Source organism: Beta vulgaris, chromosome 2, assembly GCF_026745355.1.
Source record: "Beta vulgaris subsp. vulgaris cultivar EL10 chromosome 2, EL10.2, whole genome shotgun sequence".
NCBI lineage: Eukaryota > Viridiplantae > Streptophyta > Magnoliopsida > Caryophyllales > Amaranthaceae > Beta > Beta vulgaris.
The window spans coordinates 41803832-41875920 of NC_079203.1; the positions used below are offsets into that span (position 1 = coordinate 41803832).

The 72089-nt window shown below is 35.0% G+C and overlaps 6 protein-coding genes across 8 annotated transcripts; 3 read left to right on the top strand and 3 right to left on the bottom strand.

The window, feature by feature from the left end:
• Positions 1-6777: 6777 nt before the first annotated feature.
• On the bottom strand, positions 6778-8415 carry LOC125494874 (uncharacterized). Its single transcript, XM_048638736.1, has one exon. The coding sequence runs from the start codon at positions 8413-8415 to the stop codon at positions 6778-6780; it is 1638 nt and encodes a 545-aa protein (XP_048494693.1).
• Positions 8416-15808: 7393 nt separating this feature from the next.
• Positions 15809-19705, top strand: LOC104886611 (uncharacterized). Its single transcript, XM_010671074.4, has 2 exons — positions 15809-16221; positions 19346-19705. Exons 1-2 carry the CDS (start codon positions 15923-15925, stop codon positions 19548-19550), a joined length of 504 nt encoding a protein of 167 aa, XP_010669376.1. The 5' UTR covers positions 15809-15922; the 3' UTR covers positions 19551-19705.
• Positions 19706-22148: 2443 nt separating this feature from the next.
• LOC125494875 (secreted RxLR effector protein 161-like) lies at positions 22149-22496 on the bottom strand. Its single transcript, XM_048638737.1, has one exon. The coding sequence runs from the start codon at positions 22494-22496 to the stop codon at positions 22149-22151; it is 348 nt and encodes a 115-aa protein (XP_048494694.1).
• A 10296-nt stretch (positions 22497-32792) lies between these two features.
• Positions 32793-35554, top strand: LOC104886612 (protein IQ-DOMAIN 6). The gene is made up of 5 exons (XM_010671075.4): positions 32793-33231; positions 33320-33571; positions 34055-34282; positions 34396-34509; positions 34604-35554. The coding sequence occupies exons 1-5, from the start codon at positions 33163-33165 to the stop codon at positions 35291-35293; spliced, it is 1353 nt and encodes a 450-aa protein (XP_010669377.1). The 5' UTR covers positions 32793-33162; the 3' UTR covers positions 35294-35554.
• A 76-nt stretch (positions 35555-35630) lies between these two features.
• Positions 35631-59053, bottom strand: LOC104886613 (cytochrome P450 711A1). 3 transcript variants are annotated; one of them, XM_010671076.4, is made up of 5 exons: positions 58694-59051; positions 49215-49367; positions 36483-37266; positions 36262-36357; positions 35631-36174 (listed from the first exon to the last, which is right to left on the bottom strand). In XM_010671076.4, exons 1-5 carry the CDS (start codon positions 58927-58929, stop codon positions 35842-35844), a joined length of 1602 nt encoding a protein of 533 aa, XP_010669378.1. In that variant the 5' UTR covers positions 58930-59051; the 3' UTR covers positions 35631-35841. The 3 variants fall into 3 exon arrangements, with proteins under 3 accessions (XP_010669378.1, XP_048495068.1, XP_057248631.1); XM_048639111.2 differs by lacking the exon at positions 49215-49367 and having other exon boundaries at positions 58694-59053; XM_057392648.1 differs by lacking the exons at positions 49215-49367; positions 58694-59051 and adding an exon at positions 38937-39684.
• A 7666-nt stretch (positions 59054-66719) lies between these two features.
• LOC130590518 (secreted RxLR effector protein 161-like) lies at positions 66720-67460 on the top strand. The gene has a single exon (XM_057392994.1). The coding sequence runs from the start codon at positions 66720-66722 to the stop codon at positions 67458-67460; it is 741 nt and encodes a 246-aa protein (XP_057248977.1).
• The last annotated feature ends 4629 nt before the right edge of the window (positions 67461-72089 follow it).

Sequence of the window (72089 nt, forward strand, 5' to 3'; positions counted from 1 at the left end):
AAAAGTGTATAATATCTATCGTTTTTTTTTTCTCAGCCAAACTTCTTCCCACATTTTATTTGCATTTTAGTCCTCCTAGAGACACTTTATGTCTCTCTCTGCTATCGTTTTATCATGGCTGAAATATTATACTCCATCTGTCCCAAATTATTTGCTACATTTGCTTTATCACAAAGACCAAGGAGGGAGTGGGGACCACTGCCATAACAAGAATTACCAAAAAAACAAATAGGTAAATTGTGGGACCTATGTACTATATATGGAAATATTTACAAAAATCAAGGAGGGAGTGATGACAAATTTGTAAATAAAGTATGGGACCTATATATGAAAATATTTGCAAATATAGCAAATAAATTGGGACATACCTAAATGGTAAAATGTAGCAAATAAATTGGGACGAAAGGAGTATATACAACAAAGAATATCAGACATAACTCATAAGGCCTGAATCCTGAATAACCCAACTAAATTCGGACCAAATTCATTCCTGAAATGGTAGGCTTTTGAGGTAGCAAAAGGGCATTATAAATAAGGAGACATTTGTCACGTCACAAAAGAAGGAAAAAAAGAGATATCTGATATATCATAATATCATATGTGAGTCAATATAGTAGACCAAGATTTTTATCATTTTATGATGGTTCCACATCTTTTACAAGTAATTATTCTTCCTACTAATTTATTTCATAAAATGCTTTTTCTACCCTTCGTTTTGCTGAGTGCTGACCCATTTCATTATCATATTCATGCGTGCACAGTTGAGGTGATATTCCAAAGTTCTGCTAATACTACTCTTTTTAAGTCTTGATCAAGACCCTACTATATATAAGTGGTCATCTAAGTAAGTACTAGTAATAATATTGTTTTCTCTTATTAGTGTAATCTTTCATAATCATATTTTCAACAAGTACTTAATTTTATTTTCATGATTGTGATCATTTAAGTAGGAAAGATTTTTTTAGTTAATTACTCCTGTAGATCCACCTTCTATCAAGTTCTTTGGCCAAGATAAGTTAGTACTACTTAATTATTTTGGTAAAAGTAGGTCCATGCACATTGTCATGTTTCTTTCACAACAGCTTGAAGAATGATTGGTAGGTGAGATGTTTTTTAGTTCATCATTCTAATCTTAAGCCTTAATAGTCAATATGAGATCAATTTAAAAGATGAGAGTTCTTAGGTATTCTAATCAGGGTAGATGGCTATTATGTTACCTCGCTCCTTATTAAAATAATATTTATCTGTTTACATATTTTATCGTTGGATAATATGCTTTTTTTTCCTAAAAGGAGTTATTACTTCTAAAAATTGAACGAACCTGATTTATATAGACATAATGGTATAAGAGTAATGTGGTCTTTTTATCGTTTGGTTTTTTTTGTGTATTATCTATATATATTGTACCTTTTTAAGGTAAGTCATGTCTATTCTTAACATTGGCATATGATATTAGAGCATTTGTAAGACGAAGAACCAAAATTGAAATAACAGTAACTTTATTTTATTATTAGATGTAATGTAACATTTGAATATTTTGATCCACTCACAAAAAAAAGTAAATGTTGCATCTAAAAAAAAGAAAGGTAATATATGATAGCTAGGCATGAGAGATCGCTTACACACATTCAGTGTATTGGGCCAATTCTTTACTGCATTAGAATGTGGAGCACATACTTGATACTAAGGAACAAGGAATAAGAAATAAGGAATAAGGAATAAATATGGAGTCAATCTTTAAAGACAAACTCATAAACTTTATGATTGAATTTAAAATCAAAGGGATTAATCCATTGATAGGTTTTATCCCTTAAAATCTTGAAGAGACTCATGTTTTGGTTATAAACCAAGTATGAATTTGTGGATAGGGATACTCGATAGGTCAAGAAACCATGATTTACCCATGTTGCGGCCTCTACTAAATCCAATATTGACATGCATCAAAAAAAATTCTACCAAGCAAACTGGAGAACTTCCAATATAGTATAATTAAGTTGAATAGAAATTCTTTTGTGTAATAGTTACATCATAAGTTATGGTGTAACAACCTATTGACATATGGGAAATCATCAAATCAACCCCTCTATGATCACCTTAACAAGAAAAAAAAAGGGAATACAAACCCTAGAAAACGAAATTTTAGTGATTTCGGGATGTGGTAATTGTTGAAGTTGCCGTGCGATCCGATTAATCAGGTGTTGCGCTCGCTGAGGTGATGCACCAATAATGACAGTTACATAAAATAAATGAAATGAGACAAAAGTTAAAAAAAAAGAAATAAACATGAAAGAATCTAAAAATGACATGAAATAGTTCAAAAACAACATGAAAGAATCTAAAAATGACATGAAATAGTACAATATTAATGACATGAAACAATTATATTAGTACACATATGTGAGATTTTGTTACACAATAAGTTATGGTGTAAAATGTGACACTCAAGACACCCTTTGAGTTGAGAGTTTATTCAATTAATAACGTAAGAGCTCATTCACTATATATCGGGTGTACCATGTACATGGTATATCTAATTTGGAGCTTTTTCCATGTTGCTAATTTTGTTCATTTGAAATCCTTCAAATGAGCAATAACTAAGAAAATAACATTGGATATGATGTATCATACCTATAACACATCCAGATGTATGATTGAAGTTGCAAGAATATACTAACCTTGGCTTCCCATCATGACTTATTTCTTCCATGAACTAAGGTTTTTTAGCGTGGTATAGGTTATATGAGCATACGTGATGTGATTGTTTACTTAGGGTACATACGATTTTCGACTGGACCAAGTAAAAAGTGAAAAAGGTAGAGAAATCTAGGTTTTTTTGAAAGAGAAATTTCATTAATTGAAAGTCAAACAACATCTACAATAAGTATTAAGGAACAACAAAATTCATTCAAACAAGATCAAATCAACTTCGTCTTCGTTGAAACTACAATGAACCAGAACGAATATTGTGCCGCAGGTCCCTTGTATGTGTTGTCTCTATTATTGGAACCGCCCATTATTTTGACACATTATCGAGGTATGAAGTACGGGTAATTCCCCGGAGTGTCGTTTCCTATACCAGGTAAAAGTGTGGGACGAATAAGTTGGAAAGACGTCTCCTCCACGACTCTTGAAAGGTGGGGATGTCGGGTTCAGTAGGACACGCTAGGGAGGCTGATGAGGACCTTTTGGGGATGGATCTTAAAGTTTTTTAGATGTACCCTTTCCTTTGCTTCTTCCCTTCTTTTTCACAAATCTAAGGTCTGTAATTATCCTAAATTTAAAATTCGAACGCGAAGAGGGGAAAAAGAGAAACAAAGGAGAAAAATAATAAATTATCGGCAACCGGAGCTTCGAACTCGCCGATCGGGACAACCATCACCGGTCACCGTCAGTTTCTTCTTCTTCTTCTTCTTCTTCTTTTTTACTTTGCTTCTCCTGTTTTCTCTATCGTCGATCTTCTATCTTATTTTCTTCTCAATTTCTTTTTCCTTTTTTTTCTTTTTGTCCTTTAGGCTTTGTTTGGTAGGAAGGATTTGGATGGAAAAGAAAGAAAAGGTAAGGTAAAAATAAACTTTCTCATGTTTGGTAAAAGAAAATAAGAGGGATTTAATTGGAAAGGAGAGGAAGTGGAAGAAAAAGAATACTCTTAGGGGGCGTTTGGTTGGAGGGTTTCAAGAAAAGGAAAGGGAATTGAGTTCCTTGTTTCATTTTGTGAGTGTTTGGTTAGTGTGCTTTTTTCAAACCCTTTACCCCTTTTTCTTATTAGGATTACCCTCCTTTTCCTTAGATTGATTCCCCACCACCTCCCAAGGTTTGGGATTACCACATACTTCCTCCGTTTTTTTTAGATGCTACATTTCCCATAAATGGAAATATCACAATAGATGCTACATACTTTTTTTGGCAAATTTTTTGTCCTAAATTTTACTGTTATACCCTTACTTAATATCTTAACTATTTTAATAACTACATCTACTTACCAACTAAAAATTCACCTACCCTCATTTAGTGACTTGTATGATTATAATTACTCCCTCCAATTCCCATACCTACCTCTACTTCATTAAACTCTAGTCAACAGATTTTCAAACTACACGTCCCTATTTCTAGAGAATTCTGGGAAGTTCTTCCTTGTGTTCTTCAGTCTCTCACCTAGGGTTTTAAGAAATTTCTAACTCTCTCTCTCATCAGATCTCTCTTTCTCTCTCTCATCGATTCCATCTTTCTCTCTTTGCATCATCAGATCTCTCTGAATCTCTCACTATCTTCATTATTTCTGCAAAGTCCCTTCCTGTTTACGTGTTTCTACTTGACGTTATCAGTTACCGGCACGATTTAGGACTCGTTTGGGGGTTACATTTTCATGATTTCGCATCTGATTGTTGTGGGTACTTCAAATTCGTGTGTCTGAACATAATTTCACAACAAGTTACCTACAGATCTGACCTTGGAAACTTTGGAACAGGTTATTTCTCACTTCCATTTTTTTGTTTGCGATTTGATTTCTTTAATTTTGTTGTTCAGTTATGTTGATAAATTAAGGTTGTTTTTTTTAAAAAAATTATTTATTTATTTCCTGCGTTATTAGTGTGATTTAGTTCTTTCTGTCTTTGCATTTCTTGTGTTGTTTGGGTATGGTGTGACTTAGATCTGTTATTTACAAACCTAAAAATTGTGATGGCGAGATTTTCGTGGTTACTCCGTATAAAAATTTTGTGGTTGTTTATAAAATTTTCGTGGTTATTTATAAAATTTTGTTGTTCTATGGTGTTTTTTTGTTTTGTTAAAATCAGATGGTGGTTCTTATAATTGAAAGTAGGATTTTTATGTGAGATAAAAAAAACTAATTTCATATTCTACTCTTTTTTTGAGAAATAATTATTCGTTATAGATGTTGTTGGCTTAAATTATTGGTTTGATGTTTATTGCCTTGTTGTTGGTGTGATGCTTGTGCTGATGTTATTGGTTGTTGTTGGTTGTTGTTGGTGTAACTTTTGTTGTTCAACTCAGCTTCTTATTGGTGTATTTTTTGCTTGGTTGCCTATGAGTTTCCACACTCCTCCCTCGTTGCTAGAGTCCATCCCACCCTTCACTGGGTTTGTTCCTCTGCTGGACAGTGATGCTCTAAAGTGGCCTGAAACACCGCCTTCCCAGAAGCAAAAAGAGAAGTCCCTTATTGAGCTTGGTTATTGTTTGGATGATGATGCTGAAATCTTGGATGATTTTGATACCAATCCAGATGCTTGGCTTGAATCAGGGAATTTCCCAACTCTAATCCAACCGAACAATATTGATTATCTATATGTTCCAGAAACTCCTCCCTATGTATTGGAAGAATGGGATGATCTGTACTTAGAGAGACATCCAGAGTCTGCTAAAAGGGTTGCCAAAATAAAGAAAGAGAGGAGATTGGATGCAATTTCATGCAAATCTCTGTTATTGGAAAATCCCAAATAAAAAACATCATGGATGTAACTAAACAGGAGCTAAGTCCCTAACTACTCTCTCTTATTTAAGTTTGTACCTGATGCTTATTGTCGGTTACATGTGGGAATTGGAGGTTGCTTACCTATATGCATGATTCATGAATTTGCGCATTGCTATGAAATGATGATTCATGTGTTGGTTTTGTGTTAGTTTTAGGTTGGTCCTACATGATGAGCATGCCATACTTATCCTGATAGTTCTCCTACTACCCAATTTTCCATATGCAATATCATTAAATGATGATACAATTTTTATGCTACAAGTCAATGAGGGTAATTTGTGACATACTTTATTTCCAATATGAAAATGTGAATGAGAGTTGTAATATGAAAAGTTACCTGCATCTTCAGGGACTTCTTCCTGACATTGGTTTTTTAGTTGACATTTTTCATCAAATAACCAATGTCTGGAAGAAGAATCCTGAAATGGTTACTTGTTTCATGTTATGCATTTATCATGACTCTTTACCTTATGATTAAAAAGGTCCCACAAAAATCTGATTTTGATGCATATGTTGTTTATTGGGCTAGTGTTGGATTGAGCTATATGATGACTTTTATGGCAAATTTCTGATTTTTCATGAATCTCCCTATGATATTTTGAGGGAGATTTGTGTGAGCATGCATGCCTCAATGATGACAAAATATTACTTAAATGATTGCATATGTTAGTACCACTCATAGACTTTACTCTTATGTGCTTAATGATGAGGCATTCATTGCCACCATTCACATAATTGAAGTAATATCTTGACTGTGATGAACTATCTTTATGCTTATTTATGGAAAAGGGACTTCCTGAGAGGCTTGTATGCATTGGTTTTGTTAGAGTCCTAAGTTACATGCACACCAAACAAGTCAAATGATGAATTTTTAATATATCTTCTATTAGTCCAGAGTTGCATAGTTCAAATTGGTTATATGCATTTTGTGTGTTATGAGCTCTAAACAAGTCAGAAGTATTATGTGAGTGGAACAACTTATAACTAATAACTAATATAAGTCCTTCAATAACTTGTAATACTATCTTCTTTTACAACACTTTCACCTACCCCTCTAACTTTTACAAAAAGTTGTAATACTATCTTCTTTTACAAAAAGTTGTAATACTATCTTCTTTTACAAAAAGTTGTAATACTATCATTTTTTACAAAAACTTGTTGCTTTAGAATAACTTTCAATCTTTACAAAAACTTTTACCTATTTCCTCCAATATCCTCTATCACCATTTGTTGTTTCATTTACTCTTCTCTTCTTCTGTTTTGTCTCCTTGCATTGTCGCCCTTCTTAGTTACTCTGCCATGAGCTCTTCATCTGGATTTGGTGGCCCACATACAATTCCTTCATCTAGTAACTTGACTGTGTCAGTTACCAACTGTTGTGGAACATGAACAACAGTTGGTAATTGCCCCAACCTGTCCAATTTTTTCTTGCCAATGTGAGGATTCTTATAGTTGTTTCCACCCTTAACCTTTAAGATTTCCAACATAACAAGCTTGAGATGCAACCATGTGTAATTTATGATTCTAGGATCATAAACATTATAAGCTTCCTCTACACTTTCAATGAGCTCATCTATTGTGTTTGGGAATTGTTGGTGTTGAATTGACTGTATTGCTTTGAAAAATCCCAAATCCAAAAGATTTAGGTCAGGGGATTGTGCTGGTTGACATACAAGATGCATATCAAAACCATCTTTTCTTGCTGCTTCCAAAAACTCTGCATCATCTGGAAATATATGTGGTCTGGCATTATCTTGTTGTATCCATATTGTTTTGCACCTATTTGCTGGCCACTTTTCTTTTATTGATGGTAACAACTTGTTGATAATCATTTCTCTGATGACTTGTTTGTTGATGTGTTGCTTGGCTTTGGTCTCTATAGTGCCCCTGTCTCTGTTTGCACTCCATCTTTGTGCTGGAACTTTGTCTACAAAAGGATAAATGCCAATTTTTCCATAAAAAATGAGTTCCCTATTTTCTTCAAACCATGGTTTACCAATGGCACCCATGAACATGACCTTAGTCATGTGACTTTTTGACTGACATGCCCTATAAGGATCTTCTTCATCTGAGAGAAGATAGAACCTTTGAGTGATCCTACTCATAAAAAACCACTTCTCGTCAATGTGAATCATGTTTTGTAGAAGGTCAAATTTGGGTCCCTCATTCACCGTCCTGGGTATGATATTGCCCATCACAAACTTAAGCCTTTTAATTTTGTGCTCAGCTGTGAGCTTTGGTTTTATAGAATTTGTGTGGGATCTTATGATACCCTTTTTTACCAGCCTATAAACTGTTGAAGGACTCACCTCCAAAGCAGCAGCAAAAGACCTTAATGTTGTCCTCTGTTTTAAAGGCACAGCTAGAAGCATGTCATCAGTAATTAAAGACTTCCTTCCACACTTGTATTTTTTATGTGACACATTCACCTCTTCACCAGTGAGTTTCTGATTTTTGGCTTGTCTCCATATTCTTGTTATTGTTGACCTGTGCACTACATATTTTTCGGCTAAAAACATGTTGAAACCCCTTGGAAGTTTGAAATTTATGGCAGCCTCAAACATTTCAATTGCAATTTGTGCCCTTATATTGTTAGGAATCATTGGTTTTTTATTTGATGTTGTTGTGTCAACACTAGGTTGCTCTAAAGTTTCTTCATCAATTTCATATTGAAATTCATTTTCAGAGTCAGTATCAGAGACATACCATGGTTCATCATCATCATCATCATCATCATCATCACTGAATCTGTTAATGGCCTCCTCCAAAGATAGAAGTTCATCCACTGATATGTTAGCTTCATCACATGAATTTGAATTGTTACTTGAATGCAGTTCTTCAAGGGCCAGCAGCTCTTCCATAGCCATGTCATACTCATCTCCAACACCATTTGCCATTAGATATGCCATGAAATCATCATCTTCCATCTGTTTTTTTTTTTTAAATATGCCTAAGTGCAGTGTGTGCAGTGAATGTGAAGTGTGTGCTTGAGTGATTTAGAGAGTGTAATTGTCTTGTTGTGAGTGATTTTTTTTGAAGTTGTAATTTTTCATACATACAGTGAGCTTTTATAAGGACCCAAAATGTAGTGCTGCTGTGTTTTTTTAAATTTGGTGGGAAAATTCAAAAATTTGGGGAATTTCAATTAAATGTGCGTACAGTTGGTCCCCTCCCAATTTTCCCCCTCCCTTTTTAGTGTACTAATACAACAGGTGGTCCCTCCTCCCTTTGCAATTAAAAGATGAATTAATGGGGAGAAAAGTGGTCCCAATGTTTCTCTCTCTACCTTTATTAAAACCTGTGCCATTTCTCTATGTAGCATCAATAAAAGCACGGAGGAAGTATCCCTCTACCATATTATTATTATTATTATTATTATTATTATTATTATTATTATTATTATTATTATTATTATTATTATTATTATTATTATTATTATTATTATTATTATTATTATTATTATTATTATTATTACTATTACTATTACTATTATTATTTATTATTATTATTATTATCATTATTTATTATTATTATTATTATTATTATTATTATTATTATTAAGAATAATAATTATTATTATCATTATTATTATTTAATATTATTAATATTACTATTTATTATTTATTATTTATTATTTATTATTATTATTATTATTTATTATTTTAATTATTATTATAATTATTTTATTGTTTTATTTATATTTATTATAATTATTTATTTTTATTTAAATTTTTATTATTTATTATTTTTATTATTTGTTATTATTATTATTATTAAATAATAATAATAATAATTTTCTATTTTCTTTGATGTTCCTAACCAAACAACATTTTTAATCAAAGGGAAACCCTTTCCATTCCTCTTGTAACCCTTTCTCATACCCTTTCCCAATCCTCTCAACGAACCAAACGCCCCTTTAAATCCTTGCTTGCTTCCCTTTCCTCCCAAAATCGGAGGAATTTGACAGGATAAAAAGCTAACACGCTTTTTACTATATTTTTTTTATTTCCTTCTTTTCTTTTCCTTTACTAATGACAACCAAACATGTGATTCTGTTTAAATTCACTAATTATACCAAACATTGAAAACTACAACTACTTTCTTTTTTCTTCTTTTCCTTTCTCGCTCTTCCTTTACTAAAAAAAATACCAAACAAAATATTATGGACCATGTGATCATCTTCATGACTTTTCTTTTCTTTTTTCGTTCCTTCCTCTCCTTTCCACGTGAGTCTATTTCCTTATCCTCTCCTTTCTTTTCTTTTTTCACATTGTTCTTCTCTAACTTATGAAGCTATGACCAAGACCTTAATAATTTAGTACCTCAATTTATTAGTATAACATAAATGGACAATTATAAATTTTAAGATTAGTATTACATTTTACATTATAAAATATTAATTTCACATAGTTTTTTAAGTTAATATTATTCATTAATTTTTTTTCCGAATCCAACTCATAATCGTTTCTGAAAAGTTGATTTTGTCGTTTTCTATCCTCGTACCCGTATCTGTCCCCGTACTGTATCAGTGCTACCTAGGTTTGGAGAAAAATATTCTTGATCTAACCATGTTGATCGCATCCGAGCTTCCAAACCTATAACACTAAACACTAAACCTACATACAAACAAACTAGACTCAAAACTCCCATAAGGGAGAAGGAGACCTCCACAACCTATAACACTAAACTTCCCATAGCATGGTACGAGAAACTCTCATAAAGAGAGACTAACTTTATCAACTAAATAAAAGGACAAACTAAGAACTGAAAACAAGAGAGGAAAAGGAGTTTACAATGGATGAATCATTCATGTGGCAGTCCTTAACTGATGAAGGAAAAGGGGAAAAGAGGGGGGCTGCTAGAGAGAAAATTAGATTTATGTTCTTTTAGAGAGAGAGAACTATAGAGAAATGTAGGTTAACCAACTTCAATTTGTTGCTTTCCTCATGCATCAATTCTGCAGGCCAGCCTAATATTTAAGAATAATGGATCAAATGTCTCAAATAAATAAATAAAAACTCCCCTAAATAACTTGTGCGGACTAAAAAAAAGAGGGAATATGATTAAGCATTAAGATCAGTGGCAGAGTCAAGATTTTAAATTTGGGGGTGCACAATGAGGAATCCAAGATTTGACCCATGTGTATTAGAAGTAGTTCGAAAAAAACAATCCGAGATAGTTTGATTAAAACTTCAATACGTAACAATTGTGTAGTATTTGTTTAAGCATTGAAGAATATCGATGTACAAAAGGACAAGTAAATTTTAATTTTTTTGATAAGGAAAGATAGCCTGAACCACCCTAATCAGGAGGCCAACCTAAAACATCCTTGCGGATGATAAGGGAAAAATCAACACTATAGGGAGGGAACCAATACAGGAGAGAAGAGAAATTGATCATGCCCTTAGTGCACCATGAAATCTGCAGCTCTATTCTTCCTACTAATTATTTATTTTATATTGTATGGTTTATTAATAACTTTCTTTCTCTAGAGCTTTGTGCGTGAGACGCAATAAAAGTGCGTGCATCGCTGGATCTATAGGTTGGGCGTCCAAGCTTTGTGTTAAGTGTATAGTTGTGCATTTTGTGCAGATATTTGTTTACACTAATTTTTTTTAAATTTGGGAGCACATGCACCCCATGTCCTTAACTGGCTCTGTCACTAATTAAGATGAAGAAATTAACTACAAGGAAATATACAAGGAGAACATTGAAATCAATATAAACCTTTTTTCAAGTATTTAAGAAAAAAAAGTAGAGATAATAATACAAGATAATGATCATGCATTTGTATGTCAACTATCATCTTCATCATCAAACTCTACATTCTCCTTTCCTTTTCCTTGAATATCTTTTGTCAACTTCTCCTCTTGGCTTACACTTGACATTGAATCTTGATTGCTTACAGAATTACTACCATGTTCATCATCATATGAAATTACCTCATCATCATCATCATCATTATCTTCATTAGGAAGTCTACATTTTCCACCTAATATAATCCTCTTAGTCCATAATGACTCAGTTTGATCATGTTTTGTCTTCCTATGACCAAAATCTGATGCTTTGTCTTTAATATCAGAAGCTTTATCCTTAATATGATCTGATGCTTTATCCTTAAAATCAGATGCTTTATCCTTAAAATCAGACGCTTTATCCTTAATCTTCATTGACATCTTCATGCTAATACTTGAGGATAGCTTTCTTCTTGATCCTTTCGAAATGTAATTTTGTAAGGAAGATGACTTATCGATTGTAGATGGTTTCTTAGACTTTTTTATCCCTGTAGGCTCACCAAATTCTAACTTAGCCGCCGCCGGAGGTGGTGGTAACGGCTTAGTTAAGGGTTCATCATCATTTGTTGCGGTTGTATCATCATTGGTGTTAATTGTTGTAGTACTACTTTGTAGTGGTTTTGGAGGAATATCTACAATTTCTACTGCCATATTTCTTGGAATTTCTGCTGTTTTTTTGTTTTCCTTGGAAGTTGATTTAGAGGATTTCTTTGACCATATACCACATAAACTTGAAATGACGGCCACCACAGCTGCAATCCAAGTAATAAAAATTGCTAATGATAATAATGTTGGGTGCTTTGATATCGTTATATGGTATGAAGGGATGTTTCTTCCCATGCCTAAGATTTCACCCCTAACAAACAAGTTAAGGGTGGTTTTGTTTAAACAAAGCTGCAAATATCTGATACCTGTACACGGGATTCAATCACAGATCTTGTCGTATAAATTTTGATTCAACCAAGTTAATAGGTATTGGTTATCGCAAAAGATAAATTTAAGAGTATTTCCTAATAGTTTCGGCAACTAGAAAATTGCCCCCTTATAAAAAATAAAGGGGCAATTGTAATGAAGGAAATTATGTGAAAGGGGAATAATTTTTGTCTTTTATGTATTCTATCTCTCTTTGAGATTAGAAAAAGAAAGATATGGTAAAGTGAAAGCTCCTTAAATTTCATAAACGTTATTAATGGAGAAAATGACAAAAGTTTGAAGGATCTTTCTTTTTTCCCCTTTCACTAATTTCCTTGAAGGTTGCAATAAACAGAATCCTTCAGATAAGGAAGGAAAAGAAGATGATGAAAGAAGTTGCATTTTGTTTTGACAGATGTGGATGATACCATAAATGGTAAATTCTACCGTTAAGAAAGGACATATTGTTGACCAAAGAAAATGTTAAGACTATTGTACAATTAGAGATGGCTTTCTAATTGTTCCTTATTGTTTGACAATCAACTTGAAGCAATCAAAAGCATAGATAATTACTTACCTAATATTGTATCGATTGTTTTTAGAATCTAATATTTGAGTTCAATCTTTATGTAAACACAGAATACAATTTTTAAAATGAGCAATTTGTAAGCTATTTTGAAACAATAACTTTGCACAAGGACCTACGTTTTCTCTTAATATAATATAGTAAGGGGGCGTTTGGTTAGAGGGTTACAAGAAAGGGAAAGGGAATTAGTTGATTCCATTCCCTTATATCTTGTTTGGATTGGGGGTTTTGTTTCTCCTCTTTTCCCCTCCATTACCTCAAATCCCTCTATTTTGATTCCCCACTACCCCCCAAGGTTTCACATTCCCTTTCTTTGACTCATCATTGACCACCCAACCACCAATTAACCAAACTACCCAATTACTAGCACCACCACTCAACCATCAACGACCACCCTACCAGCACCACCTGAGGACCACCACACCACCACCGAAAATCACCAAAATTCATCCACCACCACCGGCCGGCGATTCCCCATCCCCCACTGCCACCCCACCACGACGAAACCACCCCGGCCAGTCCACAAAACCCCACGGCTTGGGTACCACCACGACAAAACAACCACATGAACAACCAAAATCCCATCTTAGCCACCGAAACACCACCCTACCGGAAAAACCCCACCTCAAAAATGAAAGAAAAGCAATAACAACAACGGAATTACCTTTACTTATCCTTGATTATGGCTTTAAATAGTCAAATTCGGCCATGAAAACTTCTGAAGTTTTTATGGTCGAATTTGACATTTAAAACCTCAAATATGAGCTTCTGTGGTGGTGGAGAAGAAAAAGAGAGGAGAGAGGAGGCGTCGGAGAGATGCGGCAGTGAGGGCGCCGGTGACGTGGCGTCGGTGAGGTGCGGCAGTGAGGCCGGGGAGCCGGTGAAGGGCGCTGTGAAGGCCGGTTTTGCTGGGTGGCAGTGAGAGGGTGGTGGGAATGGTGGTACTTAAGACTTGAGAGAGAGGGGAAAATAATAAGAGGAGAGTTGAGTTCTCAACCAAACAACATTCTTAATCAAAGGGTTTTCTTTTCCTTTCTCCTTGTTTCTCTTTCTTAAACCCTTTCCCTTTCCCCTTCATGAACCAAACGCCCCCTAAATCTTTACAAATATATTAAAAGGCGTTCCTACCAAAGAAACAGTGTCACATGACACTTTTCTCAAACTTCTAATACACATGCTTATAATCTCAATCAAAAATATTACTAACAATGTGTAGTTACTATAATTCGAATACATAAGCTTTGAAATGAAACGTGAGAGTTTAACCACCAGCCCAATACAATTTCAACACTTAATAATGCTTCAAAGTAAAACATAATAAAGTCTTATGATTGTATGTAATATTGTAATTATAAAAACATGTAGATAAGCTTTTTAATCTTTAACCCTTATATTAAGTAATAACATTCTCTTACCCAAATTCCATTGGAATTGTTACTTTTATTCCCAATTCCTTGGAAGTTTTCTTTAAATATTTATCATGTCATAACGTCAATTTTCCACTTTCGCTCTAGACAAAATACTACGAAAAGCTAATGTAATCAATTATGAAATTTATGAATAACAATATATTGATGATTGTAGTTGACCCGGATCATCGTTCAGGCCAAAATACTAATTATAATACAAAAATGAGAGTAAAAATCTTTTAATAACCGAATATGCAAGGATATCGTGTGAAATGACTAGATGAATATAGTGATATTCCCATTGAGAGATTGGAAGTGATCGTAGCAGTAATTGTGCGTACATATAAAGAACTTAAACACAAAATAATGGATCAAATTAAATGAGTAACAAATGCATGTATCCCACATGTATATATTCTAATTCTTTCATATCTTTAGTTTCTTAATAAGCAAACTAGTTAGCAATATATTTCCTCCGTAACAAAATAGATGTTACACATTTCTTCTAGGCGATAATCTCTCTATCTCTTTCCTATCACATGGGTTCCCTTTTTTCTTTCTCTCTATCTCTCCCCTCTTCAAAAAATAGCCTGGAAAAACGTATTTTTAAAAGTGTAACATCTATGTTGTTACGGAGGAAGTATAAATGGTGAAATAAATTAATTATTTAGTTAAAATAATTTAAAGTTCATGTTTCAAATTTAGTTAATCACATGTAGATTAGCCGTTATATATAGTGGTTCTACTCGAGCTTGTGTCGGGTAACCGTTTAGGTCATATTGATTGTGCCATGTAGGAACAAGGTTCAAGTCTACTAGTCTATTAGAATGCCTCAGTTGCGTACATGATTGCACTTTGGTATCGAGTTCACCACCCTTCAGCATGATCCATGATGTTCCATATTAATCCGACCAATTGTTTAAGGACGCTTTCACTTTTTATATTTTTGGCCAGAAGTTATATGTAACTCACGTTTGAAATATATTCCCGACATTTTAAGACGTATATCTCAGGAAATTTGAGAGTGATGAATGATTATATGTGACCTAATGTGAGTTTAAGTAGTGATGGAGCATAAATAGCAGAAAGGTGAAGGCAATACGGAGGAACATTGATGCATTCAAGATTTTGTTGATAAGTTTTGTTTGGAGGCATTTCTAATTTTCTTTTTTTTCAAATTAAGTTCTAATTCGGGTAAAGTCGAGTTTGACTTTCATATTTTTTAAAAAATTCCGATCATTTACTGATCTTGTATCATAATTTCATGTTCAAAACTCAATACTATCCATTTAGCTTTAGAAGATCACGAAAGTATTTTCACCCAAACAACTATGTATCAGCAGAAGTTAAGCCGAATCAGAGCAAATTCACATATTGTATTGTTTCGGAGGAAATTTTTTATTACGGCTATATTTAATCAAATCTGCGATGTATTTAGTTCTAATATGTTATATATTTTCATTGGAATTTTATTTTTTTTCAGAAATTTATTATAAGTGTCGTTTGGCTATCCCTTACGAATAAATTCGTTATTTTCTTGTCAAAAAAATTTTATGTTATGATCTTAATGGTGCACTCCAAACATCAAGATTTAGAACAAGATAAGAGATGAGAGGACACAATTTATTCATCTCTGATTGACAAACTCTACTGAAAATTATCATATACCAATAAATAAAAATATGAATTTGGTGGGAAATAAAACGTGAAAAAGAAAAAAGTTCTTTAAAAAATGGGAATCTTGGGTCTTACAGTCGTAGGGCAGTCAATTATAGGGCTACCAACATCCACCAACAAAATTTGCCACTACCCAAATCATTGCCATCTTCATCTCCAACTTCCGCAATTAAAATCAACAAGTGGGTCGAATTCATTTCGAGTTAAAAACCAGAAAAATCGAAGTTTTTGCATAGTTAGGGCATCAACAGAAGGCACCAGCATGTCATCCACTATTGAGAAATTGGGTGTCAAAATTGAAAAAAACCCTCCTGAATCTAGGCTCTCTGAGCTTGGTGTTCGCCAATGGCCCAAGTATGAGAAATTTTCTCTTGTGTTTTCATCTATTATTAGTTATTTTTTTCATGTGTTCTATTGTTATGGTAACCCATTATTAGTTAGTTGCTGTTGAAGTTTTATTTGATCAATGGTGAAACAAAATTTGGAGGATTTTATGGTGAGTTTGTGATAATTTGGTAAATGGGGTTGAAATTTTATCTGTGAAAGAATATATATGTTTTGTTTTCTATTTAGTCAAACTATTGCAATTTGCAAGCACGGCCAAGACATTGATGTTCATTAGGATAAAGGTTTTGAGAATCATGTGGGAGTCCCATGTAGGGATGGGCAAGGGTAGGGTCTGGGTCGGGTCCAGCTGGACCCTAGACCCGGACCCTAAATATTTTTGCAGACCCAGATCCGGACCCGGACCCTAAGGGTCTGAAAAAATTGGACCCTGACCCGGACTCTTAGGGTCTGGAGGGTCTAGAGGGTCTGGAGGGTCCATGCCTAAATTTTTTATTTTGCCAAATTTTCATCAGCATTATTAATATCAATAATCATCTGAAATCCGCATGAAACAAACACAAACATATAAATTGAAAAAAAACGAAACAAACACAAACATAAACTTATGAACTGGAAAAAAACCGAAACAAACACAATTCACAAACATATAAACTGAAAAAAAAAACGAAACAAAAACACAAACATACAAACTGAAAAAATGAAACAAACACAACTTACATAAGAGTTCAAAATGGGTGTTTTGGTGTTTTAGTTTAGGTTTTAGTCTTTTAGAAAATCAGTTTGTTTTTTTTAAAAAAAGTTAAAATGTATATATTAAATAAGTTTAGGGTCTAAGGGTCGGGTCTGGGTCCAAAATTTTAAGACCCGGACCCTAAAAAATTTACTTGGACCCAGACCCGGACCCTTAGGGTCTGAAAAAGTTGGACCCAGACCCTTAAATTAGGGTCGGGTCTAACAGGGTCTGGGTAGGGTCCTGGACCCATGTCCATCCCTAGTGCCAAATAAGCATCCCATTGTTGACTAGCAGCATTAGAAAGAGCATCACAAACTCCCATGATTGGAGCTACTCCCACCTTTCAACCTCATGGTCGGGAGTTCGAGTCTCATCAACCTCATATTTGGAGCATTCAACCCTGCTTGGGCCAGTAAATTACTGAATAAAAAATAATAGGATAAAGTTGTTTTTTTTTTCTCTTTACCTTATATAAATGAGCTATGTAGCACGGCTGCAAGGGTATTTCTCCCATACCCGTAAGTACGGCTATGCGTACCTATTCCTAAAATTTCGAAATCTTGCCGTTTTCCATCCTCGTACCCTAATTCAAGCCAGTACCTGTACCAGTGTCCTAATTTTTCTTTGTATTTCTACTATGTTTGAGCATTATATTTGTGGAAGGATTAGGTAATCATGAAGTTATTGATGTAATCGGCATAGTTCGGGAACCCTGCACTTATATTGTACATTACTTGCTAACTCAACTTTTGGTTTAGGATGAGTTAGTTCCATGTGCTTCTGTAATTACCAGTGATTCATTATAGAGAAGGGAATTGAACATTTAAATTCATAAATTTGTGCTTTTAGTGATTTTAGCAGCTGAAATTAAAAGATGTATTGCTGCTGTTGGTGATAGTCACTTAAGACAAATTATACTAGTACATAAGTAGTTCTTGGCATTGTGGTTGCATTACTTATTAAGGAATTAGCAAATCAAGGTAAGTTTAGTATAACTTAGGCTCCGTTTGGTTGGGTTTAAAAAATTTTAACCTGAAAATGAATTTTATGGAAAATAATTTACAATGGAAAACATAATGCCAAAATTAGTTTACAATGGAAAACATAATGCGAAAATTAGTGTACAAGAGAGATAAGGAAAAGGAAGGAACACCGCTTGTCCACTTTCCCTTCATTTTGAAGGGAAAATGGTTTTCCATCATTGCGAGAGCAATTTTACTTCTAGGAAAAATGGTTTTACACTCCTTTGCAAACCAAACAGTGTAAAATCAGACCGTACCAAACGGAGCCTTAATGAAGTAGTACTAAAAGTTTTCTTGGGAAAGGAACCTGATCCCTGAAGAAGATTCATTTTTGTGGTTCTCCATCACGAATATTCACAAAACGTGTGTGTTCCGGAAATAATATCTTCTATGGAGGCTTGGATTCTGTGTGAACATTATGAACTCAACATCACTCGACTGCATTCTTTCGTGTTGTTATATGCTTATGACTTCTCAAGATTGATACTCTCATGTTAAGCTTTTGTGACTTTACATTGCCAATTGGACATTGGATTTACTGAGGCTTAGGAACAAAAAAGGAGGTCTGGTTGAACACAGTAAACTGACACTGAAGGCTCTTTTCATTTGAGTCATATTGCTAAAAAATGAGTTCATTACATGTTGAATTTTCCTAATCTAGTGCTCGTCTTTATTTTCAGCTTCTCAATGAAAGGATGTCTCTTCTTCACGTGCTTTTTCCTTTACAAAATTTAAAATTTTGGGTTCATTAAGATCTCCTTCTGGAACTTACTCCTATTTAAACAACTTGATTTGCATGGTTGGAGTAATAAATGATAGTAATGGTAATGAATTGCAGCTTATATTCACAAGATAATTTTCATGATAATGAAACTTCATCCCGATCCATGGGTTCATCTTGTACTGGATGACATCACCGTGGATATTGACACAAGACTTTCCTTGCAATTTTGCTCTAAGATGCATTACTATTACCACCATTTATGAAAGTTTACAAAACAACTTGTAAGTATTTTCCTCATTGGACATCATTGTCATGAAAGCATATTTCTTTCTCTTTGTAACTTACTCAATTATGTAGTCAGTTTATATCTTTGATGGTATATGAAGTGGAATAATTATAAGTTTATGGAGTAAGACTTGTAAGGTATGGGGATTTAGTGTAGTAGATAGCTGATAGACTCTTTGGCAATAATGTTTTCTAATTTCATAGTTAATTATCATGTGTGTATTTTCATGTTGAATTCAACATGCAATACAGCCTTTCCAGCAAAATAAATGAACATATGAATGTCTGGAACCTCTTCGTCTATGGATTTCTGTGCTTGATGTTTTCTGGACACATATGTAATACGTATTGTTTTGTATCATATAGGTGGGGTTGTGCTCCTAGCAAATTTCCTTGGACATATGATGCAAAGGAGACTTGCTATTTGCTGAAAGGAAAGGTGAAGGTTTATCCTGATGGTTCCGACGAAGCTGTTGAGTTTGGTGCTGGTGATTTAGTGGTATTCCCAAAAGGTATGAAGTGCACTTGGGATGTCTCAGAAGCTGTTGATAAGCATTACAACTTCGAGTGAACTTACATATGTATACCTCTGGGACCTTATGCTAATATTTCTTAGTCCCTACATACATGTTCTGCGTGGACTCGGATAAATTGATAAAACCATATCATGTTTCTCAATAATCGTGTTAGAGAGGTTTAATCATTAAGGAGGTATTGTGATCAGCATTCATGATTGTCTTCTATGTTTTTTATTACAATCTTTTGTCCCAATCCCTTCCCTTAAAGATAGAAAATTATGAAGAAACTCCCTCTGTGCTATATAGTGTCACTTTGCTAGAAGGTATAGGATATAGAAATAGCTTGGGTGAGAGGATGCATGGAATTGATAGTTGCTACTTCAATCCTCTATGCATTACACCTCAGTATCCTGATGTTGGAGAGAGTGGTGAGATGGGCAAATTGGTATTATTACAGCTGTGATGATTAGGTTATCAGCAATGTAAAAAGGATTGACTAGCTTGCTGATTCGACGGTCATCTTGTAAATTTTCCCAAGGATCAGTGATCACACAAGGTTCAGCTCCAATGTCCCCTTCCTTCTGTTATCTAGGACGTGCAAATTATCCGTCTGGTCGCTGTGCTGTTACGAATGATACTCTGTAAGTCTGTATACCATTACTGAATTAGCTTCTCTATTTAAATGCTGATGATCACTGAGATAGATTACAGCAGAAACCGGTTCCATCATGCCCTTCTCATCTCTTCGTCAGGCACCTCCCTACGCGGTGGGTTTTGGTGGACTTCTATACATCTTTGGGCTTATGCTTTTGCAAGACGAAGCTAATATATTAGGAGTTATTTGCGACGCCAAAAACAATGATAGGTCCAAGATCTTAAAGGATACTTGTAATTGTTTTAGCAAGAACATCAAACCCACTTCAGTTTGGTCATTTGCTGCTTCTTTGGGCGAGTCTCAAGGTAAAATTTTAGTTGCTGATCCTTTTGCGGGACAACTTGGACTACCTCCATACCAATTTGTGTATGATGTGACCAAAGGAGAGTGCTACCCGTCAAAACATTCTGGACCCCTTAACTTTTATGAGTATTCTGTAGGAATGGAAACTGGTAACCAATTAAATTAACTTATCTGACAATCGTGGTGTGAATTAAACACTGCTCTAAAGTTGAAATTGCCCTGCTATAATAAACAGACTCACAACAATCAATTTTCAGGAATACACAATTTCTACCTTTCCAGTATTGACAAAAAAAGAAGATTGAGAACGCTTAATAATATTGCCTATAATAGAAGAAATTGTAAGAGAAGAGTAAGATGTGTTTATGTGTTTTTGTGTGGTCAACAAATACTAGAACACTGGCATTTATAGGAAATCAAAAACCAAACGTAATAAGATTATGGTTGATAAAGTGGAGATAAAGTGTTAGTGGCAAAAGACGTGGAGAGTAATTAGGAAAACGATCACTTAGGGAAAACGGTAACTTAATTAGTTACAATAAATGGTTATCAAATGCTGATAAAAAATTGGCCTAAAAAGATAGTTCAGTTACCAAGGCCCATGCCCCCGTACCGAGTGGGAGGCGCGGTGCGTGTATGGTAACCATACATCACCACATACCCACTAAAAACCTCATTGCTACTCAACTCAAAGCTTGGAGAAGAGTAATAGTTATAAACCTTATTATTCCCTTCTATTCTTTTAATGTGGGACAAAAGATCAAAAAGACTATCCATATTCTTTTGAAGCAAACTTAGAGTTTCTACTTATGAACTCCAACAATCCCCCATATGATTTAAAAGAAGAAAAAAGAAAGAAACACGGTTGAAAAAAGATGATCTGGACAATAGATACTAGGTTGTGAAGTATTAATGTTTTATGGACTTGAATTGACACTTAGCGCATACAAATATGTTTTACTGTCGTAATAGGTAGATTTTTGTTTGAACCTTTCACGAAGTTAGCAAAGCATAATTGCGCACTCAACCTTTTTAAAATCAAAAAACGTTCTCACAATTGTAATATCAATGCCCCACAATTAGTCTGGATCCTCATGAATGCTCTATAGAGCCTAAGCCTTATGACTCTCATAGGGAATTGGGCGTTACCCAAACATTCACATAGGTAAGTTCATCAAGTTTGTACTGTCACAAACTACCTTAAGTAAGGTTATGAACTTATTAAGAGCTATGAGCTCAATCTTATACATGTAACAATATAATAAAACAAAATACAATATCACTTTTATTAATGAGAATGGTATTAGTATACAATAACTTGAGTTCTTGTGATTTCATTTGACCCTTTGAAATTAGGAATTCGTATGAAGGCTATCCATCACAATTTACTCCACAATAGGCTTTGAACCCATTCCTTGTGCTGACTCTAGCACCATTTTTCTACAAAGGCCTTTGGTGAGAGGATCAGCAATATTCCTCTCTAACTTTACATACTCGAGTGATAACACATTACTTTTAATTAAATTTTTGTAACTACGACATGGCTTAAGCAAATATGCCTTCTTTTTTCATTATAGGCCTGATTATTCGCTACCTCAATTGCTGCTTGCGAGTCACACAGCATAGAAACTGATGGAGCTAGCTTCTCCCACAATGGAATATCAACAAGCATACTCCTTATCCATTCAGCTTCTTAATCTGCTAATTCCAAAGCAATAAACTCAGTTTCCATTGTAGATTTGGCAATACTTTGCTTTGATGATTTCCATGATATAGCTCCTCTAGCAAGAGTTAAAACATAATCGCTAGTAGATTGAATCTCATCATTATCGGACACCCAATTATCATCACAAAATCCTTCAATGACACAAGGTGTCCTTTGATAATGCAGACCCCAATTGATACTGCCTTTTAGATGCTTCAACAATCTAATCAAGGCAACCCAATGCTCCCGATTAGGATTTTGAGTATACCTGCTCAATCTACTAACAACATAAGCTATATCAGGTCTAGTATAATTCATCAAGAATACTACACTCATTGTTGTTAAAATCCCGAGTCAGATCTTACCATCCTATGATTCTACGATCTGAAAGGACCTCACCGATCCCGATCCTATGTGTAGGATCCTAATCTTGTAGGATCTTTTGATCCTATCCAACCTCAAAAAATCAAATGGTAGGATCTTAATATGTTTCTACGATCTGATTCTATCGTAAAAAAATCATAAAGTAACTTCACATATTATATTTCTCCTACTAGATTTTGGTTGTATGTTACTTCAATCTTATAGTATTGAAAAACTATCACCATTTGTTAATGAAATATATAGGTCGTTATTAATTTGTGTAAATTTTTAACAAGAGTTTTGACCATATTCTAGCATAATTATCTATATTTTACAAAATTGTAGGATCTTACGATCCTACGATCCGATCCCACTGATTCGATCCTACCAACCTCTACGATCCACGGTAGGATCCCGATACTGATAACATTGATTACACTATGAATCATCTTTGCATATTGTTCTTGTGATATACTATCACCCTTATTCTTTTTCAAATAAATGCTAGAATCATATGGGGTTTTCACAGGAATGCAATCAAACTGATCAAACTTCCTTAATATTCTCTCAATATAATGAAATGGATTTAAAGACATCGCATATGACTTTCTAGGAATCTTTATTCCAAGAATAACATCAGTATCTCCCAAATCCTTCATCTCAAAACATGATTTTAGAAACTATTAGTTACCTTTACTAAGTCTATATTGGTACCAAAAATTAACATATCATCCACATATAGACATATGAAAACACAACCAAGCTCATCAATTTTGGAATAAACACAAACGTCAGAATCATTTACCAAAAAATCATTTGAAATAATAGTTTGATGAAATTGATCATACCATTGTTTTGATGCTTATTTTAAACCATACAAATATCTAATAAGCTAGCATACCTCGTCTTATAAATCTACTAGCATAAAGAATAGCCTCACCCATTTGATACACAATCAAATCATGAATAGATGGAAGTGCAATTAATGCTCTAATATTGGCTACCTTGATCACTGGAGAATAGGTATCAAAGAAGTATAAACTTTTTTTTTGACAATGCCCTCCAACTACAAGTCTAGTCTTATACTTGTCTAAGGACCCATCAGGCTTGCATTTCTTTGTAAAGATCCACCTACTACTTTGGGCCTTACAACCTCTAGGAAGGTATGACAAAATCCAAGTAGTATTACTCATAATAGACTCTATTTCACTGTTAATAGCCTCTAGCCGGCCAAAAACTTGAGTCTACAAATCTCATGGCCTTTGCATAGGTTATAGGGTTCTCTTTTAATACAAACACATTGACAACCGGCTCATCTAAACACTTTTTCTCGGTTAGGAAGGTAGTAATAAAGGTCCGAAACTAGACTCAATTCTAGGTCTCTTACTCCTTCTAGGTTCTAAGGTCTCACTAGATGATGCAATATCATGATGCAAAGTAGAAGAAGATGCAGCAGGCAAAGATGGTTGTACACTAACTTTTATAGGAAAAACATGCTCAAAGAATTCAACATCCCTTGACTCTCTAATAGGACCAAAATCAGATGCATTCTTAAGAACGAGTCTATATGCAACACTGTTAGAAGCATAACCAATAAAGATTCCATCTATAATCTTAGGTCCAATCTTACTCATTTGAAAGTCAGGAAGTTCTACTTTACCAATAACCCCCTCATACTTTGAGATAACCCAAATTAGGCTTATTGCCTTTCCACAGTTCATAGGGAGTTTCATCTAACGTTTTATGAGGAACTCGACTAAGAACATAGCAAGCATAAAGAATAGCCTCACCCCACATGTTAGTAGGCATACCTGAAGTAATAAGCATCGCATTAATCATATCCTTAAAAGTCTTTTTCTTTCGTTCATCTATTCCATTTTGTTTGGATATATAGGCAGCTATAACCTTATGAATAATTCCATTAGGCTCACAAATTTCTTTAAGAGAAACTCCATCATTTTTACACCCTTATGTGATCTCACTCTCTTTATCTTAAGGTTGAATTGGTTTTCAACTTCGGTTTTATAGATTACAATTTTTTCTTCAGCCTCATTCTTAGAACTCAATAAATAAACCTTAGTATAGCGTGAGAAGGCATCAACAAATGTAATATAATATTTCTTTCCTCCCCTACTCATCGGATTCTTAAAGTTGCCTCCCCTACTCATCGGATTCTTAAAGTCACTTAAGTCTCATACTTGAATAAAAATATTGAGTCTTATTCTTAAAGTCACTTAAGTCTCATGAGTGTGAGACTTAAGTGACTTTAAGTCTCATACGATTTAACTCTAATAAGGTAGAGGAACGAGACACGTTTTTTTTGTTGAATGCTTTATTAGAGTGCTTAGCGTCTACTCATTCAAATTTATCAAAAGATGTATTGTTATAGTCAATAATAAGACTAGATTGTTAGCTTTTTAATAGATGTAACATTCACATGACCTAGTCTAGAATGCCATAAATAAAGAGACTCAGAAATATAAACGGAAGCAGTAGACTTTTTATTATCAATAACAACATCCAAAACAAAAAAAAAGTCTGTCATTACAAAAGCCTTTACCCACAAAAACGCCATTTATGGTTAATACAAGTTTATCAGATTCAAAAGCTAACTTTATCCGAGTTTTGTTTAAAAGAGAACCAGAAAGGAGATTTATGCGGATGTCGGGGACATGCAAAACATTTTTGCAAAGCAGTGGTTTTCCCAGAAATTAATTTCAGGAAAACCTTCCATTTGCCTAAAACACTCACAGTGCTTGAGTTACCCATGAAGACACATCCTTACTCTAAAACTTTGTTACAGTCCTGCAACATCTCCTTGTTGGCGCAGATGTGGGGGGTTTAACTAGTGTCCACAACCCATTCATAAACATTGCTTACCAAGTTGACCTCGGACACCACATCAACAATGATGTCATGTTCAGCAAGGTTGGCTTCGGCATTGTTGTCTTTTGCTTTGCTTGGATATTCCTTTCTTTAATGGCAATCCTTGACTGCCCTCCCTCACTTACCATAGACGAAGCAACTTCCCTTAAACTGATGTTTCCCCTTGAAGTTGTTTTGGTTGTACCATAAAAATGATTTGGACCCTTACCTCTTGGTCTTTTACCTGCATCTTTATTTTCTACCAGATTAGCATTAGAGCAAGAGTGATCAACTGATTTCCCTTTTATTTGGATACGGTTTTGCTACTCAATCTTCTTATGGGAAACTAATTCTTGAAGGGCAATTTTTTTTTTTTGTTTGTGTTTCAAGTAATGAACAAAATTTTTCCAGAAAAGAGGTAATTTTTCAAGTAAACAGTTAGCTTGGAAAATTTCAGGAATGTCCATACCCTTAGCCACAATATCATCACATAAAGTCTCATACTCACGAACTTGAATAAAAATAGACAAATCATCATAAATAGAAAACTTCAACCAATGACTACATGCATATTTCTTAGTCCCAAAATCATCAATACCATACTTAGCAATCAAAGCATCCCAAATATCCTTAGCATTTTCTGACTTACTATAAATCATATAAAAGGCATAAGTCATATAATCCAATAACATCCCATGACAAGTCTTATTGTCTTTCACAAAACCCCTAATCAAATTCTCATGAGCAACATCAACAAACAAACAATAAGGCAACCCAAATTTGGCCCAAGAAAAATCCAGTCTTATCATACCACATCTTATAATTTGTCCTATCAAAAGGTTCTAACTTAGACATATCATGGACAAAAAGATTAATAATAGGAAGGACGTCCAAAATAGGCACGTTATTGTTAGGAATATCACCAGCCATAGCTCCGGAAAACAGATACAAAAAAAAAATCAAATTTAGAATGTAGGGACAAAACCTGATAACTAATTAAATTAACTTATCTGACAATCATGGAGTGAGTTAAACACTGCTCTAAAGTTGAATTTGTCCCACTACAACACATAAACTAACAGCAATCAACCTAAAGTGATACACGGTTTCTACCTTTCCGGTGTCGACTAGAAAAGTAGCTTGAGAACACTTAAGAATATTGCCCAAAATAGAAGAAATTGGATGAGAAGAGGAAGATGTGTTTATGTGCGATCAACAAATACCAGAACACTAGTACTTATAGAAAATCAAAAACCAAACGTGATCAGATCATGTTTGAAAACGTGGGGAAAACGGTTAGTAAATGAGGTTAATGGCAAAAGACGTTGACATTACACTAGTGAAAAAAAGCCCATTGGATCAGGTAAAAAACAGGCTTACAAATCCATTTTTGGACTGGATCCACAGGGTTCGCGGCAACTAAAAGCAAGCAACTGATCCGGCACAAAATCGGATTAGTTGACACTTAACTGATCCGATTGTACATAAATCGGATCGATTAGGTGAGTGAACTAATCTAGTTTTGTGATACAACTAGATCAGTAAATATCCATTCACAAATAAAAAAAATTGACGCTTTCATTCGCCAGCTATACACGCCATCCAACAAAAGGAAACTTCCAAAATCAGTTGTTTAGGCTCATTTCATGGATCGGCCCATATACGACAAAATTACTAAAATACCCCTACCTCTAGAGAACATAATCCTCCACTAGCTGGAGTTGACTAAATTACCCCCATTTATTGGAGGTCTCATCCTTTATAAATAGCAGTTGTCTCAGCAATCAGAAGGTAAGCAATTCTGAGCTACAAAATCCAGGGCATCTCTCTCTACAATGATCACTTTCTCTTTCTACCTCAATCATTTATACACTTGAGCGTCGGAGGGGTGATCCCGGGATCACCCCCGGGGTAGGCTAACCTTGTTTTATAGGGTTTCGACGTACGAGTAACAGAGCTCAGGCGTACCTTCTTGGGGCCCACATCAAGTCTCTTAACCTATTACAATCTCTTAATTTCAGGACATTAACAGTTTGGTGCCGTTTGTGGGGAAGTTACAAAAGTTTGCTTTGCCACCACTCAGTAAGAATCACCTAATTGGCACTCAGCAACGGCCCCAACCAAGAAAACACACTCCCAAGCCAACTGTTCCGGGAGAGCTCAAGCATCCCATCATGCACCTACGATGCTATCCCTATATCCCAATGATGATGATTCTAGCCCAATGGGGAACCATCGGCATCTTGAAGTCGGTCATCCCGTAGCATCGAGTCAGATATAAGCAGCTGACCCTCCACCCATAACTGCAACAGACGTCACCTTGATTGCAGCTCATCTTCAACAAACTCTCCAGCAACCTACCCTCACACTAGACTAGGGTTGCATCAACCTTACTGAAACTGTATTCCGCGATGTTGACACCTAGACCTCAGCTAGGGAGTCTGAGCTAAGCGTAACGTGGCCTTTTCATTTTTCTCTATCAACTAAAATCTCCTAAATTAACTCAGATGAAGCTTCCTTTAAAATCAACAACAATAAACACCTAAATCCAACCACATGAATTACGATGAAATGTGATTATCCTAAAGATATCAAATTCCACATGCCCATTAAGCAATCTTAAAACCCAACCAAAACAAATAATTCTAATTTCACAAAATTCTTCACAATTCAGACAATCATACTAATACAAAATTATCATCACTAACCCCAAAAATTGCTAATAAATTCCGAATTCTAGCTAAAATAAGTGTAAAATACATATTTAGAAATCTTAAAGCTTAGATTAGCTTAAATAGCTAAAAAAACCTTCAAAATTTCGAAACATCCATGTTTCACGTCTCGTCGAAATAGGTTAAATTTTCTCGCAAGCGTTTTCTCTCACTCCTCTTATCCGCTTCACAAATTCGTAGAATGAAATTTGATGCAGAAAATCTGGAATTGCGCGCGATAATTCGTCCACTATGTGAATGAAAACGTGGAATAGGTGAACCGAAACTTGAAAGAGATATAGAGTTGTAAATTGCAATGGAGGGTTAGAAAAGAATCGAAATTGGGCATAAACAAACTCAAGGTGGGATTGATAGTATGGAGTGGCGCAAAATTGTATTGGAGGAGGGAGGAGGAAGGAGAGAGGAGGGTGTCGGACTGATGAGTTAGGTTTATATGAGATTTAGATTAGAGAAGAGAGAGAAAAATGAGAAAAAGGATTAGGTATGAGAGAAATGAGGAGGGTTAGAAATAAGGAGGACCGGATGTTAGGTCCTACATTCTTTTCTTTTTTCATAGGCTACATCATTACGTTGGGCCGCACAATCTTTTTTGTTTCATGGACTGAAATCTGATGCAGTCACAAAAGAACCACAACCGTTTCTAAAATCTAATGCGGGTCCACAAAAGGAACGCATCAGATTGTCCTCTTAGCTTTCCATCCCATTTTTTATGTTCATTTTCGGATGCGGTTTTACAAAAACTGAATCTATTACTAAGTGACAGATAAAAGTTTTTCTACTAGTGCTATCAACACCGAAAACGCGGAAACTTTTTTTGGAGGTTGATTGCTATGAGTCTGTGTATTGTTACGGGGTAAATTCAACTTTACGACAGTGATCTTCTCACGTCGTGGTTGTCTGATAAATTCGTTTTAATTGTTGGATTTTTTTTTCTTCCAACTCACCAATTTTGTTCAATTAGTTTTCTCAATATTTTAATTCAATTCAACAAACATTAGTGCAAAGGATTGAAGGAATAAGATCGAACTAGTTCATCTACACAAAGTCACAAATCATCACTAACATGAGAAAAGGAATTTATCAAAATCACTAGAAAAAGTCACCTAAAATTTCAATTATAAATGATGGAGAAACTTTACATTCGTGAATTTTAAAAAATTTACTCAAGTGTCACCTGAAAAAAGTGTATTTTTTTACATCACATTCAAATCACAAGAAAACAGTCAATTTCCACCTTCCACAGTGGAGTAATGGACGAGTTCAAAAGCTTCCTTCCAAAAGAGAAAACATACGAGTCAGCACATGGGGATATAAATATACTTTTGCATAAACTGAACTTGTAATTCACCCAATATATATACTTTAAAATTCCAATCAATTTTCAAATTTTTACTGAGAATTGAGAAATAAATAAACTGTCAAACAGCCGTATGGTTGAGGTCTTAAATGAAGGGCTCAGATTCATCAAATCAAAAATTGCAACAATGTCCTACCTTGATCTTGATGATGTCAGATGAAGACAGTGACACTGCGTTGCATGCGGTCCCAACGTACGCAATATTTTTTTCAAAAATGTAACTAGACTACAAAAACCTTTAGATTTTTTGTCGGGTTTTGCGTCTTTTCGTGGGCGTTTAAAAGATTTTAATTTTACAATAACTGACAGAAGTGGTCGTTCTCTCTTTTCACAATTTCAACGAGAAGTTGTGGGACCTGTCTTATTATGCTCTGTTTTGGGAAGTTCGGAGGGGGGAAAAGAGGTTGACACAAGAGTAGTGTATAGGTGTCCGTTCGATATAAGTTTTTGAGGTAGCTTTTAGTATTTTGACTTGCTTAAAAAATACTATCTCGATTTTAAAATATAGTTCTCGTTTCTATTTTGGGAGTCAAATTTTAAAAATTTTGACAAAATATTTTTACTAATAATGTATACAAAAATACATATTAGGGCTCTTGTTAGATTCGTCTCAATGTGTAAGTTCATAATATCAACTTTTTATATTTTTTACTAATAAGAAATAGAAAATATCGTAGGTCAAATGTATGTCTTGGAGACTGTGCAAAATGAAATGAGAACTATATTTTGGGACGGAGGGAGTACTAATTAAGTAAAATAAGAATGTTTTGACAATAAAGCTTTTAGTGGTAGGAGACCAACAAAACTGTTGTCCACCCGCGAGGTGCACCTTGCACCCGCAGGTTTTGCCTTCCGGAGTGTTTTGTCTCCTCTTTTGCTCGGTTTTTCTATGTCTTTTAGGATTATGTTTGTTCCCTATTATAAATATTTTTGGGTTCGTTTATTCATCGTATGCAAACATAAAAAAAATCAATATTCTTAGATATAGAGAGACTAGAGAACCTAAGAGAAAGGTTAAATAGTCTAGAGAGATAAATAAATCTCATTGTATCATGATCTCATACTCATGACTCCTAGTGCATTGTTGTAATTTTCTCCCTATTAAAGAGTTTCCACGTTAAATCTTATGTGTTCTTTATTGCTTTAATTTTTTAATTCCTCCTTATATTATTGTTCAATTGTCGAAAAGTTAGCGCCTGCTATACATATTCCTCAAAATCCTGAGAAGTGAGAAATTTTCAATCTAATAGGACATTCATTCCTACCGTTTTCTTATAGTAAAAAGGAAAGATTACCTTATATTTAACCACACATTAATAATCTCACTTTTTCTTTGCTCTCAAAAATCTCACTTCTAAAATGAACTCCTATTAAAATAAGGAAATGTAACTATTTAAAAAAGATTGCTCCTTCCATTCTATTTCTAATTTTGCCACTTCATAAGTAGAGAAAATCTTCAAGTAATTTTTCTTCCAATATATAACAAAAAAAATAGTTATGCGGGGTATTGTTTGATTCGTTTCACTATGTATATTATAAAAAGCAAATATTTTTTCACAAATATGTAATTAAAGATACTAATGGTACAAAATGTGCATCAACAAACGCGAACAAGAGAAATGGAAGTTGTTTGGGAAACGAGGGAGTATTTATTACAAGCATTTGCTTCACCATAGTCTACATGAGTGATGAGACATTTTTAAAAAATTGAGAATAACAATTAAAAAATATAGACGATACATTTCAAATTATAGAGTTTACATGTTATAGTCCACATATACATAAAGGCGGCAAAAATGATCTTGTACTCGACCCAAAAATACCTGACATTATATCCTTTTTTCACCCCGTAAAAAACCCAAAATAACACGACATGACCCGAATTTGATCAACAAGAACCTAGATCTGAATATGGCAAGCACCCGTAACAACTCGAACTTGAGTATTCCAAAAATTTAGGTAAAAGAACATAAAAACTTTTAATTCAGAGCAAAACCTAAAAATCATATGATTGCATGACACCATTAATTCAAAATATTAATTTAGGTAAAAGAACTTAAACTGGTTTTTGTAAAAGAAACTAGAACTATTCTAATTACGTGACTTAAATACTTATTAGTATGTGTTATGGAAAGTATGGTAACCTTATCCGAATTGACCCGACCAATTCGATGTTGACCCGAGCCATCAAACTTGCATTCGACTCGAAGTTTCACAAATACGAGAGGGCCCGAACAAGAATGAACCCAACCCATAAGAACGTAATTCGAACGTAAAGTTAATTCGAATATGACCCGACCCGTTCACGATCCTTATAACTCCTTTGCCAGTTTGTTAAACGTCGCTCCAAAGTACTTAAAATCGCCTCAAATTCATTTTTATTGACTATTTTACCCTTCCTCTTTTCCACACCACCTGTCACCCCTTGCAACCACCCGCCATCACCTACCTCCCATTGCCACCCGCCACCTCCTCCACCACCCACCTAGATGCAGTGGATGTTTCTTTAGGGCGATGGGAATGTCCAGTCTACATGGAGCGAACGTCCAGGCCAAACATTCGCTCCATGGAGCGAACTTCCAGGCCAGACGTTCGTCCCATGGAGCGAACGTCCAGGCCAGACGTTCGTCCATCGCCCTAAAAAAATTTCGACTTCTTCCAAGTGGCTGGTGGGTGGTTGTGGCAATGGGGTGGTGGTGGCAGGAGGTGAATGGTGGTGGAGTGAGGTGACTGGTGATGGTTTAGGGAAAAAGAAGAAAAAGATTAGAGATGTAACTTCAACTTTTTTGAAGCAATTTTAAGTACTTTTGAGACGATGAATAGAAGTTGAGCTACATATTCACCCCAATATATACTCTTACATTACCCTAGAATCCAAATGATGTAAAAGGAAGGGAATCTATAACTCTTATATGGAGATAAATACATTACCCTATGGAGGGGAATATTGATATTTATTAACCCCTTAATTGAGGGAAAACTCCGCCATTGGCCATAAGAAACAATAAAGAAGCCATCCCCTATTTTAATTTATAAATTTCAATCCAAGAAACAAACAAGAAGAGTAAATCCAATTCCAAACAATGTGTAATGTGTTACACAATCAACTATTCAAGTACTCAACCGTCAAATAAAAAACAAAAATAGTCCTCCAAAATTCAAGGGGTAAATTAGTACTTTACACAAGCTCTCACTCTTCTCGTACTGAAATTAAGCGGGTGATGGTGCCTCGTATCCGTTAGAGATAAATTTCAAAATTCAAATCATGGGGTTTATCAATTCTCCTCATCTCTTTACAGTTTACACACTACTCCACAACTCCCCACTAAATTCCCCCCACTAAACAAACACCCCCTTCTTTCTCTCTCCTCTTGTTTTTATCCAAGGTTTCAAACCCACTTTTTTTCACACTTCCACTCTCTCTCTCCTCCCCCTTCTTTCTCTCTCTAAAAAAACATTACTTCAGGTTTCTGCCTTCCTCTGTTTTCTCCATGTGTAAAAACTGAATTTCTAATCAAATTTCTCACTATCTTCTTCCTCTTCAAATTTGCAAAAAAGGGTTCTTTCTTATTTTTAATAATAATGTTTTCATTCATATAATACCTCCACTTTATCTTTCTGTTATTACAACATTATTCCCCTGTTTTTTTCACTCTGTTTTCTCTCTCCTCTTTCTATTCCATTAATGGGTGCTTCTGGAAAGTGGGTTAAAACCCTCATAGGCTTCAAAAAACCAGAAAAAGATGATTCTAATGTAAGTTCATACTACATAAATTTCTCTCATTGTTGATTAATTTGGATTGAAAAAAGGTCTAACTTTTGGTTTTTTTTTTGGGTGGTAGGAAAAATCAGGGATTAATAATAAAGTGAAGAAATGGAAGCTATGGAGGAGTCCATCAGGTGATCTGGGTACTTGGAAAGGTTTTAAGGGTCGTCATAAGACTACAGCTTCAGAGGGTTCGGATTCTCCGTGTCGAAACGATGCGTTTAATGCTGCTGTAGCTACTGTGGTTAGAGCACCTCCTAAGGATTTTCGTGTTGTTAGGAAAGAATGGGCTGCCATTCGTATTCAAACTGCCTTCCGTGGCTTTTTGGTAATTTCACTTTTCTCTCCATATTTTGGTTTTTAGTACTTGCTCCGTTCTGAAATAAATGAAACGATTTTCTCAGAAAACTATCACGGCATAAAGGAGAGAAACGTTTCATTCATTTTAAAATGAGGGAAGTGTATGATTTCTTTAGTAGCTCATTAAAGAGTAGGTGGGGATGTGTGCACTATGAAGCTGACAAAGATTCTGTTTATGTTTGTGTGGCGTGTTATATTCAACTGAATTTGACTTATTTGAACTTGCGAGTTGCGATGAATTTATTGAAACTTATATGAACTTATTTTGACGTGTTTTGTTTAAAATAAGTTAAAATAAGATGAACATGATTACGTTAATGTATGATGATTTTTGTAATCTGTATTGTAATTTTGGACTAGTGTTAGAATAATGTACAAAGGTCAGATAGGTTTGAGGGAATTTATTTGTTCATGTGATTTGATTGTGATATATCTTGACCAATAACGTTAGGCAAGAAGGGCCTTGAAAGCATTGAAGGGAATTGTGAGGCTGCAAGCTCTAGTTAGAGGGCGGCAAGTTCGGAAGCAAGCAGCCGTGACACTAAGGTGTATGCAGGCATTGGTTCGGGTTCAGGCACGAGTTAGAGCTCGGCGTGTAAGGATGTCGATTGAAGGGCAGGCTGTACAACACTTGATTGATGAACGTCGTAGCAAGTCTGAACTTTTGAAACAAGCTGAGGTGAACTACCTTATTTCCATAAAAATGTGGTCAAGCTAAACTTTGAGATTCTTTCTCAAATTGAACTAATGTGTTAAGACCTTTTGTGATTTGCCAATATTCAAATTTTTTAGGAAGGATGGTGTGATAGTAAAGGAACATTGGACGAAGTGAAGTCAAAGTTGCAATTAAGGCAAGAAGGAGCTTTTAAAAGAGAAAGAGCTCTTGCTTATGCTCTTGCTCAAAAGGTTCTACTTCATCTTTTGCTACTTTTTAAAAGTTGTCAAATTTCTTCATTTTTGTATTGACTGATTAAATTTCTTTAACAACTTGTTTTTGCAGCAATTGAGGTTGACACCCTTTTCAGGATTCCAAACAAATGTCCCAACTTCTTCTTTCAAGAGTTTGGAAATGGAAAAAAACAGCTGGAGTTGGTTAGAAAGATGGATGGCAGCAAAACCATGGGAAAATAGACTAATAATGGAAGAAGCTCATAGTACAATATCAGAAGTGAAAACCCCACCTCCTAAAACTTTTGTCAATCCCTTCAAAGAAACTTGTCCTAAATCTTCTGAACTCCAAAGTCATGTAAAAGTAAGAAAGAACAATATGACCACAAGAATCTCGGCTAAACCACCCATGATAGCTCAAGCAACGCGTTCATCATCAAGCCCGAGTTCAGATTTTCTGTATGATGAGAGCTCGGCTTCCTCCTCAATGTGCACTTCCACAACTCCGGTTTCTGGGAACGAGGAACATGGTGGCTATACTACTAATAGTAGCAAGCCGAGTTACATGAATCTTACTGAATCGACTAAGGCAAAGAGGAGAACTCAAAGGGTACAAATGCAGTCAATGGATGAGTTTCAGTTTGCAAAGAAACTTGCAGGGCTTACAAATGGAGATTCTAAGAGTAGTGCAGGCTCTGATCCTCCTTCAGTCAATTTCTCTAGGCCGCTGAATTTGCCTACGAGTCGATTGGAAAAGAACTTGATGAGGCCAAGGGAAAGAGAGAACTACTTGTACAACTGATGTAGGGAAGGAGGGGTATTGCTTTCTCTTGTTTGTTAAAGCAACAGCTTGTTGTTCATGTAACATGTAAGTCAAAAAACTTGAAAAAGCAAATTAAGCTTTGGTGTTGTTCCTGTGTTTTTGTGATCTAGGTATCTCACTAGTGCAAATTGTAATTGGAGTATTCTTTTTGTTCTTTACTTGCAATGTAGAAAGTCTTGGATGTTGTAATGTGCTTTTGCACTTTGTTGTAGTAAATGAATGTGTAATGTTTGCTCTTCAGCAATTGCATATCTGAGTTACTAAAGGTTGTTTCCATAAATATTGCATTTGCATATGGTTTTGACAACTCAGTTGATAAATGGTAACAAATGGTTGTAATGATAATAATTTATAGGTAAAGAAAGTGTCATTGAAGATGTTCATGGTAATCCTGAAAGACTCCTTTCACTTTAGAAATTTACATGTTCATTTAAAGGCATCAGGATTTGACTTTATTTACAAAGTTGCATATAAGTTCTTTATAACTACAGTCATTCATTACTGGCTACCAAATGGGATTTGATAAATTACATAATTCGCTTGATGACTTGAAGCTTGACTCCATGTTTGTAGTTCAAAATGATGCCATACTCTAGCTCTACAGGCTTCTCCATCTCAGGGGAGTGTCGGAACACATAATGGCGGTATAGGTGAATGATTGTGAGCTTTATTTCTTGCATAGCGAATTTCTGCCCAATGCAAGCTCTCGGACCAAGCCCAAAGGGTATGTGCGCGTATGGATTCCTATGCTTCTCCTCTTCCCCATTCGGATTGAATCTTTCTGGTTTAAATTTCTCGGGTTCTGGAAAGTTCTTCGGATCCTTGGCTAGAACACCTGGTGCTAGCCATACCCATGTTCCCTGCTCCCTCAAATAATTGTAACAATTCATTTACTTGGTTACATATATATGTACCAAAAAACTTACTAAAAGTTCTAAAGCTCTTACCTTTGGGAGCAGGTAACCTCCTATCTCAACTGCTGCAGCTGTTTCTCTTGCAACTAATGGAGATACTGTGTAGCACCTCATGGATTCCTTGATTACCTATCAACATAACATTATCAAGATCAAATAGTACTTCTCAATTATACTCCCTCCGTCCTTATTTAACTGTCATAAACTATATCCGCGTAGTTGGGTGCCACAAATCGAATGAGACTAAGACTTACCTGATCGAGATAGGGAAACTTATGTTGAAGATCATGAGCAGTTGGCACCTGATCACGCGGTCCAAACTCATCAATCTCTTGAACCAACTTCTTCTCAACCTCAGGATGTCCAGAAACTAGATACACAATTGAAGACAATGTAAAGGCTGTTGTTGCTGACCCAGCTAAAAGGTGTTCATATGCAAGTGCACTAACATAATCTGAAGTGAACAAATTTCTAGACACTTTCTCAGAGTACCTAGCACTCAATATCAAAGACAAGAAGTCCTTCAAATCTTTTTTCTCTTCTTTGTCTCGCCTCGAAACAATCTCATCAAGCCGGCTACTCAACTTGTTATTAGTCCTTTCGACTTTCCAGTCCATAGTTCCTGGTATCCTCTTAAGAAGTTGTCGAAATGGCTCTTGAAGGAAGGGGACTAATAGGCCTAATATGATAGAAAATGATCCTGAGAGATCCATTTTGAGTGTGGTTGTGGAATATATATGTTGGTTGATGAAATCTGAGACTTGAGTATTTTTTGGTTGATCATTTGTTGAGCTTGGTTTAGAGAGGCCAAAATTGATACCAAATGCTGCCTGTCCTATAATATCAGTGGTCAATTTGAGGGAAAAGTTAGAGAAGATTATGTATTTGTTATGATTTTCTAGTTCTTGTGAACATAAATGAGTGAGATTTTGGGTGGCTGATTCTATGATTGATTGCATGGTGGGTAGTAAACTGGCTAGATGAGAAGGCTGGTACATTGAGATTATTGTGTTCCTCATTGTTGACCACCTTGAATCCCTGCATCATGAAAATTTTAGGTCTTGTAATGTCATTTATTAGCTTGCTCTTAATATAAAGTAAAAATTATGTCTTGGTACACAATAATTGTTGGATTTTCTACATCATCTCACCGAGTTTTTCAATTTTCAATTATGTTTAAGAATCTTATTCGTCCGTTCTTTTTTAATGGCAACGTTTTCCTTATTTGGAAGTTTCATCTTAATTGCAACGTTTTTTATATGGTACTCCCTTCATTTCTTTTTAATCTACATGCTTTCCTTTTAGTCTATTTCTTTTTAATCTACACACTGTTGCTTTTTCTATTTTTGGTAACATATCACATTTACTTTATCCTCTTTTTAGATTTTAACCCACTTCTTTGTTTTTTTCTCTCACTTTTCAGTTTCTCTCTCCATCTTTTCAATTTCTCTCTCATACTTTTACACTTAGCTTCCTCCTTGGTTCTCCCCCAAAGTGAAGTGAGTAAATTAAAACGAAACAGGAGTAATATCTTCTCCATCCCTCTCCTATCATATGACCTCCACTTTCTATCTATCTTTATCTTCCTACTTTTCACATGAGTTCCTTTAAAAAATGTGAATATAGAAATATGTCGCAGTTATTATAGAGCGGAGGAAATATACAAGAAGTCTTGTCGTTTAATACCTAATTGTAAACTTCCTTCTAATTTAAAGTGAAGAATAATTATATCTAGTTATTCAAATTTTAAAATACTTTAAACTAAAAGAAAAAAAATATACATATAAACGCATGATATATGAAACTTATTATAAAGCATATTTCAAGTGCTTTTTTTGGGTGGTATGAAAATTATTGTTCATTTTCTAATTAATTTTTTAGGTAGTCTATTAAAAATTAAAATATACTTTTCTCTTGTTCTAGACATTATATTCTCCCTTGGTTTTGTTTACTTGCAAGTTTGCAACATTTGCCGCTAAACATGATAAAAGATTATCTCGCTAGATTTGTCTCAATGTGAATTTTTATGATATCTATCTTTTATAAGTTTTAATTAGTTTTTTTTAGGTCCAAACGATACCCAAGTTATTTGATAAAACTCTATGTTATAATTATTTGTGTTGGGAATTGGCTGTCACAAGTAAAAGCTATATTTTGATGGTTGGGCTAAGATTTGCACTAAGGTTTTTTTTCCTTTTCGAATTGCATAGCAAAAAAACAGTAAGTCATTTTTATCTATATTATATATGCATACAAAATATCATACTTCAGTCGAATTGTTGTTAACCCATACTCTTTCTTTGTTTTATTTTGTAACATAAAAACTTGTGGCGAATATTTAAATAAATTTTGTTGGGAATGATCATCATTGATATATTAGCTCATACTAGTTAGGAGTTCATATTTTTTGTTCACGTCTTCCGGCTTCGTAAGAACTTTTGCGTGAGAGAAAAATGATATTTGACAACATACTTGCTATATCACAAATCATGAAACCATGACTGCCATGCTTGCCTATACATTTTGATAAGATATATTGGTACTAATATCATGTAAATAAAAATATTAATAGTAAATAAAGATATTAATGATCAAAGGATGATTTTAATCACCGTGAAATATCTTTATGCTTGAGCATTTGTGCCGGAACAATCTAGAAAGTAATCATAGCTCGACTTTAACAAAGAAAAAAAATGTGGCCCACTTACCGGTAAAGTGAGGATTGATCTAGGCCTAAATTCAAGCTCCAAATTGAAAACAATCAGGTCATCAAATTGATGAGGTCTAGAAGAAACTTAAATAGTTACAACTTACAAGGTAGAGATGATAAAAGACACTTTCAGAGTATCTAAAGGGCATACTCAACCTTACATTGACCACTATTATATACTTAGAATTTGGCCACCAATTATATATACTTTGTATTTGGTCACTAATAATAAAGTTAAAATATAGTCACCAATAATTATATAATTTGACCACTACGTTATGCAAGCCCAAAGTAAATCCATGCAATTGGGGGCTAGGAGGAAGGATAAGACTTAAGAGGGGAAGTAGATTTGGGCATGGGACGGGTCGGGCCTGTGGACTTAGGGAAATGGCAATCCGAGCCGAATTCGAGCCCATGAGTGACGTGCTGGGTCGGGCTTGAAATTTTCAGAGTTTGTCCACGACGGCCCGCCCCGGATCCAAGGGCCCACGGATCGGGCTCGTGCCTCCTGCGAGTTGGTCCGTATTTTATGTTTTTTTTACAGTTTTAGGCTAAAAAACAAAGGAAAAGAACGTTCGGCCCGCGGGCCGGCCCATGGGCCATCTAGACGGGCTCCTGTCGGTGTGGGCCTGAAATAAAATTTCTTGACCGTGAGACCGTGACAGGCCCGCGGCCCACCTAGTGAACAACGGGCCGGACCTCGAGCGGGCTTGTGTCGGGCCGGCCCACGTGCTGGTCCTGCCCATGCCCACCTCTAAGGGGAAGTAAAAGGAATATATATGTTGTATGTCATTCGTATTGATTTTTACATATGTCAGCAATTATTTGAATGTCAATTTTTTTCTTATAATCAATTAGCTTAACATATAAAAAATTAATAAATTGAATTATTGAAATTATATTTTGAAACTAATTCAACAATATATTATTATTATTAGTATTATATATATATATATATATATATATATATAATATATATATATATATATATATATATATATATATATATATATATATATATATTGGTTTTGAATTGCAGTCAAAATTAGTATCTAAGTTGAATAGTATAAAAATTTTCAATTTTACATTTATTTAAAAAATGGAGGTAGTATTAAGTATTAAGCTTGGGACTACAAAATTGAGGATATGGACTTAAACCGCCAAATCACTTCTGCTGAAAACTCCCAGTTTGCGTCCCAAAGCCAACCACAACCTAAACCTATTTTAAGCAGAAGAAAAAGACAATGGAGGCTGGTAGGTTTCCTAGCACAAGAACTCAGGAAGTATGATGAAGAAGCAAAAATTCTCTCAGCTCAAAAAATTTTCGACCTCAACCTTCCTCCTAAGGAAGAGCAATTGACCTGTGAACCAGTGAAAGCCAAAAGATTGAAGGTTCAAAAGAAGACGAAAGGAAAGGGAGTCTTGAAGTTCGGCCTTAGCGAAGATGACAAGCTAGAGACAGACATCTCAGATTCTGAAACTCAAAACACTTCTGCCTGCAAATGTATTAAGAGAAATGGAAGGAAGAAGAAGATAGCAAAGATCAAAGGTGCGGCTGACCAACAGCCTCGGGTTCATATATGACTATCTTAAGCTGGAACTGTAGAGGACTCAAAAGCCTTAGTCCTCAGATCTTAGGGTTTATCAATTCTACAGCTAGCTCTAATAGTATTGATGTTATCTTTCTTTCTGAAACAAAAAGTAAAGTGTCTAGTCTTGAGTCTGTTTTCTCTAAGTTGGGCTATTCGGAATGTACGGGAGTAGATGCAGTAGGCAATAGTGGTGGATTATTTCTTTGTTGGTCTAGGAAAATAGAAATTTCAATCCTCCACAAAAATCTGAACTATGTTTGTTGTAAAACAGCCGATATGGCTGGTAATGAATTCTATGCTGCGTTTGTTTATGGCTCGCCTCACCTCTCTTTGAGACCGATTATCTGGAATGATCTCACTGGGATCATGGATCAGAATAAGGGCAAATGGCTGCTTATTGGGGATTTTAACCAAGCAGAACACAAAGATCAAAAACTTGGAGGCTCTAGTAAAATCCAAGGAGCAAAATCTTTCATGAATTGGAAATTGCACAACAATCTCTTAGACATCCCCTTCCAAGGTGTTTCTTACACTTGGACTAACAACCGAGCAAACTATGACGCCATATACGAAAGAATTGACAAAGCTTTCAGTAACCCCGATTGGATAAACTCGTTTCCAGATGCGGAGACTTGGAACCTCCCCATTTTACTCTCGGATCATAGCCCCATTATTTTACACCTCCAAGTCACAGATAAACGAAAACACTCAAGGCCTTACAGACTGGATGAGTGGAGCTTAAACTACGAAGAAGTGCAAAACATAATTAAGAATGAATGGAAGGAACTTCAGATAGGCTCCTCTTCTTTTGTTCTTCAAAGGAAACTTCAAAATACACTTAGAAAGATTCGAAACTGGAGTCTCAACTTCAAGGCTAAGAACAACATCGACTGGAAAGATATCAATCAAAGCCTTACGACACATCAAAACAATATCACAGACATCAAGCAAGCAGATTCTGAACAACATTTCCGTAAACAAGTAATTGATTCCGTGGATATGAAAACTCATTACTGGAAGCAAAGAGCTAAATCAAGATGGGACGAATGTGGAGATAAAACCTCTTCCTTCTTCTACAAGAGCGTTAAAGGTCGGGTTTCTAGAAATACTATCAAGGCCATAAAAGATCAAGAGGGTAACTGGACTACTAATCACACCACTATCAAGAATATTTTCCTCTCAAATTTCATGAGCCTCTACCAACCTCAAGACAAGAAATAGAGTTTTGATTTCTGAGGAAGATTCTTTCCTTACCCCAGTTCAAACCCTTTCTCAAAGGCACCTTGATAATTTGAACTATCCTTTCTCAAAAGAAGAAATAAAAAAAGCCTGCTTCTGCTCCAAACCTCTGAAATCCCCTGGACCAGATGGTGTACCCCCAGTTTTTTTCCAAAAGAATTGGGAGGTTGTCGAACAAGATGTGTACAATAGTGTGTTCTCTTTCCTCAACTCAGGATTCCTTCTCAGAGAGCAAAACAAAACTTACATTACACTCATCCCTAAAAAAGATAGGCCGCAAGATCCAAAAGACTTCAGACCAATAAGCCTGTGTAACTCCTCTTACAAAATAATTTCAAAAACCCTGGTTAACAGACTTAAACCAATCATGGGGGACATTGTAGACAAGTATCAGAATGCCTTCGTTCCGGGAAGACAGATGTCAGACAATTGCTTCATATCCCACGAAATCATCAATTGGGTGCGTAAGAAGAAAAAAGGTTCCAACTTTGCGGGAATTTTAAAAGTGGACCTAAGCAAAGCTTATGATCGTATAAGATGGGACTTTGTAGAGGCTATGCTGCGAAAGATGAGATTTCCAGAAAAATGGATCAACTGGATCATGCAATGCGTGACTACAGTTTCTTACTCCGTCTTAGTTAATGGAGAACCCTCTCCCTCGTTCGTCCCCACCGCAGGCTTGAGACAAGGTGACCCCCTCTCCTCTTACATCTTTATATTGTGCATGGAAGTTTTGTCCAAAAATCTAACCAATATGCAGCAAGTAGGAGACTTAGAGGGGCTCAGATTAGCTCGAAGCGCCCCTAGAATTTCGCATCTCTTCTTTGCAGATGACGCTCTCTTTTTCTTCAAAGCAAACCCCAAAAATTGCTGGGCTATCAAACAGGTTCTAGAGTCCTTCTGTAACAAATCGGGAGAATCTATCAACTTTGAAAAGTCCCTTGTCATTTTTAGTCCCAACACTCCCAGGAAATTCATGAAAATTCTGAGAAAACCTCTTGGAGTTAAAACAAAAGACAAAATAGGAGACTATCTGGGGTGTCCTATGGAAGTAGATGGAAGAAATACTTCTCAATTCGAAAATATCTACACCAAAGTTGCAAGCAAAATTCTTTCCTGGAAATTTTCTACCCTGTCTCAGTCTGGAAAGCTTATCCTCATTAACACCATTCTAACTTCTTTAGCAGCAAATGTCATCTCAATCTATCTGCTCCCCAAAAAAATCTCAAAAACCATCACTACCATTCTTCTAAAATTCTGGTGGGCCTCATCCTCCGATAAAACCCCGATATACTGGAGAAAAAGAAGTCTGCTTGAGAATCACAAAAGTGTAGGGGGTCTAAGCCTTAGGAATTTTGAAAACACTAACAAAGCTCTCCTGTTCAATCAAGCCTGGAGAATCCACAACAATAAAGACTCTCTTATCAGACAAATTTTTGTGGCAAAATATAAAAAGGATCCGATAGAAATGGTAATGGAGGGTAGTAAACCAAGAAATTGTTCTTATGCTTTTGGGAGTCTCTTCAAAGCTTGCACCTCCTTCAAAGATGGTCTGTATAAAAAACTAGGCAATGGAAGGAACATCAACATTGATAATGATCGATGGCATCCGAATATAGACCTCAAGCCAAAGTTCCCTTTCACTCACCCTATCAGAGAAAACTACTCAACGACTGCTGACCTAATCAATACAAACAGAACTTGGAAATCTTCTGTCGTCTGGAAACTCTTCCAACCAGAAAAAGCTAAGGAAATTTTGGCTACTCACATTCCAAGAGAAGATGAAAAAGATGAGATTGGTTGGCGGTTTACGAAAACAGGTCATTTCTCTGTTAAAACAGGTTATTGGTTTTTGCAAACAAAGGACTTAGATCAGCCTGACAATTCAAACTTCTGGAAGCATTTTTGGAAAATGAATATATTCCCGAAATGGAAACTTTTCATCTGGAAGATTCTTAACCAGGCACTGCCAACTGCGGATAACTTAGTCAAAAGGAAAATAAAGAACGTCAACCCAACCTGCTGTCTTTGCAAGTCCCAGTTCGAAACCGCAACACACCTTTTCAGAGATTGCACAATCTCACAAAGAATCTGGAGTACCTCCATGGGTATCTCAGCGACTCAAGGTACTCACCTACCAATTCAGGAATGGATTAGGAATTTTCTCAATCTGTTCAAAAGACAGAAGCAAGACTATACAGAGGACATAGAGATAGATTTTATCTCTACCCTTTGGGGTATCTGGATACATAGAAATGAAGTCATCTTCAAGGGTATACCTCCTAACCCTGGCAGAATCATAGATGAAATCAAGCACAACACCGAAAGGGCTCAAAACTCAAGGAAAAAGACAAGAAGAAGATTCAAAAAAGACCCAAAAGAAAAGAGCATAGAGGTTAAATGGGAAGTTGGTCAAAATCGATCGATAAATACTCAAACTCTCGTAGTTGATGGTGCTTGGAAGAAGAAAGTGAGCTCAAATCAGTGGCAAGCAGCTATCGCCTGGAAGAACACAAACAATGACCGAGAAGAAGAGTTTGCAGGGAAAATTTTTGCTACTTCCCCAGTGCAAACAGAAGCCTACGCTATCATGAAAGCATTAACAGATATGCAATGGAGATGCTCGGAACTTTTTATTAAAACAGACAACGAAGAGATTATACGAGCTCTAAATAATCAAGTTGGAACAAATAAAGAGATAGACAAGATAATCATAGATATCCGAAAATTAGCTAATAACTTTAATTTTGTTAGTTGTAAAAAAGTTAAGAGGGAGGAGATCAGGTTAGCTCATAATCTAGCTACTAAAGCTAGAAAAGGCTAATTTTTTTTCCTTCTTTTGTTTGCTTTTACCCATTGTCAAAAAAAAAAAAAAAAAAAAAAAAAAAAAAATTTGCCTATGTGTCAAGCTATTACTCATTTCGCCACATGTCATCACTATACTTATTCTCATTTTTTTAGTGCCACGTGTAAAATGGATTCAGCAAATGGAAGTACTTTACAATCATATTAGTTTGTGTATAATTCCGGCACAGTTGCTAACTAATAATAAACAATGTTAATATTGATATAACTTACCATTTTACATTACCATTTATGTAACTTACCCGTAGTCGTAGATTTTGATTTATAATGTAGACAATTTATTTTGGAGTTGCGGGATCGATAATTTTCACAACTTTTTATATTGCTTAATTATTACTCCAGTAGAGTACATTATTATTAGATATTATTGTAGTATACAATAATTATCTTTACGTGTCATTTGTCTATATTAATAATGTAGGGGTAGCAATAAGTTCGAGTTGGATTAATTTCAAGTTCACCTGATTTCTATTTCGGGTCACTTACCCCTAATCCAAACTTGACTTGATTCTGATTTCAGGTCGAAAATTAGAATTTGAACCCGACCTTTTCGATTTCAGGTTGACCCGAAACCAACCCAAAATGACCTGATTTTAAATTTAATCATTGCAATAATTCAACATATTGTGTGAGTCTTGAATTCAAATGCCAACTTAATCAAATTTAGAATATTCAAGAAACGAGTTTGGTCTAATACAAGTTAGATAAACATAGGTTGGCCTGCCTTGAATTTGACCCCACTTCAAAGTCAGATTATTCGGATTGTTTTGAGGTTCAAACATTCAACCTGAACCTAACCCATTATTTTTTCTGGTCGGGTTGGGCTGACCCATCTTTTTTTTCAGGTTGAAAATTTTAACCCAAATCCGAAATTTCCAGGTTAGATTCGAGACGGGTTATCATATTGGATCAGCTTTAATTTTGACAGCCCTAATGAAAAGATTATATCATGAAATATAAATTTACAATTTATAATCTTTCAATTTTAAATGTAGTCATTCCAATAATTTTGGAATTAAAAAAAAACTATTTGAGAACTAAAAAAAAAATCCATGTGCATTATGCACAGGTCCAGATAATCTTAATATAAATTATTTCTCAAATAGTCAAGATGTAAATTATTTCGCAAGTCAATAGTAACAAATTTTAAAAGCCATCTAATCTTTTATTTCTCATTTATATCTTTCTTAAATTATTTCAATATTTAGTTGTGTATGATCACTTCATGATTCTAATGTAAATATCACAAAATATTCAATTTCTAAATTGAAATATTTTGGGTTTTCATATTTTTTCTTAGATACTTCCTCCGTTTCTTAATAAGTGCAACGTAGATAGAGAAAGTGTGGAATACCAAGGAATGTAGATAGAGAAAGTTGGGACCACAATAAAGTAGAGTAATTCAAGTGATGAAACAAAAAAGTTGTGGTCCCCTCTTGCTTTTTGGTGGCATATTTGTAATAATATTGAACTACTTTTACCATTTTGAGCTTGGTTGCACTTATTGTGACTATTCCAAATAAGGGAAATGTTGCACTTATTAAGAAACGGAGGTAGTATATGTTATTAATATTAATTATCAGCACATATTTTGCTGACCCGCAAATGAAAACCATGCTATCTAGGGGGAATAGATATTTTTTTTAATATGTAACAATATTGATATAAACAATTAGATTCATTGTAAGAAAATTTATGTGAGCTTAAAGCGAGTTTGAACAAGTTTGACCACTAAATGTTACTCAAAGTTAATCAAATTAACCTAAGCAATGTATGTGCTATTAACTTAGTACCATTTAATCATTTATATGGATAATAATAATAATAATAATACTGATTATTATAGATAATTCATATTTCAGTATAGTGCATCGCACGGGTTGTAAGCCAATTTTAGACTATTCTTAATACAATATTATATCATTTTAGATAACAAGCCCATTTAGTTATTTTGTTTAAGGTTAAACCTATTTTAATTTATACGATTCTCATTACAAGATCATAATATCGTGTAGGATATTTCTATATTCATTTCTTAGGTATATATTAGAAGAAAAATTTATACATTACAATATATATTTCATTTATATATTACAATATACATGAAATTTTTTGTATAATAATAATTATGATTAAATGGGTTAAACGGATAATTCGTTTATCAAATATGTCGGGTCAGGGTTGAATATTTCAACCTGTTTATTAAATGTTTAGTAAACCCAAACGCAAATCCAACCAAACCTGAACTGATTGCCAGCCCAACTTGGTTACCTACTCTACTTTTATGTTCATACTATTTCATTACATATTTATATAAATATATATACCATGATTTCAAGGGACGTATTATATAATTTTAAATATATATGGTCATATCAAGAGTTATTAGCAAAAAGGGTTTGATGAACATTAATAACTGATATTTCTATATTCATTCCTTAGGTATATATTAGAGGAAAAATTTATACATTACAATTAGAGATGGCCAATAGTGCGGGCCAATCCAGTCCATCCAGCCCAACCCACCTCGTGGGCCGTGTGGACGGGGCCAGCAAAAAGCCCGGTCCAGCCTAGCTCAAACCGTGAAATTGGTGGGTGGGCCGTGGGCTAGATTTTTTGAGCCCATCCCACCAAAGCCCACTACTAAAACCTCCCAGCCCGGACCATGAAACCGGTCCAACCCGACCCATGAACCAAACCAGACCAATCCAAGTAAATATTGAACCAAATTGTGTTATTTTAATCAAATTGTATATATTTTATTCAAATTGCATATATTATAATTAAATCAAATTTAAAAATAATGAAATTATTTATTAATATTAATATTTGTATATATTTTTAATTCATTTAAAAAATTTTATGTAACAATAATGAATAATTTCAATAATTAAATAATTTTGAAAAAAAATTCTCATGCCGGCCCGTCAGCCCGGTCCGGCCCACCAGACCCATGAACCGTGAAAACCGGTAACAGACCGGTGTGGGCCAAGATTTTTCAGCCCGCGGACCAGCCCGCCAAGCCCATGAATTTCACGGTCCGGTCCTGGGCCGTGAAATCACAGCCCAACCCACTATGGCCCACGATCCGGCCCGCCCAACCCGCACCAGTGACCATCACTAATTACAATATATATTTCATTTATATATTACAATATACATGAAATTTATTGTCTATTTGATAAGATGAGTTACATGTTATTTTTTTAATAAACTAAATTGAAAAATGTATTTTCTCTTTAATTTTTTTTGTTAATTTACATTTACTATACAGTGTAAATTATAATGTCACTACTTTATCTTTATGTAGGGTTTGCAAAAGCTAACTCAATACGAAATACGACCCGAACCTGACCCAAAATAAGCAGGTTAGGGTTGGAACTTTGACCGATTTTCTAACCCATTGATTAAACAGGTAGGTTGAGGTTGACATTTTCGACTCGAAATTGACATGCTTTGACTTTATTAACTTACATATATGTAGAAAATTCTCGAAAAATATATTGATAAATCTAAAATTTGGTTAAAAAAGTAAATATTGCTAAAAGTGGTCACAATTATTATAAGAAATATTAAGCATGCATACTTTCAACAGTGAACTCTCTCATATATACTTTTAAGAAAATAATTAATTTTTTAGATAATACTAATTATGATTAAATGGGTTCAACGGGTAATTCGCTTATCAAATAGGTCGGGTCAGGGTTGAGTATTTCAACCTGTTTATTAAATGTGTAGTAAACCCGAAAGCAAATCCAACCAAACTTGAACTGATTGCCAGCCCAAATTGCTGGTTGTCTGCTCTACTTTTATGTTTATACTATTTCATTACATATTTATATAAATATAGATACACCATGATTTCAAGGGACGTATTATATAATTTTAAATATATATTATCATATCAAGAGTTATTAGCAAAAAGGGTTTGAAAAACATTAATAGCTGATAAAGAACGTGAAAACTCAAATGTTACCACAAATGTATAGTACAAATACGTGGTTCAAAATGTTTTTAAAATACTCTTATTATTATTGTCATTTAATAATTCATTTGTGATGTTCATTCACTTCGTTGAGATAAAAGGGTTTTTTCGTGTTTCCTCTTCAATAAATGCTACATGCAAATTTGCAGTGTTTTACCATGTACTCCCTCCGTTTCCTAAAGATCTTCCCACTTACTGTTCCTACAGATACCAAGGAAAATCAAGTTGTGTGGGGCATGGTGTGAGTAAAGTAGGAGAGAGAAAGGGTCAAGATAAATAAACAAATAAAAGGGGTTAAAGTAGGAGAGAGAAAGGGAGTAAAATTGAATTAATGATGTAATGGTGGACCATATGATAGTGACATGAGAGGGTAAATAGGAAAATTTATTTTGCCAAATAAGGAATAAAGCAAAAGTGGGAAGATCTTTTGGAAACACCCTTAAACGGAAAGAGGGAAGATCTTTAGGAAACGGAGGGAGTATAACATAATATATACACATTCTTATTTGATATAAAAAATTAATTCAAAAAAATAAACTTCCTGTGCATTTTTGCACGGGTGGAAAACTAGTATTCACAATATAAAGTAATTTACCTGGTGAAGAAAAGACCCTTTTGGTGTAGGTGTGAAGCATAAATAGGGGAAGGAATGCTTCTGTTGGGAAGATATTTGAACTTCTTTATTCCAACTTCTCTGCATAGCTCTGGATCTGCTATTATTACTAGTGGCTGTCTCCCTAAGTGAAATCTGCAACTTGGCCAAATACCAATAGTATATATCATGATCATATTAGTGTTTGTGTATATATAATGTAGTTTATTAGTGTAAATTAAATAATTCAGAAGTTAAACATCATTTTTATTTTGATTTATTAACTAATCATCTCATGTTAATTAGTTAAAAGTAATGTTAATTAAGATAATCTATATTAGTAAGTTCTTAAATGGATTAGGTTAAAAATACTTAAATACATGGCATCCTTGTGTATAATAAGGCGCTTGGGCCGCAAAAGCTTGTTACATTACTTTGGCTATTAGAATTGCTAAGTTTGGTTCTTTTCTGATTGTAGTTTTCTCGTTGTAAAAAAAAAAAAAACATTCATAAGCTTGCAATGCGTAAAGTATATTAAAAAAAAAAATCCAGATATTCTGCTTGCATTACATCGCGTTGATAATCTGAAAAATTCAAGTAATAGTAGCGAAAAAGATAGTACTACTACTCCCCTCAAAAAAAAAAAAAAAGATAGTACTGCTACTCCTTTCTCCTCAAAAAAAGATACTACTGCTTCTACTATTGATCCAAGCAACACGAACGATTCTGTCAGTACTTCCCTCACAAAGCAAGGCGGTAGCCACGACGACAACAACCACCATCAGGATCTCCATCAATTGCAAGGCACCTACAGGCTACAAGGCTACAAGCACCCGCAAAGTGCCATGGTTCTATTCTTGCTCCGACTCATCAGAAATATAGCTCGTGGATATTGGAAAATAAATAATTAATACTCTCTCTGTGACATAATATAGTGCTTGTTTCCTTTTTGCACGGTTTCCAATATACATTTTTAATTTGACTTTCGATATCTCCAATTTTTTATTTGATAAAAATATAAAAAATTGATATTATGAAAGTACACATTGAAGAAAACTTAATAAAATCTCACATGAATATATTAGTTGCATATATTAATGAGAATATTTGGTCAAAGATGTTAAAGTTTGACCTTAAGAAAGAAAAACAAATACTATATTATGAGACAGAGGGAATAGTTTACATGTTCTAAATTTCTTATTAGCTTGTTCTTTAGCTACCCGTTTGAGTTTTTTTTTTTTGACAACGGGGAAGCACAAGGAAACTAAAAAATAGAAGTCATGAATTGCGAACAAGTTCTAGCACACAGCTGAGCTGTATCATGCGCTCTTTGAACTTGTTGGCGATTCACCTTTAAAAGAAAACACCAAATGAATGATTCTGCCAGAAGCTTGATGTCCCTTATAGTCCTGTAAATCAATGAAGGAGTAGACATGGGATATTGAAGTGCCATTATGGCTCTGTTTGGTAGGGCGTAAAACATTTTCAGTGTAAAGTGATTTTCATGGAAACAATTTACAATGGAAAACACAATTCCAAAATTAGTTTTCCGTTGTTTGGTTCGATGTAAGAAAAATGATGAAATGAAAGGAAAATGAAAGGGAAAGTAAGGAGGTAGTGAGTGGAGTGTACAAGAGAGATGAGGAAAATAGTTTTCCCTTCATTTTGAAAGGAAAATGATTTTCCATCTTTGGGAGAGCAATTTTACCCCAAGGGAAAATGGTTTTACACTCTTTTGCCAACCAAACAATGTAAAACTGAAAATAGAGGAAAACAGTTTTCCGAGAAAACGTTTTACGCCCTACCAAACGGAGCCTATAAGGTAGGTGCAGTTTGTGAAAAAAGTAGTACACTGCAAACCATGTGAATGGGCTCATTGGAGAGCTTTAAGGAAAGCTTGACTCTTAGCATGAAGAGTCGAGTTAGCGAGTCCATAGGTGCCTCCTCCATAAGTCATGTGTGTCGGGGTTGAAGGATCTTGGATGACCCAAGCACAACCCTGACTTTTGTCTCTTTCTTCCATGCTGCATCAAATTGTATTATATGTTGAGGAGAGCCTAATTTAGTGGAACCCAAATGAACCCCAAAAAAACCCGGCGGGGAAGCCATATCATGTTCCGGAGGGTGAAAAAAACGAAGGCTATTAAATCAAGGGAAGGTTGCAAGATGAGAATCCATTGCTATAATATCTTGAAGATTTTGAGATATTCGAGATACCTCAGGTTGAACATTTCGAAACAGACGTTCATTGATATGCAACCATATGCTCCAGAGGGTCCAAATAAAATTCTTTATTTTAGTACCCCGTAAACCATCATCGCTATAAAAAAGTAGGATATAATTTGTAACCCAATCAGAGCACGAAATTGAGTTACTTTGTAAAACTTGAATTGGTGACGAGAATAAATGCCAAGCACTCTGCGCGAGTGGACATGCTTGGAAAATATGAGATGAAGTTTCTAGGTCTTCGTGACAAATATCACAGAAAGGAGTAACAGGAACTCTCCTTTTGTTCAATTGTTCTTTTGTTTGTAAATGATCCAGAAGAAGCCTCCATACAAAATATTTCCATTTCGGGAGGATTGGGAGGTCCATAAAACCTTGAAAATCTTTCGCTGCTCCTCTCTAATCAAAGAAGTGAGACTAGACGTCTGCTGGATCAAATGCGCATAGGCAGTTTTAGTAGTAAAGTTTCCAGGTAGACGATGCGACCAAACTATAAAATTACGTTCACTATGAGATGGAAGTTCTGTGGAAAGAATTTCCCGCGAGTCCTTATTAGAGAAAAAGGACCTAACCAAAGCAGCTTTCCAAACTTAATTTTCCACGTCAATTAAATCATTAACTCTTGAACGCATAATTTGTCTGAGTGGCAGTACACCCTTCGCAACTGGAATTCTCCCATGAAGCCAAGTTGTTGAGAATGTTTTAAGGGTAGAACCATTTCCAATTTTTCAATTGCAACCCTGAAAGAGTTGACGTTCTGCCATCTGGAGACCTTGGAAACCCCATGATCTATGAGCACCCATCTTATGAATATAGGTACCTGTAGACAAAGCATGTGGCTTGATAGTATTGTAGTATGAAGAAAGCAGACAATGCGATTTTGAGTAAATGTACCAAGTTCTTCGTAAGAAAAACCTTATTAAGGACATGAATGCACCTAACTCCTAATCCACCCATACCCTTGGGTAGATGAACCGTGTCTTTGTTTACACAATGGATACCCGATCTATCCTTGTTAGCCCATAGAAATGACATTATCATAGAATCCAGACGATTTGTGATACTCATAGGAATAACAAAGGAAGAAATAACATGAGAAATCATAGCTATAAGAATTGTGTTAATAAGGATCACTTTGGTTGGCATAGAAAGAAGAAGACTATTCCAACTCAACAGCTTTTGCGATATAAGATCAATTAAGAAATGGAAATGGGTCGGTTTTGCACTTTGAATATCTGGCGGGACTCCAAGGTGTGAAGCAATGGAGTCTTTATGATCCATGTGAAGAACATCTTTAAACAAACTTTGATCTTGAGAAGTAGTGTTTGGGCTAAATTTAACATATGATTTGTGAAAATTTATTTTTCAGCTAAATAAAAACAAAACCTTTTGTTAATTGCATCTAAGTGGACACAAGCACTTTGAGTCGTTTTAAAAAAATATCAAAGCATCATTAGCAAAGAATAGATGCGAGATCGAAGGGCTTCTCCTTGTTACTTTAATACCTTTATAGAAGTTCAACTCCTCCCCAAGTGTGAGCATTCTGAAATAAATATCCATGCATAAAATGAAAAGATAGGGTGAAAGAGGATCACCTTGTTGAAGTCCACACTTTGGATAGAACGGCGGAGATAATTACCCATTCAATAAAATTTTGAAAGAGACTGATGAAATACATTAAATGACCCATTGCATCCAAACTAGAGGGAAGTCATAAGCTTATAGAATTTTAGAGATGAAAGTCCAATGAACTGTCATAAGCCTTATTAAGATCAACATTATGTGCCGCATAGGAATCATTAGTAGAAGTTTGCCTGTTGATAAAATGAAGCAATTCATGGGATAGGAGAACATTATCGGTTATACTACGGCCCGGAACAAAAGCATGTTGGAATGGGGAAACCAGTGTAGATAAAATTGGCTTCATTCGGAGCACTAGACATTTCGCTACACACTTGTAAAGAATATTGCATAAGCTAATAGGTTGCAATTGTGAAATATCCGTAGGGTTGGGAACCTGATGCAACATTACTAATAACGTATTGCTCCATGATTTAAGCAGAAACCCATTTTAGAAGAAACTCTGCACTGCGAGCATAATATCATGGCCCACTAGGCCCCGGCGATTTACGATTCCGCAATTGAAAACATGGCACTTTTAATTTCTTCATTACTAAAGGGTTGCTAGAGCTCAAATTGCTGATGAGAAGTAAGTGTAGGCAAATGAAGCTCACGTAGTACTTGTTGTGTTTCGTCTTCACTAGCAGGTGAACTAGCATTTGCAAAAATTGACATCCAAAAATCCTGCACAATATTGATAATATTCTGGGGGTCAGTGGCCCAGTTGCCTTGAACATCCTTAAGTGAAACTATATCGTTCCGCGACTTTCATTTTTTATTTTCGTATATAGCAGATGTGAAGGACAATCCTCAAGTGACGTCCATTTGCTTTTCATTCTATGTTTCCAATAAAGAAAACCCTTTTTTCGAATGCGGATGCATTGAAGTAATAGACGAAAGATAGTCATGACCACTTTCCATATTATAGACTCGTTTCCCTATTATAGCTAAGTTTTCACTCAACTCTTTCCAATTCATACCATGCGATTTCTTGTGATGCAGACACCAATGATGGAGAGCTTTTAACAACTGGCCAGGCTTAGTTTGTGTTTGAAACATCAGAGATCCAGTATATTGCCTAGTCCAAATATCCTTAATAATAGCAATTACTGGTGTTTGTTGTACACACCATGATTCAAGTTGATATGGTCGCTTGGAGATGGTGGAAATATGATAGGTAGTATATATAATGGTTGCATGGTCAGAAAATATAATAGGTTCATGTTGAAGAATAAGATTAGGGAATAATGCAAGCCATGATGAGGATACGTAAGCGTTGGCGTGCATATGTTAGAGATCCAGATTTAGGAGTAATACTGATGGGCTGCCCAGCTGATGAAAAAGGCCTCCTAGATTGATTGATAGTAGGCATTTTAATACCCTGATTTACAACCTCTTGTAATAATCTAGAATTAGCGTGCATGGGAGGTATCCTGTCCCGGTCAATAGTAGGAGTGACTCAGTTGTCAGCTGGTTGGTGTTGCACCCATTCTGTAATACCTAAGGCTTGAAACAAAGTTTGACGAACCGGAGGTTGATTATGAGATGACTCATCTCCTTGTTGGCGTGTATCCGTGTTATGTATACCCGCGGTGTCAGCCACTACAGGAGAATTCCTTGAATGAGATGGATAAAACTGAGCATAAGGGTCTGAACACAAGCCAAATCTTCGTCCCGGAGACTGTTGCACCATATTAAGTCCATCTTGAACATAACGAGGGGGAAGAAATTGAGAGTCATTGACAGGTGAATCCTGAGTATTTTGAAGATGGGGATCAAAATTCTCTTCACCGGAGAAATATTGATCAGAGTCAGCAGAAAAAGAGCCTGAGGGAAAATCTTGATTCCCAGAGTTATCATCACTGTCTGGAGATGGAGGAGGCCGAGTAACCGGATAATCTTCATGATCTTCAATATGTTGTAGGAGATTGACTTACATGTTCCGGAACATCTATCAGGGAGTCCTTCAATTATATTATTGTTAGGCAAGAATCATAGGCCCATAGAGGACCCGCCTCCCTGAGTGTTCCAGGTCAGCCACTCGAAATCGAATGCGCCTATGTGCTTCATAATAAGATAAATTTCAAGCCCTTGTGTAGTGGCCTGCACAACCACATTTCTTGCAAAACCTTAAAACATCCTCATATCGAAAATATACCCAAATTACTTCAGAATAAAAAGGTGGTAAGAAACAACCTGGAATTAAAGGTTTTGAGAGATCAATCAACATCGAAATTCCGGTTCCCTTGGGAGATCTATGGTTTCGTCAGGCATGCTTTCAATGAAGCCTACATGACGTAAAGCTTGCATGGCACATGCATTCGAAAGATAGCCCATTGGTAGCCCAGCCACTCAAACCCAGATACGTGCATGGTTAAAATTGATACTTTGCGGCACAATGGACCAATGACAGGCCCGAAATGTAATAATGCAGCCGTCGATAATGGTTGCATGTTCTTGGAGTAATGCTTCAACGACATTTCGCTGATTGCATGTGAAGATATTAAAATCCCCAGTTCTTTGGACATTTATTGAGCCAAGTTTGTCCCATTGAGCATTTATAAGACTCGGAACCAGTGATGGTGCGGGCGGATTTGGACCAAAGAAATGCCCAAGAACAGACATATTCCAATGTATACAATGTAACAAAGAAGGATCTGGTGGAGGTTCAATTAATGCCCCCATACAAAAGTTTTGGAATTCAGACGATCCTTGCATGTAGTGAGAAGGGATGAAATAAGAATAAAGGGGGGGACTTGAATGAAGATGACAAAAAAGAGAAGAAGGAGTGAGAGAGTTTAATGCACCTAATAAAGCTTAAGTGAAGTACAATAAATAGCTCATCTGATGAGCAGTTTTGGAGAAAACAGAAGGAAGCATTGTTAAGCGTGCACGACGCCGATTGGCTCAAGCATGCATGAAAATCAAATGCAAGATCTAGTACCCTATAACCTGTAGACATAGGAATATCTATTCCCGGAGAAAGCTAAAGGCCTTGATTGGGATGGCAAAAAGTTCTTCACCTTTGAAGAAAAAACCTAACGCGTGCTGTGGGTGAGAGGGGAGTTGGATAAATTTGCATGAAACAATGTTTGTGGAAAAAGACACTCACAAGATGTGAGAGAAGCTCTCAATTTTTAGAGAGAGAAGTATTTGTGAATTGAGTTATTTCTTGTAGTATGGCAATATAACATGATTTATTTTTGTTAAGTTGTGAAGAATTTTGATTTAGTTTCCAGTTTCATTAACGTATTGGGTACTTTGAAGAGACGGATATTTTGAGTGAATAATTAATTATTGATTTGCCTTCTTAGATTAGTTTAATACCTTGATATAGAGTTAATACTAGTTGCATATGCACGAGATGCGTGCGTCGACAATCTTATGTAGTTATATACAAATTGACATTTTTTTTTATTTAAAATTATGTTGATAGTGATGTAAATCATTGAGGTTCTTTTGTAGATGATATTATCCTTTTATATTAAAGGTGAATGATTTTTAACTTTTCAATATTGTCACTGTAAAATTTGGTTGATGATTTAAGAATTTTCTTTTCAGCGACTTCAGTATAGTTCTTTAACAATTATAAATGTTAAAAACCATATTGTTTGAACCTTGTAAATATGAAATATTATGTTATCACGATATATTGCTAACTTTTTTTGTTGAAGATTCTAATTGATTTCGTGAATTGATTGTGTCAATCTAGTTTATTAAGTTATTTATGGTATTGCATATTCCATTTTTGACCTACTCATATGGCAAGTTTCGTTGATTCTCATTTTTCAATTTTTTATAAAAAGAAAAACATTGTTTTAAATTATTAGAGGGTATCTTAGTCACTTGAAAAGAGGACACCACACCTCCTCCCTCGGCTTATATAATAGAGATTAATCTTGTTATTATGTTACGCTACATCAAGTCTATGCAATAATCAAGAAGTCATGTTTTAGTGCTAAACTAGTTTTTTTGCCCGGACGATGCCTCGGGTCAGTTACAATAAAAAAATATGTTATTATTTTTACATTTGATTATTTATCTTGCTACTTTTTGTATTTTTTGTCTATTAAGAAATTGAAAAATTCACGTCACGACGTGATAAGTAAAAAAAATTTGAAATCTTTGAATTTGAAAACAATAACTTAAAAGGAATTGTCGTAAGAGAATATGACATCAATATTCTCTTGTAAGTTACATAATAAGAGTGTAAAAGATGTATACACTTGTTTAAGTTTTTTAGTTAATTATAGTTATTATAAGACTTCATCATATTTTATTTGAAAAATTAGACAACAAAGTCATTGAGTATTGATGGTTAAACTCTTACTTTTCATTCCAAAGGTCATGTGTTCGATACCTTGCATCTACACATTTTTTTTAAAGTGAAGAGTACGCATAGACATAAAACATTCCCATTAGAAATTTGAGGAGAGTGCCACATGGCACATAGGCTTTCTTTCGCACGCCTTTTAATATATTTGTATAGATAGATTAGTATTTGAGTTCGGGCGTTGTCTCGGATTGGTATTGTGTTTCCGAACTTGATATGCATTTTTTTTAATCCCACTAAAATATATTAAGGAAAATTCAACATTTAAAAGGTACAAATATAATAATGTGGACACTTAAAGCATTATTAAAAGTTAGTTGAGATGTAATTGTGTCATGTATAATAGTAAGAGGCCACGACTTCAAATCTTGTTGCAAGCTAATTTTACTTTCGTTAATTGACACGACTTATGTACATTGGACAATTCTAGTAGAGTAACAGATGTGCCACGCAGCGTGTATACATTGTCATACACGCCTTTTAATATATTTGTATAGATTTTCTCTAGAATATATAGTCGTCGCAAGAAATCTATATGAATGGGAATTAAATATGTGATCATATGTGATATTATTATGATAACAGAAGTGTAGTATTAGAAGATATGATTAAAGCTAATAAGATAGAATTAGGACATATAGTTTTTCTATTGTATAACTTAGAGTCTAATTAGATATTTTTTTAAGTTAATGTTTAGTAAGGTTTCTTAACCTTGTAGTATAAATACATGATCGATTAACGAGAAAAGATGTGACCAACATTAAGATTGATATCTCCCATCACATGGGAGACCAAGGTTCAAATCTTGGTAGAAGCAAAAAAATTTAATATTGTTATGGGTGGGGGGTTTGGAACTTTGTTGTGCCTTTGGGTGAGTGACCATGCGCGAGAGCAGCCCAAAGTGTTTCCAAAAGGAGGTCCAAAAAAATATTGAAATTGGTATCCTTTACCAAAGGGAAACAAAAAAATATTGAAATTGGTCTCTCTTGTCAGAGAGAAACTTACCATTGGATATCCATCACACTAATGCTCTTAGAATTTTTTTTAACCTTTGAAATCTTAAAGTCAAAGATTCATAACTTTGACCATTTTGTTAATCATATTCATACCAATGTATATTTTGTTAATATTTTTTTATAATCTTACTAATAAGTAATTAAAGATATTAATATTCAATATTAATATTCAATATTTTGCGTTAGAGATGGTGAATACCAACCATACTTTTTATATAACGAGAAAATACGAAGGATATATATTCCATATATTGAGACATAAAAGGAGAGAAAGAAGAGAAATAAACCTGAAAATAGGACCATAGAGTTTGGCAAAGGTGGCGAAAACATCAGGACCATACTTAGCCATCAAGGGAAGGTGACCTAACAAAGGGTATGGTGCAGGGCCAGGTACCCTCTTGACCTTCCAATATGGTGCATACAAATAGTGAATCACCAACCCACTACATACTAATATTATTGCCACTAAACTTGGGAACATTAACATGGGTGCCTTAAAAATGGAGGACAATTCTAAGTACATACCCAAATATGATTATAATGGAGGGGGGAGTTTTAGTTAAGAAGAGGGAGGAAATGAAGGTGCTGAATTAATATTTTAAAGAAACACATGAAAAGCGGCAATGCAAGTCTCTCTTTTTAAAGGCAACTTGATCATGTAAGAAGGTTGCATCTTTGTCGGTATTGGTTATCAATTTATCATCATTATAGTTTTGACATTTCTTAGTGGTGGAGTGTCAACTTCCTTTGATGCTTTTATATTGTGGCAACTTTTGTGATGGAGATAAACAGAAAATATGATAAATGCCAACAATTTTAGTGGTCGTTGATAGAACATAAAATTAGTTTTAGGGTTTCAGTAATTAGTTTAAATTTTTGGTTGATTTAATTTGTTCTTATATTGAGGACGTGATAGCATATAAAATAAATTTTGGGGCTCCAACCATTAGTTTAACCTTTTAGTTGATCAATCATTGGTCCTGTGACATGTTTGTTTTCTATGTTATTCTCGTTTTTAACTTTTTGGTTGATCAGTCGTTGGTCTTGTGACATGTTTGTTTTCTATGTTATTCTCGCTTTTGTATCCATATCTTAAAAGGGTTGCCTATTTTTAGAGTCATCTAAATATTTTTGAAAAAGAAATGAGAGAGAATTAGAGTGAGAATCCTAGAAGAGTCACACCTTTATTCAGCAATTTTGAGGAAGATGATTATGATAAGATGATTGATTGAAATTTTTGAGTGATCAAGACATAACCTAGTACAAGTCATGTTCAAAGTTAAGAAATTACTATGTTTGTTGATGTCATGTCCACCATGAGCCAACAATATTGTGTATGCAATTATATTATACATTCAACTCTACCTTATAGTAAATGGAGTATATATGTACACAATACATTAAATACACTCTACATATTTTTTCGGCATATAACGTGTATTTTGGCATATAACGTGTATATTTGAGCAGTAGGTGATAGTTTAGTGGTATTGACATCACGTTCGATCCTAAATATTCTGAGATCGAGTCTCGCCCTACAAGAAAGGATCCTCAATCCCCCCTCCTAGCAAGAAAGTTCATCTTATCTTAAAAATATATATAACATGTATATTTGTCAAGCAGGAGCCAGGATAGATGCTGTTCGCCAATATATTTGTTTCCTTCAGAGTGATCCAAGAGAGTGAATTGACTATCCTTCATCAGTATAAAGAGAATAATAACATAAGCAATCTGTTGGTGAAGAAAGGGAAATAGAATATATATACACATGGATTAGATGGTCTTAAAACGAATACTTTTGCTCAGAGTGATTCTTCCAAAAGAATATATATGTCAAACTGAATTTTATTTTGTATGGACTATATATAATTTGACAGACATTGTCTTTTGAAATTTTATTTCTATTGATAGGTCCATACTCTTTAGTCATTACCAGCTCTTTCAAACAGTAAAGGAAAAAGAAAGGCTATGAAAGAGAAGAAAAGGAAAAACGATAAGATATAAGGTATAAAATGTTGACATTATTCGTTAGATGTTAGGAATAATATTTCCAACCTAAGTATGCTAACGATTCTTACTCATAAATCAAAATAAAGAAGATAGAAATCATGGTAAAAGAACAAATTCCCCAAAAAATTACGCAGTTTAAAAGTCTTTAAGAGGAAGATGTAATAAATCATGAATAAATCATAGGAAAATTTGTAAGAGACCATCTTTAATAATCACTTTTTTGTGAGAAACCGCCTTTAAAAAAATTGGTTAATAAGCCAACTTTTTAGTTCTTTTTTTTTTTTTGTTGGAAGCCACTAGTTGCCGGAAAATAGACATTGACTGACGATTCCTTTATCTCTCTTTCTCTCTCTCTTGAGCACCTCAATCTCTTCCTTGGATCCCGTTGTAACAAGAATACATTTTGTTCAAACTCTTCATTTCCAAAACTGATCATTCTGAAATCGAAAAACCGATCCTAAACAGATCCTAAAAGAAAAATTCGTGGGAGTAAGATGCTAGCAGAAGAAGCGAGAAGTGTGAATGTTGTGCATGTACATGTTATGTTTTATGCACATGTTATGTTTTGACGATGAAAATTAATATAATATGTTATAGCATGAAAGTATGTAACAGTTGCAACAGATGCATGAAGAAGAAAGAAATTGATAAACGAAGACTTTGAAGAAAAGAAGAGTCAAGAATGAAGTTCGAGTTTATAATTTCTTAGAGTAGTAACTTTAGATTAAAATGTAATATGCTTAGTAATATGCAATGTGCTTAATATAGAAATATAAAGTTAATATAATTATTATCTTCTTTGAGTTAAGAAAGTAAATAATTATATTAAAATTATATTTCTATATAAAAAGGAAATAAGTTTTCAAAATCAGAAATCAAAAGGGATTAGGAAAACGAGTTTTTAAAGATAAAAGATTTTCTAAAAATTGCGGTTTAATAAAAACAAGTTTTGAAAAAGATTTTATAAAAACCGTGTTTTTATAAAACGAGTTTTAGAAAAGATTTTAATAAAAACAAGTTTTGAAAAAGATTTTGTAAAAACCGTGTTTTATATAAAACGAGTTTTAAAAAGATTTTGAAATAAAAATGTTTTGATAAAATCCGCAGATTTGGAAAAGATTTTATGTTCAAAAACGTATTTATAAAATCAGATTTTGGTTTGAAAAAAGATTAGTGAGTTGAAAAAAAAGAAAATCTATAAGAAAACTTATCTTTTGTTTGTTTAAAAGATAAAGATAGAAAAAGATAAAGTTTTATCCCTTAAATCAAGGATTAAAAGATAAAGATATTTTTAAGTGATTTTCGTCCTAAACAAGTCTTATAAAAGGGAATCAGAATTCATTTTTAAATCTCACGTTTTCAGAGAGATAAATCGAGTCTAATTAAAAAGCTGAAAACTATTTCCTTGGCACTGAGCATAGCACTGAGCGGTTAGGTTTAAGTTACTATTTCACGATTGTAATTGTCCTCTATTTGCTTGACTAAGAAGCACATCTTTGAGGATTGTTCTTTTCTGTAACTTTTACATTATAGAAGGTGCAACACTTAGAGTTAAGTGTTGGGAGTCATTACTAGGGTTAGTAGTGAGGGGAATCGTATTGTATCAAGAGTTTGATATTTTAGGATTCAAAGAAATAAAAGAGTTTTTGTTTCTTGTGGACGTAGATCTCAGAGGTGAGATTGAACCACGTTATATCTTGTGTCAAATCTAATATCTTTTAAGTTTATTATTCGCAAAAACGCAAATTAGCAATTTTCGAGTGTTCAGCTCAGAGCCTGGCACTGAGCTGTAAAAGGATTTTTGCGAAAATCGATTAGATTTAACCACTCAATTCAACCCCCCCCCCTTCTTGAGTGTTCCCTTGGTTCCAACAAGTGGTATCAGAGCAGGCTATTCTCGTAAGACTCACATCTAGAGAATAGAAACCATGAACACACAAGACGACTTTCGCGACAAGATTCCAAGTGTCCAATTTTCAACGGGAAAGATTATGGATGGTGGAAGACTAGGATGAGGATAACATTCAAGGTTCTGACTTTCAATGCTGGAGAATCATAAAGACTGGACCTCTTCCTATTCAAAACAAGATGATGAAGGTAACCTGTTGACAAAGAGGAAGAGGAGTACAATTCTGTTGACTACGGAAAGGCAGAAAAGAATTTCAAAGCTATGAGTATTCTCCAATCTGGAATTGGACCTGATGAATATTCAAGAATCTCTGCAGCACCACTGCTAAGGAAATTTGGGACACATTGGAATTGGCCATGAAGGTACAAACGAGGTAAAACAGTCTAGGATAGATTACTAGTCCAACAATATGAACTGTTCACAATGAATAAGGATGAATCTATTAAAGATATGTTTACCAGATTTACACTAATAACTAATGAACTAAGATCTTTAGGAAAAATCTATTCTTCTGAAGATTTAGTTAGAAAAGTGTTAAGAATTTTGACTAATAAATGGCTTCCTAAAATAACTGCTATTCAAGAGGCTAAGGATTTATCAAAACTCTCACTATTGGTTCCTTAATGACTCACGAACTTGTTTTAGACTCTAAATCAAGTGAACCAAAGAATAAAGGGTTGGCCTTAAAAACTGAAGTAGAAACGGATGATAGTGATAGTGATGAAGAACTAGCCTTCTAACTAGGAAATTTCAAAACTTTTGAAAAAGAATAGGAATAACAACTTCAGGAGAGGTGGAAACTCCAAAGGTAAAGGCACTACTTTTAACCTAAGAAAAGTGCTACTAACTCTGGTTGTTTCAAGTGTGGTGAGTATGATCACAGATTAAAGAATGCCCTCTGTGGGATGAAGAAAAGCCTAGAGAAAAACGAAGCAGTCTAAGAAGGAGTACAAGAAAGCCATGATCGCAGCAGTCTGGGGAGACTCGGATTTACGAGGATCAGTGCCAACGAAGCAAAATTATGTCTGAATGCTGTACAGACACTCTGAAGACGGCACTGAGCCATGACGACTCACATCTATGCTTGATGGCTAAAATTCGAACCCTCTTGAAGAGGAAGAAGACAGTGAGGTAAGTCTAACTTCTTTAAAACCTTCAATTCATCTTCTTTTCAAAAGTAAGCTTGTCATATTGCTTGAAAACGTAATTGATGATTGTCAAAACATGAATGATAATTTTGATAACATGAAAAAGGAAATAAAAAATTTGACCAGGCTAAAAATTGGATTAGAAACAGAATATAAGGAATTGCTGAAAGAAAACAAAACTCTAATAAAAAGGATTGACGAGAAAGACTTAGAGATAAACACACTAAAACAAGAAAAGACTCTAGTTGATAATCTCGTAAACAACTCAGTGCCAGTCACTGAGTTCCAAGCTGAAAAGTCTAGTCTTGAGGAACAAATTGAAAATTTAAATCACGAGTTGAATGAACTTAAAAAATCAAGACAACAATCTGAAATTGTCCCACTTACGCTACCTAGTGATGAAAATAAAAGAAGAACTGGATAAGGTTAAAAAGGACTTAGAGATTTCCCGAAAAAGAAGTAGTGATTTGAACACCTCAGTTGAATATTTGGAATCACAACTTTCTATTGCTCGAAAGATGCACGAAAAATGGACCAATGGGAAGAATGCTCTAAATTACCTAACTTGCACCACAAACAAACAGAACAAAACAGGATTAGGATATTCTGACCAGCGACTCAGTGCCAGGCTCAGTGCCAGACCCTTCGAAAGAGACTTTCGAAAAAGAAAATATGTTGGCCTTCCTGAATATCTTATTTGCAATTTTTGTGGAAATAATGGCACCTAATTGAGGACTGTAACAAAAAGAAAAATCGAATTGCAAAGAACATTAAACATGTCACTCAAATCTGGGTTAGAAAAGACATTCTAGATGCTCAACGTAAGAAAAAGGGACCCAAACAAGTATGGGTTCCTAAAACTAACAAGTGATTCTTGTGCAGGTAAACGTGAGAGGAAGCAACCTATGGTATCTCGACAGTGGTTGCTCAAGACATATGACTGGTGACAAAACACAATTCCTCTCACTAGTAGCCCACAATGGAGGGTGTGTTACATTTGGCGACAACAAAAAGGGAGAGATCATTGGAATAGGCAATGTCGGCAAGTCTCTAACACACTCCATCGAGAATGTTATGTTGGTAAATGGACTGAAACACAACTTGTTAAGTATATCACAACTGTGTGATAAAGGTAATGTTGTTGAATTTCAGGCAAATTTGTGCCAAATCTTGAATATGAAAACTAGGGAAGTAATTTTGGAAGGTAAAAGATTAAACAATGTCTATATAATCTGTCTAGATACCTTACCTAATGAGAAAATTTCATGCATGAGTGCCCTACAAGATAATCCACTACTTTGGCATAAAAGACTTGGACATGTTAGCTCTAGACTGCTTAACAAATTGAGAAAAATGGATTTAGTAGATGGTTTACCATCCATAAACTTTGATTGGGAAACAATTTGTAATGCATGTGCTAGATGCAAACATGTTCGATCATCTTTTAAGTCAAAGACATTTGTTAGCACCTCTAAACCCTTGGAACTAATTCACATGGATCTTTGTGGCCCAATGCGTGTAAGGAGTAGAGGTGGTAGCAAATATGTGTTGGTACTTGTTGATGATTTTCTAGATTTGTTTGGACATTATTCATTGGTGGGAAAGATGAAACATTTGATGTTTTTCTTGTTCATATTCGAAAAGTTCAAAATCAAACAAATTGTAAATTGCTGTCTGTCCGTACTGATCATGGCACTGAGTTTGAAAATACAGATTTCGAAAAATTTGCAATGACAATGGAATTGATCATAATTTCTCTGCACCAAGAACACCACAACAGAATGGAGTTGTAGAAAGGATGAATCGTACTTTAGAAGACATGTCTCGAACCATGCTTCTACAAAGTGGCTTACCTAGAATTTTTGGGCCGAGGCAGTAAGTACTGCATGCTATATATATAACAGAACTAAAGTACGATCCATCTTGAATAAAACTCCATATGAACTCATCAAAGGTAGGAAACCAAATATCTCTCACTTAAGATGTTTTGGATGTACTTGTTATGTTCACAAAAGGCAAGGATAATTTGGGTAAGTTTGATCCAAGAAGTGATGAAGCAGTGTTCATTGGTTACTCTCCTCATAGCAAAGCATATAAAGTATACAACAAAAGAACAATGCGTATGGAGGAGAGTGTCCATGTCATATTTGATGAATCTGATAAAAGCTTACAAGATGTGCAGGTAGATGATGCCGAAGACTTCTCTATTGGACTGATTAGAGAGTCACGAGACAAACAGCATGATGAGAATCAACCTGAAACAAGTTCTGAGGCTCAGAGCATGGCACAGTCTGAAGAACAAATCAACAACTGCGAAGAATGAAAAAGATGCAGAAGAGGTAACTGAAACTGTCGAAGAAGAAGTGTCGGCAGAACCAACAGAAGCTGAAGAAAGCGAAAACAACAGTGAACGCTCAGAGCATGGCACTGAGCCACAGAACGAAATTTTCACTCCGAAGAAGTGGAAACACCAAGGATCACATCCTACTGACCTAATACTCACAGACATATCAAAGGGAGTCCAAACTCGTTCATCTCTTCATAACTTTTGTGCTTTCAATGCTTTTATATCTGAAATTGAACCATCTAATTATAAAATTGCATTGACTGACCCTGATTGGATTTTGGCTATGCAGGATGAGTTGAATCAATTTAAAAGAAACGAAGTTTGGCATCTAGAACCTCGTCCCACTCATCAATCAGTAATTGGAACAAAATGGGTTTTTAGAAACAAACTGGATGATAGTGGGATGATTGTTCGAAATAAACCAGACTAGTGTGCCAAGGCTTTAACCAACAAGAGGGAATTGATTATGATGAGACTTTGCCCCTGTAGCCCGTTTAGAAGCTATTCGAATTTTGATATCCTTTGCAGCTTTTAAAAAATTAAACTTTTTCAAATGGATGTCAAAATGCATTCTTAAACGGGTACTTAAAAGAAACAGTGTATGTTGAACAACCTCCTGGCTTTATTGATCAAAATTTTCCTAAACATGTTTATAAACTAGATAAGGCCTTTATGGTTTAAAGCAAGCTCCTAGAGCTTGGTATGAACGCCTATCTATCTTTTTAATGGAAAATGGCTTTAAACGAGGTTCAGTAGATAGGACATTGTTTCTGAAAAGTAAGGGGGAAGAATTGCTAGTTGTTCAAATTTATGTTGATGATATTATTTTTGGAGCAACTACAGAATTATTATGTCATTATTTTGCTGAACTAATGAAGAGTGAATTTGAAATGTCTATGATGGGAGAATTAAGTTTCTTCCTAGGTTTACAAATCAAGCAACTGGATAATGGAATCATGATACATCAACAGAAATATGTGAAGGAACTATTGAAGAAGTATGGTATGGAAGATTCAAAGACTTATCCTACACCTGTACCTACTGCACTTAAGTTAGATCTGGACGAAAATGGTAAGAAAGTAGATGAAACAATCTACCGAGGTATGATAGGTTCTCTTCTTTATTTAACTTCCAGTCGACCAGATATTCTTCACAGTGTATGTCTCTGCGCCAGATTTCAATCATGTCCAAAGGAGTCTCACTTCAAAGCTGTCAAACGAATCCTTAGATACTTAAGAGGCACTAATAACTTATATCTATGGTATCCTAAAGGAGGCAACTTTGACTTGATTGGTTTTTCTGACGCAGATTATGCAGGATTTTTAGTAGATAGAAAAAGTACCTCTGGAACAGCCACCTTCTTAGGTCCTTGCTTAATCTCATGGGCTTCCAAAAAGCAAAATTCCGTGGCTCTTTCCACTGCAGAAGCTGAATATGTTGCAGCCGCATCTTGTTGTGCACAGGTATTATGGGTAAGACAACAACTTAGAGATTTTGTGTGTTTGATTGATAATGTGCCCATTATGTGTGATAATACAAGTGCCATAAACATCTCTAAAAATCCTGTTCAGCATTCACGTACAAAGCATATAGAAATCAGATATCATTTTTTACGTGATCATGTAGAAAAAGGAACATAGCCCTTGAATTTATTTGTACTGAAGACCAAATAGCTGATATTTTCACTAAACCACTTGCTCGTGAAAGATTTGAAAAGCTTAGATTAGCCTTGGGATTGATTTCTAGTGCCTAGTTGATTTATGTGTTTATTTGATCCCTTTGCAAACTTAAGAGTTCAAAAGATATACCTACACTAAGTCAGATGTTTGATTTAATTCAAGACTCCTGAAAAGGCTATTGATGCTGTCCTGATAACTGACACCTAAGTTGCTTCAGAAAAATTCCATAAAAAATTCCAACAAAAGTATCACATTTTCGAAAATTTCCATTGATGTTGCTTTGACAAAACTAAAAGAATTTCAAAATTGTTTTATAAAATTTTTCTAAAAAATTTGCAAGGCATTTGAGAAATAAGGACAAGTGGACTAACCTACCCTCATAAACAACCCCACCTAACCCTAAACACATTAACCCCACTCCTCAAAATAACCGGCCCCCCTTTACACTTTTCAAACCCTACTTCCTTCCATCTTCTCTCTCTCTCAAGTGCTCAACCATGGGAAGAAAGATGGTTGCTAGGCGGCAGTTCCTCAAGAAAACCGACGCTCCACCTACTCCCTCACCGACCCCCACACCCCCATCATCACCTCCAAGAATTTCGACACCCCCGCCGTCACCTCCACCACAACCTTCCCCTCCTCCGTCACCTCCTCCACCGCCTCCACAGCTGACACCTTCACCGTCTCCACCAAAACCCTCCACCTCCACCAAACGGCGTTTTAAAACCTTTGTCACAAAAAACTCCACTACAAAAAGCCCTTCCACCACTGCTCCGAAACCGCGCAAACCCGTGACGAGATCTGCTAAATCTTTGGCGCCCAAGTCTACTTCCGCTGCTACGACATCCACCGCATCTCCATCTCGAAAAAGGAAGGCTTCAACTTCTGGTAAGTCTTCCTCTAAAAAGCCGAAAGGTTCCTCGGTCAAGATTTTGTCCGGACGTGTTTTCCCGACCACTTGGGTATCACGGCCGGAGTTTAAATTCTTGCTGGATGCTTTACAATCTCAAGGATGGGTGTCTTTAATGAATTATAATGAAGGGTTTTATGAATCTGAGATACATCAATTTTATGCCAACCTATCAATTGATGAGAATTTGGTTCTTTCTACTGTTATTAATGACGTTGGGATCTCCTTGACTGTGATTGAACTAGGACAACTTTTAGGTGTGCCCACAAGTGGGTTTTCGGATTTACCCCATCAGTCGTGGCCATTATTGTCTGGGATTGACAATGCCACAATAAGCCATACTTTATCGGGTCAACCTTCCATACATGCTCAAATCTTTTCGGTCTCCCATCTTTCGGCACAAAATAAACTTCTTCGAAACCTAGTCACAAAATCTGTTCTTCCACGCATTGAAAACCGAGGGGAATGTCTAATTATGGACCAAGTACTTTTATGGTTGTTAATCCATGGCATTCTTATTAGCCTTCCTCACCTCATGGTTCTTCATATGAAAAATCTGTCCCACACTCCTTTGTACTATCCTTACGGGTTGTGGCTCACAAAAAATTTTGATGCCTTTGATTTGTTGATTCCGAATTCAAAGGGAGTCACTAGTAGTGATGAGATGAATGATGGTGTACTAAGTAAGATGGATCTGTGTGTGCTGGAAGGTGAATTACTGAAGAAAGATTTTCGGGGTTTTACACCAAAGGAGGCGTGTAAAGGATGTTTGAAGATGATGGAGTATATGCGTGATATGCAAAAACAGATGCAGCAGCTTTTGGCCCGACAACGAGCCAGTGATACCCTTGCCGCTCAACGTCACCGTCAACTTATGTCCAAACCATGACCATCTTCCTTTATCCTAGTTCTACTTTGACCTTTTGATGATGCTTTGTAGTTTTTGTAAACGTGTTGTTTTTATAACTATTTTGGTACTTTTGGATACTTTTTGGATGTTTCTGATGATTGTGAAATGGTGTTTAGTTGTAGCACCAGCATCCCTAGCCCACTTGGTTGAGCTATTGGATTATTTTGGCTATATTCTGACTATGTGCATGTTTTTTGTCTTTTTGCTACTTTTTGAGAATGACAAAAGGGGGAAAAGAAAGCATATGATATTGACTAGAATCTTGATGATATCTTAGGTTGAAATAATGTGACTAAAATATAAATGAGCATGTGGGGACAAGTGAATAATTGAAAGCTATTATAATCTGATGTACGGATAGGTTCTAAAAGGGTGAATAATCATTACATGCATTGTTTGAGGGGGAATAAAAGTCAATATGCATACTTTAAGGAGGAACAAATATTTATTCAACAATATTATATTCATAGTTTGTCATCATCAAAAAGGGGGAATTTGTTGTGCATGTACATGTACATGTTATGTTTTATGCACATGTTATGTTTTGACGATGAAAATTAATATAATATGTTATAGCATGAAAGTATGTAACAGTTGCAACAGATGCATGAAGAAGAAAGAAATTGATAAACGAAGACTTTGAAGAAAAGAAGAGTCAAGAATGAAGTTCGAGTTTATTATAAATTCTTAGAGTAGTAACTTTAGATTAAAATGTAATATGCTTAGTAATATGCAATGTGCTTAATATAGAAATATAAAGTTAATATAATTATTATCTTCTTTGAGTTAAGAAAGTAAATAATTATATTAAAATTATATTTCTATATAAAAAGGAAATAAGTTTTCAAAATCAGAAATCAAAAGGGATTAGGAAAACGAGTTTTTAAAGAAAAAAGATTTTCTAAAAATTGCGGTTTAATAAAAACAAGTTTTGAAAAAGATTTTATAAAAATCGTGTTTTTATAAAACGAGTTTTAGAAAAGATTTTAATAAAAACAAGTTTTGAAAAAGATTTTGTAAAAACCGTGTTTTTATATAAAACGAGTTTTAAAAAGATTTTGAAATAAAATTATGTTTTGATAAAATCCGCAAGATTTGGAAAAAGATTTTATGTTCAAAAACGTATTTATAAAATCATATTTTGGTTTGAAAAAAGATTAGTGAGTTGAAAAAAAAGAAAATCTATAAGAAAACTTATCTTTTGTTTGTTTAAAAGATAAAGTTTTATCCCTTAAATCAAGGATTAAAAGATAAAGATATTTTTAAGTGATTTTCGTCCTAAACAAGTCTTATAAAAGGGAATCAGAATTCACTTTTAAATCTCACGTTTTCAGAGAGATAAATCGAGTCTAATTAAAAAGCTGAAAACTATTTCCTTGGCACTGAGCATAGCACTGAGCGGTTAGGTTTAAGTTACTATTTTATGATTGTAATTGTCCTCTATTTGCTTGACTAAGAAGCACATCTTTGAGGATCGTTCTTTTCTGTAACTTTTACATTATAAAGAGTGTCAACACTTAGAGTTAAGTGTTGGGAGTCATTACTAGGGTAGTAGTGAGGGGAATCGTATTGTATCAAGAGTTTGAAATTTAGGATTCAAAGAAATAAAAGAGTTTTTGTTTCTTGTGGACGTAGATCTCAGAGGTGAGATTGAACCACGTTATATCTTGTGTCAAATCTAATATCTTTTAAGTTTATTATTCGCAAAAACGCAAATTAGCAATTTTCGAGTGTTCAGCTCAGAGCCTGGTACTGAGCTGTAAAAGGATTTTTGCGAAAATCGATTAGATTTAACCACTCAATTCAACCCCCCCCCCCCCTTCTTGAGTGTTCCCTTGGGTTCCAACAGTGAAGGTGGAAGAAATGGGGAAAATCTAATGGCCAACCACACAAATCATATGTAAAAAACTCCGTCGATGTAAAGAGTAAAAACACGGAATTTTTGAGGAGTACACCCTTATCACCTTTTCTTATTATGATAATGTAGAAATATGCCTTGAATAATTGTGCATCGAAAGTGTTCGACGAAATGCGTCAAATAAAGGCTTCGGGGTTCTGCCCGATCGGGCCCGCAATGCGCTGAAGAATTGGAGTGAAAAGCTTAGTCGCCCGATCGGGCGAGACACCGAATTACGACTCGGGCGATCTCGCCCGACCGGGAGCGCAACGAAGTTTGGGGAAGTGAAATACCGCCCGATAAACGCGGAAACGCGTTTTTCTGACGGGATATAAATACACTATTTATATTCTAGGGTTTTAGACTACGAAATACACTCTATTCTCTCTGTAATCTGTTCTTCTCATATGATAAAATATTATCCCTCTCTCTGCCGTGGAAGTAGCCAAATTGGTGAACCACGTAAATCTGTTGTCTGTTTTTATTGTTTTTGCATTCGATATTTGTTTCTTTCTCACGTCCGTTATAACAAATTGGTATCAAGAGCTTTGGTGATCGATCTGTGTGAGAAAGATGTCTGGGATGAATGTCAAAATTGATAAATTTACTGGGAGGAATAGTTTTAGTCTGTGGCAAATCAAGATGCGGGCTTTACTGAAGCAACAGGGGTTGTGGGCACCGTTGGCCAAGAAGGCAACGGATTCAGTTACCGGTGAGATGGAAATTCTGGAGGAAAAGGCGCATTCAATAATTATGTTGTGTCTGTCTGACGACATAATTACTGAAGTTGCGGAGGAGGAAACTGCTGTTGGTCTGTGGTTGAAGTTAGAGAGTTTATACATGACGAAATCTCTAACCAACAAGTTGCTTTTG

Coding starts and splice junctions, on each gene's coding strand:
- LOC125494875 (XM_048638737.1), bottom strand. CDS start 22,496: ATGAGTGTAGTATTCTTGATGAATTATACTAGACCTGATATAGCTTAT.
- LOC104886613 (XM_010671076.4), bottom strand. CDS start 58,929: ATGTACTTAGAATTGTCCTCCATTTTTAAGGCACCCATGTTAATGTTC. Junction 49,368..58,693: donor CTCTATGGTCCTATTTTCAG/GTTTATTTCTCT, acceptor GCCAAGTTGCAG/ATTTCACTTAGGGAGACAGC. Junction 36,175..36,261: donor GAGGTTACCTGCTCCCAAAG/GTAAGAGCTTTA, acceptor TTGAGGGAGCAG/GGAACATGGGTATGGCTAGC.
- LOC130590518 (XM_057392994.1), top strand. CDS start 66,720: ATGGGAGAATTAAGTTTCTTCCTAGGTTTACAAATCAAGCAACTGGAT.
- LOC104886611 (XM_010671074.4), top strand. CDS start 15,923: ATGGGAATCTTGGGTCTTACAGTCGTAGGGCAGTCAATTATAGGGCTA. Junction 16,222..19,345: donor GGTGTTCGCCAATGGCCCAA/GTATGAGAAATT, acceptor TGTATCATATAG/GTGGGGTTGTGCTCCTAGCA.
- LOC104886612 (XM_010671075.4), top strand. CDS start 33,163: ATGGGTGCTTCTGGAAAGTGGGTTAAAACCCTCATAGGCTTCAAAAAA. Junction 33,572..34,054: donor CTGCCTTCCGTGGCTTTTTG/GTAATTTCACTT, acceptor CAATAACGTTAG/GCAAGAAGGGCCTTGAAAGC. Junction 34,510..34,603: donor CTTATGCTCTTGCTCAAAAG/GTTCTACTTCAT, acceptor TTGTTTTTGCAG/CAATTGAGGTTGACACCCTT.
- LOC125494874 (XM_048638736.1), bottom strand. CDS start 8,415: ATGGAAGATGATGATTTCATGGCATATCTAATGGCAAATGGTGTTGGA.